Raw genomic sequence first — 72089 nt, 5'->3', positions numbered from 1 at the left:
ATTCCTAGGTATTTTATTCTTTTCATGGCTATTGTGAATGGGATAATTTTCTGATTTGGCTCTCAGATTGGAATGCTACTGATTTTTGTACATTGATTTTGTATCCTGAAACTTTGCTGAAATTGTTTATCAGATCAAGGAGGTTTTGGGCAGAGACTATGGGGCCTCCTAGGTGTAGGATTATGTCATCTGCAAACAAGTATAGTTTGACTTCCTTCCTTCCTATTTGGATGCCTTTTATTTCCTTCTCTTGCCTCATTGTTCTGGCTAGGACTTCCAAAATTATGTTGAATAGGAGTGGTTAAAGAGGGCATCCTTGTCTTATTCCAGTTTCCAAGGGGAATGCTTCCAACTTTTGCCAATTCAGTATGATGTTGGCTGTGCGTTTATCATAGGTGGCTCTTATTATTTTGAAGTATGTTCCTTCAATGCCTGGTTTGTTAAGGGTTTTTAATATACAGAGATGTTGAATTTTACCAAAAGCCTTTTCTGCATCTATTGAGATAATCATGTGTTTTTCAGTTCTGTTTATGTGATGAATCACATTTATTGATTTGCATATGTTGAACCAACCTTGTGCCCCAGGGATGAAGCCTACTTAATCGTGGTGGATTAGCTTTTTGATGTGCAGCTGGATTTGGCTTGCTAGTATTTTGTTGAGGATTTTTGCAAACGCTATTTTTTTAAGTCTATATTAATGAGCAAAATAGGTTTGTTATGCTCCTTTTTTGTACTGCTTTTATGCATTTTTGATCTCAGATATATGCAGGATTAATAGATGAGTTAGGGAAGGAATCCCTTTTTTTCTTTTTATATTCTCTGAAAGCATTTGAATGAGATTAAGATTATCTGTTTTGAGATTGGTATTTGCTTTAAAAGAGATTTGAAATTATTGCTTTAATTTATTTAATATTAACAGGACCATTGAAGCTTATAATGTGTTTCTCAAATCAGTTCTGCTAATTATATTTTTCTAGAAATTTGTCCATTTTGCCTAATGCATTAAAGTTGATGTGTGCTTATTATCTTTTTATTCTCTGCTTTATCTAAGTTTGGTTATTTTTCATTTATCATTTTTACTTTGGTGCCTCCTCTCTTTCTCTTTCTCTGCCTTCTTTTCTTTATGAATCTTGCTGAAAGTATACTTATTTTGTAATTTTTTCCCAAAAGCCCAATTTTTGTCTTTGTTGCATTTTTGCACGTCACTCCTATTTCATTGATTTACACTCTTTTTATTATTCGTCTGCTTTTTTTATGTTTAGTCTAATATTCTCTTTCAGATGTCTAATTACTTCATAGCTTTTCCCCCTAAAATAAGTATTTAAGGCTATAACACTTCCTTCAAAGCACTGCTTTTCCTATGTGCCTTAAGTTTTGATATACAGTATTTTTATTATAATTTTCTTTTAAACATATCACAATTTTCATTATGAGTTACTTATCAGTGTGTTTTTAAAATTTCTGAAAACATGGATATCAACCCATCATGAAGGATCTGAGATTTTACCCTACTTAGAAGATAACAAGTTAATATTGATGAACAGATTTGAGACTGCTAGGTCAGTGACAAAGGACCTTATAAAACACAGCATTAGCAGTGGTCAGTGTATCAGCATTTTCATGTGCTGAGTCCTCAAACCCCAATTTCACCAGGGTGATGAAGAGAGCCAGGTGACATGTGCATTTACAGCGAGTTGTGTTACAGGAAAGAATTCAGAGCTTAAGAAACTCAGATCTTTTATACTGTACAGTAAGCATGCTTGCCCTTTGCTCTAGAGGGAGATGCTATCTTTATCTTCCAAAGCTGTCTAGTATACAAATATCCTTGAAAAGATGGCCTGAGAAAAAGCCAGTCAGTGCCTCTGCTCATAAGACATGCAGAAATATAAGACCCATGGAAAATTGTCTTGCAGTAGTAAGTATATTTGTTATTTTTGTTGTCTTTCTAACTTAATCGAGTTGTCAGAGAAAATAATCTGCATAATACCTATGCTTTGAAATTTATTAGGGTTCATTTTGTGGCTCAGTACATTATCCAGTTTTTTTTACTGTCTCATTTACAAAATACATTTTTTAAAAGAATGCAAGTTCTCAAATTTCTGGATGCAAAGTTCTATGTAGGTCTATTAGATCACGATTTTTAATTGCATTATTTAGACTTGTTATATGCTTTCTGAATTTTATCTCCTTAAGCTATTGATAATTGGGAGAGGTATGTTGAAATCTCCCACCATGATGGCATCAATTTCTTTTTTTTTTTTTTTGCTTTTGTTGTTCTATCAATTTTATCTCTACATATTTTGAAGCTATTTTATTAGGTTCATCCATAGTTAAAAATTTCTATACTTTTTTGGCAAAATGAATGTCATTTGTACCTACCTGCTCTCACTCTAATAATGCTTTGCTTGAAAAAAAAATCTATTTTGTCTGATACTAACATATATACTGGGCTTCTCTTGTTAAGTATTTGCCTTATATGACTTCTTTTATCCTTTCACTTTCAACCTTTGCATGTCCTTGATGATTTAGGTGTGTCTTTCATAAAAAGATATATTGTATTATGTTTATTATTCTTTTTAAAAACAAGTGTTCGCTGTGTTGTAATATTTCTGCTTTAGATGAAATCTTTTCAAACACTTTTCTCTTGAAAGAATCCTCTTCTTCAGATATCTTGATGTATTGGCCTGTTGACATATTTCTTGGAATATGAGCTACTTTTTTTCATTGACGGCTATGGGGAAAGGGTCAGAGGTCAGGTCTCAATCTGCATTAGCTCAAATGAGTTTCAAGAAGTCACTGTGGGGGGAATATGCCCCTTATGATGGGGAGCCCCACATTTAATCACTCCTCTGTGGCAGCATTAACAGAGGTCTCAGGACCCACTCATGATGTTGAGAAACAGGACTCAGGGCATTCATTTTGCTTGTATGAATCATAGCAGGAATGGCACACCTCTGGAGCTCACAGCAGCAGTTTCTTGATCGTGGTGGTTTCCTGATGATGGCAATAACAACACAGTTCTGGAACCAGGAGCCTCTTGATCACATAAGAGGCAGCAGCTGCCCTGATAGCCAGGTTCCATGGTGAGTCTGTAGAAGTTGTTCCTGAAAACTCAAACTAGAGTTTTTTTCTTCAGCTCCTACCACAATTCTATAATGAATTCTGATATGGTTTGGCTCTGTGTCCCTTGAATTGTAATCTCACCTTGAATTGTAATAATCCTTACGGGTCAAGGGTGGGATCAGGTGGAGATAAATTGGATCATGGGGGTGGTTCCCCCATGCTGTTCTCTTGATAGTGAGGGAGTTCTCACAAGATCTGTTGTTTTTTATAAGGGGCTCTTCCACCTTTGCTGCTGGGCACTTCTCCTTGCCTTGTGAAGAAAGTGCCTGCTTCCCCTTCTGCCATGATTTTAAGTTTCCTGAGGCCTTCCCAACCATACAGAACTGTGAGTCAATTAAACCTCTTTTCCTTATGAATTACTCAGTCTCGGGTATTTCTTCATAGTAGCATGAGTATGGACTAATACAAATTCCTTCCTGCTTGAGCTAGCTAAAGTGCAGTCTGCCTTGTACAACTGAACCCTGACCTAGACAATATGCTAAAGGATCTAAGAAAGTTGAACTCATAAAAGTAGAGAATCAAGTGGTGGTTGCCAGATGCTGAGTAAGAGGAGTGAATGGGGAAAGGGGAAATGTTGATCAAAGGGTGACAATTTTAGTTAAACAGGACGAATAAGCTTTAGTGATCTATTGCATAGAATGGTGACTATAATAAATAATAATGCATCATATACTTCAAAATTACTAAAAGAGGAGATTTAAAATGTTTTCACAACAAAAAAGTGTGTGAAGTTACAGATTTGTTAATTAGCAAATGATTTAATCATTTTATATTGTAAATATATATCTAAACATCACATTGTACCTCATAAATGTCTAATATATACAATTTTGTCAATTAAAAATTTAAAAACAACATGCTAAAGGGAATTATAAGAATTTAAAAAATCTTCTCCCCTCAAAATCTATATCAATGTGCTTTTGTCTTTTGCATTCGTATTACAAAACTTTTGCTTTAGTTGTGGTGGTGATCAGACAAACTGAAAAGTTTTCTCAACTCAGAAATTCTGTTAGCAGTCAAAACTTCAAAATTGGCTGCTTGCACTATTTACAATAGCAATGACATGGAATGAAACTAAATGCCCATCAATGGTGAACTGGATGAACAAAATGTGTGGTACATATACACCATGGAGTAGTATGCAGCCATAAAAAAACCCAAAGTCATGTTTTTTTTGTTGGTTTTTTTTTTTTTTTTTTGCAGCAACATGGTTGCAGCTGGAGGCCATTATCCTAAGAGAATTGACACAGAAACAGAAAATCAAATACTGTATGTTCTCACTTTTGTAAGTGGAAGCTAAACATTGACAATACAAGGACATAAAGATGGAAACAATAGAGTTAGAAAAAATGAATAAGACTTACTATTTGATAACACAACAGGGCAACTATAGTCAATAATAATTGTACATTTTAAAATAACTAAGAGTATAATTGGATTATTTGTAATACAAAGAATGAATACTTAAGGTGATGGATATTACATTTGCTCTGATGTGATTATTATTCATTGCATGCCTTTATCAAAATATCTCATGTAACCTGTAAATATATACACCTACTATGTACTCACAAAAATTAAAAATAAAATTTTTTTTAAAAGATGGAAACAATAGACAGTGGGTACTATTAGAGGAGGGAGGGCGTAAGGGAAGCAAATGTTGAAAAACTACCTATTGGGTGCTATGCCCACTACCTGGGTGATGGGATCATTTGTATCTCAAGACCCCAAGACACAATTTACCCATAGAACAAAGCTGTGCATGTATCCCCTGACCTAAAATAAAAGTTGATAAATGAAAAGAAAATGGGCTGCTTTTAATCTTTGCTTTCCTGCTATAATATCCCAACCTCCACATCCCTCACGCTACACATATGGATGCATCTGGCCACCTAAAACAGTCATATATTAAATCATATTAACATATTTTAAAGTAGCATCTCTGTTGTAAATATTTATAACTACTCCTTTAAGGTGAATTCCCAGAAATTAAATTGCATCATGAACATTTTTAACTCTGGATACTTATTTCATATCACTTCCTAAAGTGTTTTACTACTGTATTTTCTGTCCGCAACGTAGGATTTTTTCCTAGCATTTATCCATTGCACTATTACCCAAAATAGGAATCCTGACAAAGTATCTTTTGCTAATTTGTTAATGAATGACAGTCTTTTATTGTTGTCTTGATGTGCATTTTTGATTACTGGGATACTTGAAAATTTTACAATATTTATTTAACTAAATGTATTTCCATTTCTTGATGGAGTCTTTAAAGTCAGAGAGATTTTGTGTGTAGAGTAAAAAGATCACTTGGATTTTGCTTTATTTACATGTCTAGTGAACAAATCTGGCAGTCATTTTTTTCTTAAACACATAGAGATTAAATGGTGTCTTAATTAAATTTCTTTGAACAATTTAAGCTCCAATAACAAATTTAATGTAACTGGTTTTCCTTTTGAAGACTTCAGACACCTCATCAGCAGTGTAAACATTTCAAACACCTTCAACAGTAAAGATAGCATGAATAAACATAGTGATTGTAAAACTTATTCTACAAAATAATTCCTTGGGTTCCAGTTTAAGTATCAATGAAGATGGTCAACTAAGACAACTAGCTCCCTTAGCCAAAACTGATCTCTGAGAGATATTGTAAAGGTATGGAGAAAACTGACAAACTCCTCAGAGGTTCAATCCCTGGTATGAGTGTTTGCAGAGGTAAAATCAGGGTAGTGAATAAACAGTGCTGAAGATCTTAGGAAAATGGGTGGAGATTGACTAATTTCCAGCAGTCACATCCCCATTGCACTCCCAAACTCCAGGCCTGGTGCCTTTTCCAAATGGTCTTGTGGGTGGAATTAAGGGAAAGCCTTGATATGAAGAAACAGCTTGGTGGAGTGAGGAGTGATTAAATATGGGGCTCCCCGTCATGCACAATAGTCTGTGCATATTCCCTTCCACAGACTCATCATAGAACCTGACCATCAGGGCAGCTGCTGCCCCTTACGTGATCAGGGGGCTCCAGGCTCCAGAATTGTGTTGTTATTGCCATCATCAGGAAACCACCATGATCAGGAAGCTGCTGCTGTGAGCTCCAGAGGCGTGTCATTCCTGCTATGATTCATACAAGCTAAATGAATGCCCTGAGTCCTGTTTCTCAACATCATGAGTGGGTCCTGAGACTACTGTTAATGCTGCCACAGAAAATAAAATACCTGAAAAATCATTCTTGCCCCAAAACCTAGTACTAACAGCAGAATCTCAGCCTTTGTGTCACTTCCACCTTCTAAATTTTGCATCGAAGTATCCGATTGCCTGATTTTAAATCACGTCCAAGATTCTAATTGCAAGTAAGCCTGGGAAATGTAGTTTTTGTTTTCCAGCCACTGAAGAACAAGAGGGCACAACCAAGGAGGGTGGAATAGACATTGAATGCCAAGTCACTATACCAGGATGCATATTAAAACCCAGGCCCAGGGACTTCATGGTAATGAGTACATAACCTAGAGTGGGCACTGTCCACTGTGCTTCCTCTAGGTCTCCTCCTTTGTAGTTAAAAAAAAATTGTTTCTGTACACCCATCTGTCAACTTCAATGCCAACTTTTGCTTTCAACCTCCTCCTTCCCACCCACCAGTTGGAGGACTGTCACTGGACTCCTGAAGTCAGTTTTTCTGGCAGGTGCAGAGAGCTAGAACTACTTAGATGTTTCGACACTCCTGGGAAAGCCCTTAGCCAACAGCTGAAGAATGCACTAGTATGAAAGTTGAGCCCCCTTGTCTCTGATTGGGACAAACTCTAAGGCACCATACTTCAGAGTTACCCCACAGGATTAGGCTGTGGTTGTCCTAAAGACTTTGCCTCAATTGCAGTCTTGCAAACCTTCTCCTACTTTCTTATCTGCTCTGTTCCTATATTTTTTATCAGTTTATTTCAAGAAAATTTCCTTCATAAATAATTTGCACATGGATATGCGCTTCAGGTTATTATTCTACTGAACCCTACCCCCAAAATGCTTCATCCACCACTAAGACTCAGTGCCCTCAAGAAATGTAGATATGTACTACTCAAATACATACAAGAGCAAAAGTAGAAAGCCACTCACTTCATTAGTAGAAAGCTCATGAGATTGTAGGAAGAGTAGGAGAAATGAATGTGGGGTAGCATATTCTTATATCCTGATCTCCCTTCTCTAGCCTTGGGGTTTGGAATAGGAAACTACAACAGATACTGCAGATTAGGTCACTTAGCATCCATTGTAACCACTTTCTAGCTTACTTTTCTGGACAAAAGTAGTTGGAAATTTAAAAACTACACATCTCAGATTTCCTTGCCTTTAGAGTTCTGCATGTGACCCAATTTCTTAGCATCAGTGTTCAACTTGGAGGTAGCAACAGGAGCTGGTGGTTGCAGGTGGGAAGAGGGGATCATCTGGAAAGTTCAGGGGTTGAGGCATTTGATCTTCAGCTGTGGTGGAGTTTTTGGCATCCAGTGTCAAAGGATTTGAGTGGTGGGTTTGCGATATAATTGTGTGTTTTCTCAGACTGTATTATCTCTCAGTGCTTTGATCCTGGGACTACAGTATATAGGTCCATTCTTTGGTCCTCTCACAGTATCTGCCTAACATATTTTGATATGTATTTTATGCCTAAATTAGCAGATCCTGTTGTCTGCAACTAAGAATCCTGGCAGGTGGACAGGATGTATATAGGAGAGGTTGAAGATAAACCTGAGGTGGGGTCTTTTCCCCACTTATCCCAGAAACAAGGGACGATGGAGTGGTTAGACAGAGAAAACTAGAGCTAATACTCCAAAGCTGCCCTTGGGTCTTAAATGGCACTATTTCCACATGCCCCCAACAGGTTACCTAGTCTAATCAGGTAGTATACCAGAGTGGGTTGCTATGGCACTTGGTAATTTTATTTTTTTTGAGACAGAGTCTCACTATGTTGCCCAGGTTGGAGCGTAGTGGTGCAATCTCAGCTCACTGCAATATCTGCCTCCTGGGTTCAAGCGATTCTCCTGCCTCAGCCTCCTGAGTAGCTGTGATTACAGGCACGTGCCACCACGCCCAGAAAAGTTTTTGTATTTTCAGTCGAGACGGGGTTTCACCATGTTGTCCAGGGTGGTCTCGAATTCCTGACCTCAGGTGATCTGCCCGCCTCGGCCTCCCAAAGTGCTGGGGTTACAGATGTGAGCCACAGCACCTGGCCCACTTGGTGACTGAATGGCAATCACAGTATGTTGTAATTTATAAAAATGGCCACAAATTATTTCTTTCCATCTATCCATGCCCTTTAATAGTGTACCCCTACACTTGCTTTAGCCAATGGGACATTAGAAAATATTATGTAAACTTGAAAAGTGACTTGAAAAGCAATTGCGCAGTGGAGTTTTCCCCTCTGTCTGCTTTTGTAATAGCTGCTTTTTTTTTCAGTGGTGACATGAAAACCTCCAGCTAGCCCGCCAGATAACCAAAGGTAGATGGGCTAGTAACTCCCGTTGTACGTGTCAACCACCAAACATTTGAATGGTGAGGCCAATTGGTTACCCATTGACCTGCCAACCATGAATGCATGAACAACCCAACTGAAATTCCTTGAGCCTGGTCCAGACAATGAAGTGCCCAGCAGAATCATGAGCTAGATAGTTATTTTAAACCACTAAATTTAAAAACATTTTATCACGCTACTAAAGCCAACTGACACATACTGAGACTTCTTGAGGGGTTTCATAGGCACCCCTGAGAACTAAGATAGAGCCAAGTTGTCTGGAAGAGCAGTCCACAAGTTGCATCAGCCAAAATCTTCAGCAGCAAGTGCCAATAGAGTACCCAAGGATGGGACCGGATCAATACCACGTTATGGACAACGCTGTCTTCCCACAATGCCACGAGGTAGAGTAAACCCTGTGAACTTCTTAGAAACAATAGTAGATGCAAGGAAAATCTGAAGTCTGGGCCCATTCAAATAAAACTCAGTTTAAATTATTTAAATTAAGACTTAATGGAGTTACCAGGTTGGGCTAAACTTTAATTTTTATTCTACCTGTAGAGTGAAAAACATACCAGTTATAAAAAATGAAAGAGTTAGTGTAAGTGACATTGCAGAGTCAAGATCATTTTTTGCATAATTTATTAAGTTCAGTGTAATTTATGATCATGAAAATTAATGTATCATTAAATATTAATTAAAAGAAGATAAAAAAGAATGTTTAATCTGTGATATAGCACTAGAGAAATTATTTTGCAGTGTTGGGAACAGGTCCCCAAATCTGGCCATAAACTGGCCCCAAAACTGGCCACAAACAAAATCTCTGCAGCACTGTGACATGTTCATGATGGCCATGATGCCCACGCTGAAGGTTGTGGGTTTACTGGAATGAGGGCAAGGAACACCTGGCCCACTCAGGACGGAAAACCACTTAAAGGCGTTCCTAAACCACAAACAATAGCATGAGCAATCTGCACCTTAAGGACATGTTCCTGCTGCAGATAACTAGCCAGAGCCCATCCCTTTGTTTCAGCCCATCCCTTTGTTTCCCATAAGGAATACTTTTAGTTAATCTACAATCTATAGAAACAATGCTTATCACTGGCTTGCTGTCAATAAATAGGTGGGTCAAACTCTGTTCGGGGCTCTCAGCTCTGAAGGCTGTGAGTCCCCTGATTTCCCACTCCACACTCTATATTTCTGTGTGTGTGTCTTTAATTCCTCTAGCGCCGCTGGGTTAGGGTGTCCACGACCGACCGAGCTGGTCTCGGCATTGCAGAACTATATAAAATGCCATTTGTGAAGATTATGTAATAGTGTAGAAAAATACTTCTGTTTTAATATTAAGAGAAACATCATTAAACAATATTGTATGTAGTATTACTTACTGTTACATTTTTAATAAACAAATCATTTTTGCATAAAAAGTAAGCTAGAAGAAAGGACACGTAATACTCAAAGAGTCTATACTGAGATAATGGGACTAGATGTGATTTTTTTGTCTTTGTATATTTTCCAAATTATCTTAATGATAATGTACTGTTTATAATATTGATTTTGAAAAATTTAGATTGTGGTATAGAATTTTTAAAAGTGTCTTCTAGGTCCAAGAGTCAATGATTCTAAAAACTCAAAGCTGTTCATTGAAAAATGGTTTAATAATATATGATGCTTGTGCAATAATTGTATTTATTTTTATTATAGCCAGTGTTTAATAACTATGAGTGGCTCACTTGCAGTCAAATAAAAATTAATTGTTGGCTAGAAGAATATACATACTTACCGTTGCTCTTCCATTTCTAAGTAATAAATAATAGTGGTTAGTTCCTGTTTGACATGCTGGGATATAAGTGAAGAATGAAAAACTTCAAGACAAAAATGGGATCATAGAAAAGTTTATGTCTCCCACTTGTTAAACATATGTAGACCCACCATGGGAATATCCATGTCTAGAGGAAAAAGTGTCTTCTAGGAACCCAAGCAATAGAAGGAAAATTTTAGGTTTCCAAGAACCAAAGATTTACGTCTAACTAAATTTTTTGGTAGACCTTGCATTTTTTGCTGCAAGGTAATTCTGGAAAACACTGTGATACGACAGACAGGACTTAGTTGTTTTTCTTTTTTAGAATTATAACATTTTTCTTATTAGCTATAAAATGTAGGAAAACTCTCAAGGGAAATGGAGTAATAGAAGAAGCCAGTTTTTGTCCCTGTGTCATCAAGGATAGAAGATTGGGAAACCTATATTCTCTTAGATATAAATACTTAGAAACTTCAGTGTGGCAATACAGAAAAGTTCATAGAACGAGAGCTTATTTTTGTGTGTATATTTGTGTGGTGTGTGTGTAAGAGAACAAGTTTGCTTATTTTCAAATTCAATGCTGCTTAAGTCATGGTCCACATACCACTGCTGGGCTGCAAATTATTCTTAGTTCAAAATAGTTATAAATAGTTCATGCACAAGCAATTGGCATAGGTTTGCTTTGGTACTCCTGGTTCTCAGGCCTTTAGACTTGGACTGGAGCTGCACCGCTAGCTTTTTGGGTCTCCAGGTTGCAGACGGCAGATCATGGGACTTCTCAGCCTCTATAACTGTATAATCATTTTTTTTTTTTGAGATGGGATTTCACTCTTGTTGCCCAAGCTGGAGTGCAATGGCATGATCTCGGCTCACTGCAAACCTCCACCTCCCGGGTTCAAGCGATTCTTCTGCCTCAGCCTCCTGAGTAGCTGGGATTACACGTGAGCATCACCACACCCGGCTAATTTTTTGTATTTTTAGTAGAAACGGGGTTTTACCATGTTAGCCAGGATGGTCTCGAACTCCTGACCTCAGGTGATCCACCTGCCTCGGCCTCCCAAAGTGCTGGGATTACAGGCTTGAGCCACCACACCCAGCCAACTCTATGATCTTTATAACCACTCTATCTCTCGTGCATGTGTGTGTGTGTGTTGTTCTGTTTTACTCGAGAACCATAATTAAAACTCCTACCTCACTGAACATCTCAAATGACAATAAATCCATATCTTTGGTGGTCCATGCTTTTTTTCAGATTAGATTTGATTATTATAATACAATTATTACTTCAATTGAGTGAAAAATCTACCTTTCCATGACATCTAGCCATTGTAGATGTTTACAAATAAATCATTTTTGAGAGCGATGAATATGTTCATTTTCTTGACTGTAGTCATGTTTTTGTTGTTGTTGTTTTGAGACAGAGTCTCGCTCTGTCGCCCAGGTAGAAGTGCAGTGGTACAATCACAGCTCAGTGAAGCCTCGACCTCCCAGACTCAGGTGATTCCCCTGCCTCAGCCTCCTGAGTAGCTGGGGCCACAGGCACGCATCACGATGCCTGTCTAATTTTTATATATTTTCTAGAGATGGGGTTTTGCCCTGTTGCCCAGGCTGGTCTCAAACTCTTGGGCTCCAGCAATCTGCCCAATTCGGCCTGGGATTGCAGGTGTGAGCCACCACACCTGGCTAATGTGTTTAAAACTTACCAAATTGTTGCCAAGGGTTTTGCTGTCACAAAAGAAGCTTGGACATAACAACATGAATGAATCTCAAGAGCATCGTGCTTAATAAATGAAGCCAGATTTAAAAAAAAAAAAAGCCTGATCACATTATACATTTAAAACACGCACAATTTATAAAATATCAATTATCCAAAAGACTAATATCAAGAATATACGGGGAATTCAAACAACTCAACAGTAAAAAGCAATAATATTATTTTAAAATGGGCAAAGGATATGAATGGAGATTTTTCAGAAAAAGGCAAACAAATGGTGAACAAGTATGAAAAAATGCTCAACATCACTAATTACCAGGGAAATTTAAATTAAAACCACAATGAGGTATCATCTTATCCCAGTTAGAATAGCTATTATCAAAAAGACAGAAAATAAGAAATGCTGGTGAGGATGCAGAGAAAATGGCTGTAAATTAGTAAAGACATTAAGGAAAACAGTGTGGATATTTCTCAAAAAACTAAAAATAGAATTACCATATGATCCAGTAATCCCACTACTTGGTATTTATCCAAAGAAAAGGAAATCAGTATGTTGAACAGATAGCTACAGCCTCACGTTTATTACAATACTATTTACAATAGCCAAGATATGGAATCAACCTAAATGTCCAACAACAGATAAATAAAGAAAATGTGTCTCATATATACAACAGAACACTATTCAGCCATAAAACAAATGAAATCCTGTCATTTGTGGCAACATGGATGAGCTTGGAGGACATTATATTAAGTGAAATAAGCCAGGCACAGAAAGATAAAAATGCATGTTCTCACTCATATGTGGGAGCTAAGAAAAGTTAAGCTCATAGAAGTAGACAGTAAATTGTGGTTATTAGAGGCTGGGAAGGGTGGGAGGGAGGATAGGGAGAGGTTGGTTAATGGATACGAAATTACAGTTAGATAGGAGGAATAAGTTCCAGCACTATATAGCCCTGTAGGGTGAATGTAGTTAACAATAATTTATTGTACATTTTCAAAGACCTAGAAGAGAGGATTTTGAATGTTCCCAGCACAAAGAAATGGTAAATATTTGAGGTGATGGATATGCTAATTACCTTGATTTGGTCATTGCACATTGTATACAGGTATCACAGGTTCACTCTGTAGCCCATACATAAGTACAATTTTTATATATCAACTAAAAGGAAAAAGAAAAATGCTAATTATACTTCAATAAAACTGATTTTGAAAAGAAAATATGGAAGAACCTAGGAAGTATAAAAAGAAGTGTTCCCTCACATCTGTAATCCAAGTACTTTGCGAGGCTGGGGCAGGTGGATCACCTGAGGTCAGGAGTCCGAGATAAGCCTAGCCAACATGGTGAAACCCCATCTCTATCAAAAATACAAAAAAATTAGCTGGACCTGGTGGCGGGCACCTGTAGTCCCGGCTACTTGGGAGGCTGAGGTAGGAGAATTGCGTCAACCTGGGAAGCAGAGGTTGCAGTGAGCCAAGATCGCGTCACTGCACTCCAGCCTGGGCAACAGAGCAAGAAAAAAAAAAGTGTTTCTTTATATTATCCTAAACTCACACAACTATTGGGATACTGAAAAACCATCTAGTTCACATCTTCAGGCAAGACCAGACTGAAAATAACTCATGAAATTGTCAAGTCATTTCTGAAAACTCTTCGAAACAACTTCTAATATCTTTCAACCTTTAAAATAATGTTTAAAGGATACAAAATTATAGCTATATAGGAGGAATAAGTTCCAGTGTTCTATACCACTAGGATGGCTGTAGTTAACCATAATATATTATATAGGTTCAAATAGCTAGAAGGAGGGTATTAAATGTTCCCAACAGAAATAAATGATAAGTTTGAGATGATGGATATACTAATTACTCTGATCTGGTCACTATACATTATACGTATTGAAATGTCACTATATTCCCCATAAATATATATAATTACTATGATCAATTAAAAAATAAAGTATAAAAAGTGAAATAATTTTTTCTAATATGTAACTACTAAAAACTTTTACTCTAATTTAAACCAATTGCCTCTTGTCTATATTAAGCAAGTGTGAAAAACAGTTGTTCTTTCTTACTGGGGTTTCCTTATTCTCCTACATATTAACTGGCATTTAGATAACTAAATTCTTTAAATCCTGCTAAATAAATACCAGAATCATCTCTCAACATGTGTATAAATTAATTTACAATATTTTATCCATCTACAGCATGCCTTATAGATGTTATATACTAAAATATTTAAATATCTTGATTTCATATGTGGAAAATTGAAGATTAGAGAAGTCTAATGGTTTTACCCATGTTGCACTGACAGTCAATGTACAGGATTGGGAACAAGTTGAGGCCTGGGACAATGTCATATTCATTTTTAATTGCATTGCGATCAGCCTGGCACATAAGATGACTCAATTAGTGTTTGAAAACTAATAGTGTGAGTGCCTTTCTCTGTTTCCTCCTGAAAATATTAAAAAAGCAAGAAGGGGAGAAAATGTTGAACAAACCCTATTTTGAATGAAACCAGGAGACAAATAATCTTCATATTCCAAAATACATTATATTAATATATTTATATATATGTATTATATTTATATGCATTAATGTAAGCCTATCAAATGAAGCTGAGGCTGAGTATAAGCTGTACAGGAGGTAGTGAACAGAATAAGTCATTGAGAATGATGAGAAGAGCCAATAGAGGAAGATCTCAGAAAATTCCAGAAAAAATATACTGAAAGAAGGTGAGGGACTTACTTGGATGTGCTAAAGTGATACTCATTGTTTGTAACCATAGATGCAGGAAATGCGTCAATTGGCTTGGTTGGTAGCAGAAGCTCGAAAGGCCCAATGTGGGTCAGAGAAGTAAAGGAGCTGGGGCTGCACAATGGATCACAAAGGTGAATCATAGTTGTAGGAAGTAATTTGCCCTTACGGTAGTAGCAGAGATTTAGCCTTTGATTTGTGAAGTTGCCCTTGCCCATTATCCAGCCTTACTTCTTGTACTAGAAATAGCTGACCTCAGGAGAATATAATCTATTTCATTATGAGTAATAGAAAAAACAGACACAGAGATATTATACAAAAAATTGTGTGATAGAGGAGTAAAACTTACTGACACATAAAGAACATTCTCCAGAAAAATGTTGCCTTAGAACTGATGAAAAGTGTGAGTAGGAGATGCATCATCCCCCTTGCACTCAGTTTCTAGACAGGCTGACGACTTTTTGCTGCATGCCTCTTTGACTTCAATGACAGCTTTCTCTGACTGATTTTCTGACATGCAGAGCAAGCTGAAAGTGCCAGAGAGCTTATAGCCCCAGGAACATTCCTCATCCAATTATAGACAGGAATTGCCTCACCCTGGGAAATGTGAGGGAGGGACAGTGCTGAGATGAATTCTGCATCCCTGTTACTCAGCATTGTCTGGGATTGTTTTATGAGAAATGCAGAATCTCAGACCTTATCTCAGACCTGCTGAATGAGAACCCGTGTTTTCTAAAAATCCCCAGATGATTTGTATGCGTATTAAAGTTTTATAATCCCTGTTTTACAAAGTCTCCTAGAGGAACTCAGAGGGGTTGGGATCCACTTGTTATAGCAGTAATTGGCTCATTCATGCACTCTGCATTGACTGTCATCCCTTCCTGGTCTCAGTTTATCAAACTCACCCCAGTGTTTCTTGGGATTATCTCCCAAATTACAACTTGCCCTCACACCTTTGTTTTCTTCAGAGGGAACCCAACTTCTGATGATGACCAAATGTTTGGTGACCAAATATGGTGACCTATGATGGTGACGATTTTTTTTTAAATAATGAAAGCAATTGCCTCTCTGAAGAAAAGTTACAAAGATGGAATATAAGAACTCAGGGAAAAAATGGACAGACATCAGGAAGATAAAGAAGTGAGTTGACAGAACAAAATAGAATATTAGGAAAAAGGCCGGGCGTGGTGGCTCACGCCTGTAATCCCAGCACTTTGGGAGGCTAAGGCAGACGGATCACTAGGTCAAGAGATAGAGACCATCCTGACCAACATGGTGAAACCCCGTATGTACTAAAAATACAAAAATTAGTTGTGCATGGTGGCGCACGCCTGTAGTCCCAGCTACTCAGGAGGCTGAGGCAGAGAATCGCTTGAACCCAGGAGGCGGAGGTTGCAGTGAGCTAAGATTGCGCCACTGCACTCCAGGTTGGTGACAGAGTGAGACTCTGTCTAAAAAAAAAAGCATATTAGGAAAAAAATGGCAGAATCATAGAAATAAAGATGGAATTGGAAGGAAGCAAGAGATCATAGACATTGTTATATATATTATAGCCAATAAGAAGTAGGGAAATTGAAGAAAGAAGTAAAAATAGCAAATCTAATGATGCAGAAGTATGAAAATAGTTAAAAGAGATTAGAGAGAAAAAATAATTATAAAGACAGACAAAGAACATCCCAGAGGAGAAAAACAAAATATGGAATAGGACAAATATTTAAATATGTAATTCAAAAAACTTTTCTGAAACCAAAGACAATCTTTACATTGCATGCCAGGAAAACAGTGACGTAGAATGGTCTACGTTAAAGCATGTCCTGGTAAATTTACTGAAACTTAAAGCTAAAGAAATAGTACACTAGACAACCAGGCAAAAAGTTCAAGTCACTCAGGCTACCTCAGATTTCTTCATAGTATCAGTGCAGGCCAAAAGAAACTGGAGAGTGTCTCATAAATTACTCAAGGAACAAAAGAATGAGCTAAAGATGTTATATCTAGCCAAGCTGTACTTCAAATGTAAAGGCAGTAGAATATACAGACTTACTTCAGAGATATTGCAGGTTTGGTTTCAGACCACAGTAATAAAGTGAATATCACAATAAAGCAAGTCTCACAAAATCTGTGGTTTCCCAGTGTGTATAAAAGTTATGTTTACACTATACTGTAGTCTATTAAGTGTGCGGTAGCATTATGTCTTAAAAAATAATATGCATACCTTAATTTAAAAATACTTTATTGCTTAAAAATACTAACAATCATCTGAGCCTTCAGAGAGTCATAATCTTTTTGCTGGGGGAGGGTCTTGTCTTGATGTGGATGGCTGCTGACTAATCAGGGTGGTGGTTGTTGAAGATTAGGGCAGCTGTGGCAATTTCTTAAAATAAGATAACAATGAAGTTGGCTGCATCAATTGACTCTTCCTCTCAGGACAGATTTTTATGTAGCACGTGACGCCGTTTGATAGAATTTTACCCATGCAGAACTTCTTTAAAATTTTGAGTCAATCCTCTCAAAACCTGCTGCTGTTTTATCAACTAATTTTATAAAGTATTCTAAATCCTTTGTTGTCATTTCAACAGTGGTCACAGAATCTTCACCAGGAGTAGATTCCATCTCAAGAAACCATTTTCTTTGCTCATCCACACTAAGCAACGTATCCACTCAAGTTTTATCATGGGATTGCAGCAATTCAGTCACATCTTCAGGCATCACTTCTAATTCTAGTTATGTTGCTATTTCCACCACATCTGCAGTGGAGGTCTTGAATGCCTCAAAGTCATTCATGAGGGTTAAAATCATTTCCTTCCAAACTCCTCTTAATGTTGATATTTTGACCTCCTTTCATGAATCACATATGTTTTTAATGGCATCTAGAAATGGTGTGTTTATTCTAGAAGGCTTTCAATTTACTCTGTACAGATCCATCAGAGAAATTATCATCTACGGCAGCTATAGTTTTACAAACCGTATTTTTTAAATAATAAGAGTTAAAAGTCAAAATTGCCCCTTTATGCATGGTTTGCAGAATGAATGTTGTGTTAGCAGGCATGAAAACAACATTAATCTCCTTGCACATCTCCATCAGAGGTTTTGGGTGACCAAATGCACTGTCAATGAGCAGTAATATTTTGAAAGAAATCATTTAGTTTTTTTTTTTTTTTTTTTTCTGAGCAGTAGCTCTTGAAAGTGGGCTTAAAAATTCAGTATACCATGCTGTAAACACATATGTTATCCATGCTTTGTTGTCCCACTTGCAGAGCACAGGCAGAGTAGATTTAGCATTATTCCTAAGGGCACTAGGATTTTAGAATGGTAAATAAACATTGGCTTCAACTTAAAATCACCAGCTGTATTAGCCCCAAACAAGAAAGTCAGCCTGTCTTTTGAAGCTTTGAAGCCAGGCATTGACTTCTTTCCAGCTATGAAAGTCCTAGATGGCATCTTCTTCCAATAGAACGCTGTTTCATCTATATTGAAAATCTGTTCTTTAGCGTAGCCACCTTTACCACATGTCTTAGCTGGATCTTCTGGATAACTTCTTGCAGCTTTGCCATGAGCACTTGCTGCTTTACCTTGCACTTTTATGTTATGGAGATGGTTTCTTTCTTTAAACCTCATGAACCTACCTCTGATAGCTTCCAACTTTTCTTCTGCAACTTCCTCACCTCTCAGACTTCAAATAATTGAAGTTAGGGCCTTGATCTGTATTAGGCTCTGGCTTAAGGCAGGGGTCCCCAACCCCCGGGCCACAGGCCAGTACCAGGCTGTGGCCTCTTAAGAACCAGGCCACACAGCAGGAGGTGAGTGGCAGGGGAGCGAGAACTGTCACCTGAGCTCTATCTACCTCCTGTCAGATCAGCGGCGGCATTAGATTCTCACAGGAGCCCAAAACCCTATTGTGAATTGCACATGCAAGGGATCTAGGTTGCGTGCTCCTTAAGAGAATCTAACTAATGCCTGATGATCTGAAGCGGAACAGCTTCATCGCGAAACCATCCCCCGCCCAACTCTGGTTTGTGGAAAAATTGTCTTCTGCAAAATTGGTCCCTGATGCCAAAAAGGGGTTGCGGACCGCTGCCTTAAGGGCATGTTGGCATTGGTTTGATCTACCCAAACTAGTCAGACTTTCTCCATATCAGAAATAAGGCTGTTTCACAATCTTGTCATTTGTGTGTTCACTGGAGTAACACTTTTAATTTCCTTCAAGAACTTTTGCTTTACATTCACAACTTGGCTGTATGGCACAAGAGGCCTAGCTTTCAGTCTGTCTCAGCTTTTGACATACCTTTCTCACTAAATTTAATCATTTCTAGCTTTTGATTTAAAGTGAGAGATGGGCAACTCTTCCTTTCACTTGAACACTTAGAAGCCATTGTATGTTTATCAGTTGGCCTAATTTCAATATTGTTGACTCTCAGGGAATAGGGAGGCCCGAAGAGAGGGAGAGAGATGGGGGAATGGCCAGTTGGTGGAGCAGTCAGAACACACACATCTTATATGGTCATAGTTTGTGGCACTCTAAAACAATTGTTGTTGTAACATCAAAGATCACTGATCACAAATCACCGTAACAGATATAATAATAATGAAAACGTTTGAAATATTGCAAAATTACCAAAATGTGACACAGACAGAAAGAGGAACACATGCTGTTGGAAAAACGGCATCCATAGGCTTGCTGGACTCAGGGTTGAATATGCAAGCCTGCAAAGGGATATTGTTATCACGAGCTCTTCTTGAGAAAAGTACAAGGGGATGAACTTCAGCCAACTAATGGATGACTAGAGAAAGGACCAGTGGGTGAGCACCAAATGCATTTTAAGCGTAGAGTTAAGACTAAAACACATGCAGGGATTAGAATGACAGATAGGAATATAAATGAATATGTCCAGACAATACTAGGAATGAGGCATTTAAAAATAATATGAGAAAGGCTGGTCGCAGTGGCTCATGCCTGTAATCCCAGCACTTTGGGAGGCCGAGGCGGGCAGATCATGAGGTCAGGAGTTCAAGACCAGCCTGGCCAATATAGTGAAACCCCATCTCTACTAAATATACAAAACAAACAAACAAACAAAAAAACAAAAAAAACTAGCCAAGCGTGGTGGTGCATGCCTGTAGTCCCGGCTACTCGGGAGGCTGAGGCAGAGAATCACTTGAACCCAGGAGGTGGCGGTTGCAGTGAACTGAGATTGTGCCACTGCACTCCAGCCTGGGCAATAGAAGAAGTCTCCCACCTTCAAAAAAAAAAAAAAAAAAGAAAGAGAGAAAGAAAGAAAAAAGAAAAGAAAAGAAAAGAAAAAAACATAATATGAGAAACAAGGTGACAAATAAGTTTTCTGGGTTTCCTTAACTGGGTGACAAAAGACATCATTTTATTTATTTTTTATTTGTATAAATTTAGGGGGTACAAGTGCAGTTTTGTTTCATAGATATGTTGTGTAGTGGTGACATCTGGGCTTTTAGTGTAACTATCACCTGAAAAATGTTAATTGTACATATTAAGTAATTTCTCATCCCTTACCCACCTCTCACCCTCCCACTCTCCCACGTCTCCAGTGTTTATCATTCCACACTCAATGTCCATGTGTACACATTCTTTAGCTTCTACTTATAAGTAAGAACATGCAGTTTTTGACTTTTCTTTTCTGAGTTACTTCACTTAAGATAACAGCCTCCAATTGCGTTCATGTTGCTGCAAAAATGTGATTTTAGACTTTCAAATAAAAGTCATAGAAATGTAGACATATATAACAGTATACAAGATAAGCATCAAGAAAGATTTACTTAATAAGGTTGTCTAACTCATAGAAGCAGAGAGTAGAAGAGTGGTTACCAGTGGCTGGGGGCAGAAGTGGGGAGATGTTGGTCAAAGGTACAAAATTTCAGTCAGAAAGGAGAAATAAGTTCAAGAGCTCTATTGTACATCATGGTGACTATAGTTAATAATAATGTATGATATATTTGAAAATCACTAACAGAGTAAATGTTAATGTTCTCACCATAAAAAAGGCAAGTGTATTAGTCTGTTCTCACACTACTATAAAGATACTACCTGAGACGGGGTAATTTATAAAGGAAAGAAGTTTAATTGACTCACAGTGCCACATGGCTGGGGAGGCCTCAGGAAACTTAGGATCATGGTGGAAGGGGAAGCAGGCACCTTCTTCACAAGGTGGCAGGAGAGAGAAGAGAGAAGCAAGAGGGGAAGAGCCCCTTATAAAACCATGAGACCTCATGAGAACTCACTCACTATCAAGAGAACAACATGGAGGAAACCACTCTCATGATTCAATCACCTCCCACCAGGTACCTCCCTCGACACGTGGGGATTATGGGGATTACAATTCAAGATGAGATTTGGGTGGGGACATGAAACCTAATCATATCAGTAAGTATGTGAAGTAATGCCTATGTTAATTAACTTGATTTAATCATTGCACAATGTATGTTTATATATATATATATGAACCATGCTGTATATTATAAATTTATACAATTTCTATTTGTCAATTAAAAATAATAAATTTAAAAAGAAGAATTGTTAAAAGATGAGGAGGAAAGGGAAGAAAAAAGTGAATAAATTTGGGTTGTTTGCAAATATCATTTGAATTATTGTTTTGTACAGTCAACTTTTTTTAGTTAAAATGTATCAGAGGCCGGGTGCAGTGGCTCACACCTGTAATCCCAGCACTTTGGGAGGCCGAGGCGGGTGAATCAGCCGAGGTTGGGAGTTCGCGACCAGCCTGACCAACATGGAGAAACCCCGTCTCTACTAAAAATACAAAATTAGCCGGGCCTGGTGGTGCATGCCTGTAATCCCAACTACTTGGGAGGCTGAGGCAGGAGAATCGCTTGAACCCAGGAGGCGGAGTTTGTGGTGAGCTGAGATCGCACCATTGCACTCCAGCCTGGGCAACAAGAGTAAAACTCTGTCTCAAAAAAAAAAAAAAAAAAAAAAAAGAAAAATCAGAATCTTCTTTAATGAAAAACTAAATTATTAAGATTAAACTACTTAGTTGCAATTTGTGAAGGAAGAAGATTTGGAGGTCTAAGCATTATGGTGAAATTGAAGGATAGTATGATTTTGTGAATAGACAGGAATCTGTCATTTATGTAGCATTATATGAGATTTAAACCACAAGGCTCAACATGGCTGAAAGAATGAGTGATGAAAATAGGATTTCTCATGCAAGTACTTACTTTTATATATAAAAAACTTATGCATAAAGTAATTGTGAATGATCTCTTATGACCTACAGATTTTCCTTCCATGGAAGAATGAACTTCCAAGTAGCTAGAAAAGTATAGGAGGGGAAGGGGAGCACTTGCCACTCAGGAGTACGTAACGATTCTAACAGTTGTGCTCATTTGGAGTTCACCATTGTAATTAACCTCATAAAATTACTTTGTGTTAACTTATCTCATGGAAGTGAGTGTAAAGGCCTTTATATGTAGAATGCATAACTAATTCCAAATTAGCATTAAGGAAATTCATAAACACATTCTGTAAGCACCTAACCTGGATACTTCAGTTGATTCTGAAATAAACACTTCAATTCAAAGATTCTTGCTGAAAATGTGCTTTGTGAGATTTTCTTTTCATGCTGTTTTCTGCTCCCTAGAGAAGGCAATGCTTTGTGAAGTTACCTAATGGACCGAGAAAACTCACTGAGCTAGTGACTTACAGGCAAAAGAAGTTTCAAAGCAGACATCTCAGGCATCATACTCACCACACTGATCAACTAAATTGAGAGATAGAAACTTCAGTTACTCATCCATGTATTTGATCTATATCAGTCCATATACTCCTATAGAAAAAAGAATTGATTTGGTGATTCTCAAGCTTTTCAAATGTGAGAATTTCCTTTTAAAGATCAAAACACTTTAAGAGCCACACATATTGAGAAAATGTGTTATTGTAAGTGACCATTATGTATTCTACGAAGCTATAATGGCCATCATATTTTTGCTGGTCAGCATCCCTTCCCCTTATTGAGGTACCAGTACCCCAATTTTCCTATTGTAAAACATCCCTCCCTTTTTTACTCTTGGTCCATTCACGTTGGGTGATTTAGACTCTACCCTTGGCTGCAGTGGTGGGTATGTATCTTAGGCCTGGCCTATCAAAGTATTCCATATCCTGGATCACAGTAATTACCTCCCTGATGGACATAGGCTACCTAATTTGAGACAGTTTCAGAACCTTTGCTGGGACTGTTGAGAGTGAGGCAGTCCCTTTTATCTGTTGGGATTTGCCTATATAAACCTGTACATGCTGGCAACCACCTACACAGTGTTAAAGTATGCATGAGAATAAAGCTCAAAGGCAGGAAATGAAGCTGAGCTATTTAAAGAGATGGAGTCCTATATTCATGGTTTGTGCCACTAGATCTATTCATGCATACTCAGATTTATCCATATTCTTTCCAGGCATGTGCATCCCCAAATTTCGTTTTTAGTTTGAACTGGGCTTCTGTCACTTGAAAGCAAGAATTTTTTTCTGACACAAATGCTTTGCAATGGTATTTTATTGTATGAATCCCAATAACAAGGACTATTTGAAACAGCACAAATATTCATGAGACATATTATTTAGTTAATGTGAAAGTAACACTCTGTGTGTATATGAACATGAAGACCATTTGCAATTAACTACCACCAGAGGGCAGAGGTCCCTGGGTTTGAAACCATTTTAATTTAAGTTTTGGAGGTCACGTCAACACAGATTAAGGCCACATTTATACAACTAAAGTGTGGAGTAGACTGTGATTATCTTGAAAATCTAGCGGGGCTTAGAAAGCTAATCAACACTGTATTTTCTCTCTGTGTCAGCATAGTTTCAAAGTCAAATATGGCTTGCATCGAAAAAGTATGCATTGCAGTTAGACGGTGTTTTATCATGATTGAAAATACTCTAGGGAACGCAGTACAATTTTGTTTTTGCATGTAGAATATTTAGAACTTCAATAAGTCTTCAAGGTATTATTGAGTAAAACAAGTTCATTCTCAATGTCGACATAAAATGAATCATGAGGATATGTACATAGCTAAAGCTATTTTTTCAAGTATCATTTTATTACTTTGTAAGTTTGTTGAGCTCATCTACAGTTTTCCAGGTGCCTCCAAACACATTATTTTATTTAATTCTAACAGTAATTTTGTAAGGAAGTGAACTAGAAGTTATTGACACTATGTTGAATTCTATGGTGGGGAACACATAAGCACACAAACATGTATTTTAATTTAAAGTAACATTATAAGGTGACTGTTATTATAATTATTTTATATGCAAGATAATTAAGGCTCAAAAGGGAATTAAGTTGTTCTAGTTCTCACAAAAAGCTCAAATTAATACTAAAATTTTTAAATTCAAGATCTCTATTTTCTACTTCTAATAGTTCTAAGTAGGGTCTATATGGGTGAAACAGAATTAATGAGTGAAGATTTGCTTTATCGGATTAACGGTATTGAGGACTGTTATATCTGGATTTCTTGCCTCCATGTTGACTTGAATTATTGAAAACAATCATATTTATGTGATTCTAGTGTGCTTCAATAAAAATCATTCTAAAACCCTTCCTCTCTTCCTTCCTTTCTTCCTTTCTTCCTTCCTTCCCTTCTTGTTCTTGTTCTTTTCCTCCTCCTATTCTTCCTCCTCCTGTTCCCCCACTCTTTCTTCTCTTTCTGTGATGGTGATATGGTTGAGGGAAAATCTTGCTTTGCTAATGTGCCATTTTTTTACTTCCTTCCTTAGTCTGACACAAATGATGTTTTCTGAAGTCCACTTTAGACACAATATTTTGGAAACCCTGATTCAATTTTACCGATCTATGAGCATACTAATCTACAAGGGCTGGTGGCAAGGTGAAAAACTAGGATAGACCTGATAGGCTTGAAGAAAAAGATGGAGTGATTCTAGGTAACAAATTAAGAAAAAATACAGAAATCAGGAGAAGTAAGGAGATTTGATATAGGGTAATAAATCCCAGGGCTGTTCTTTTAAGCTGTCCAACTTAGACTCCAAGAGCAGCCATCTGAATACCACTTTTGCTAGTAATTTGAAATACTCACTCTCCTTGACCTCATTGCAGGTGGACCTTGGCAATACCCAGCCTGTGATAAACTCTACTTTCTTCTTACACATGGATGAGATCACAAAATTGAATGGATCTATTGAAGGTCATGGCATTGAGCCAAAGAGGGAATTCCTACCTGATTGCTCCAATAGGGCCTGAAATTCAACATATTTTAGATCTGAACAAATTATCTCTTCCTTTTCCACATGTACCCCCCCCCCTTTTTTTTTGGTTTCCCAATTTGTATTAATACCACACCATTTTCCTAGTCACACAGACTTCACAACTAATTCATGTTTTTCTCTAACCATTTAGTCTTCACATCCCAGCACTTATAAAACCCTGGAGATTATGTCTCTTTATATCTCTTGAATTTGAAATGTTCTTTTCACTCCCTCTGCAGGGGCCTTGGTTTCAAATCTCATTACTGGGCCATTATTATAATAGATATCTTGTTAATGTCCACTTGAATGGGGTCTCTCTCTCTCTCCTTATCCCAGCCTCACATTGCTTCCAAATTAAACTGTAGCTGAAATGTATTTCCTCACTTTGAAACATTCTCACTCATTATCCTATAAGTTCTAAATTCTTGGCCCTGGCACTCAAGGTCACCCCTTATTTATTCCAGACTCAGTTTTTCAGAATTTTTCACACTGCTCTCTTGACTCCTAGGGGACACTTCACATCTCCTTGACAATCCCTGATACTATGATTATCCCATGTCTTTGGACCAAGAATGGCCTTACATTTCCAGTTCTGGTTAGTTTTGAAGTTATCCTTTCTTTATCTTAGCATTGTTGGCATTTTTGACACATTTCTAAAGCAATCATCTTATTATTCGGTACATTTTAAATATTTGTGTAATCTCTTGTAGTCCCGGCTAGATTGGGAGCTCACTGAGAAAAGATATTACTCATGTATGCATTCCTCACGAGGGCCCCTTACATTCCATTTACACTTTTGAATGAAAGTGATTAAACCTTAAGTTTGGATTGTTTCTTTTACGGTGACTGAAAACAAGGAGAAGAGTTGCGTCTGTGTGTGTGTTCATTTTGACCTCTATTCTGAACCTCTTTTGAAAGATGAACTTAATTTAGGATTCTAAGTAGTTAAGGAATAGGAAGAATGCCTTTCCTTGTTCTTTGTGTTGTTAAGGCACTGTCGGGAGCTGTTTTAAAACCATGGAGATAGATAGAAGGCAGAGTTCTATAATATTTTAAAATTTAGATAGATGCAGTATAAATCATTTCTGGAGGTGACATAGTACCCCACCGTAGTACTGTATTTGAGAGGGCTGTTAGATGAAAGTAATCTTTTCTAAACTCAAACTGACATGGGAACAGTTAAGTCTGATTTGTGAGCTACGGAAGTGTCATCTTTTATTCTTCTCAAAGACCTTAACAACTTGAAGGTGAGGACAAAGGGAAGGAAAGAAATGGAGACTCATTTATTTTTCTTGATGTAGAAATTGGTGTTCATCAAAATCTTCTCTCTAACGACTTGCAATGATACAATTGATGGGTCATAAAAATGTTCACCAAGTTTTGACACATTGGGTCACATTTTAATTTTATTTCTGGAGACTTTTGAGATTCAGCTCTCTTTTTGTGAAGGGGATTATGCCCCACTACTTAACAGTAAGGATATTAATGACCACTCACACATACCATAATTTGACATAATTCCCCAGGCATTTTTCTCACCTTATTTTATTCTGAGTATATGAATCAAATTTCATATTTTGCTTATTCATAAAAAATCTTTTTCCCCACTAAGGTACAAGAAGAGGAAATAATTCACATATTTGTCTAAGAATTGAAATGTATTCCCACTTCTGATGGAACTCTGAACTGCAGACGATGGAAATGAAAAAAATAACCAGAAAATCTGACAAAATACTTATTATGCTTTTTGAGTCCAACCCTATGCGGGAATTCATTAGCATTTTCTTACCATTTCAGAAACAAGTATCACAAAAGTCAATTACGTTTTCTTGATATCTGTACTTCTTTTTTATTCATTCACCCATCAGATATTCTTTCAGTACCTACTCTATGCCAGGTAGACTTCCATGTGCTGGCATTCAGTAGCAGGTTCTTAACTGATGGGGTGACATCTGCAATCCCATTAACATCTTTACCCACTACATGCTGTCCAGCACTGATCATGGAGTATTAATATGTTATTTTCCACCCATTTTCACAGTGCTTTGCGTAGTATATGTGTGACAAAGTAATCCTCAGCAATTTATCATGATGTCAAGACATTTAACTCTAATGCAAATGGAAGTTTCTCATAGCCATGCCAGGCATGCCAGGAGGGTAGCTATCTCATATAAGGATTTCTATGAAGGAGGATATTGCAGTTCTGTTTCATTTGAAGATGTAAGTCTCCCTATGACAGGTCTCATGTGTTATTGCTATTGGCTGCTTGACTCATCCTGAAATGGGAGTTCTTGGTTTCCTTCTTATTTAGAAGGGAACAAGGGTCAGCACCTCAACTGCTGCAATGCATTGTAGGAATTAGAAAATTTTAGTTTTCTCACACAGGTAAACAAGTGATTGTCTTTTATGTATCTCTTGTTTGAGTACTGGAGAGCTTTCATTTTATCTCTCTCCTGAGGTCACCTGGAAGAAATCTCTTCTCTGTCTCCTAATTCCACATTTCATTTAGTCTATTTTAATAGATGTTGACCGATTGATTGCAGGAACCTCTTAACTAATTTGACTCCTTTTCTCTCCTGCCTGAATGCTTTTTCAAGATAGCCAATCTAATAATGCCTTTCTGCATCTTTAAGTCATTGATGGCTTTTCAAGGCCTTTTGAGCTACAGAGGCTCCCGTATAGGGTGGCTCTCCTGACCTGCCATTTTCTCTGTCTCTGATGGCCAAAGACTAGATCATTCCTTCCTATGCTGATTCCCATACCACTCTTTTTATACCTGTAATGTAGCCACTATTACACTGTAATCTAGCTAGTCATTTATATTTCTGTCTTCCTCACTTCCATTTTGAGCATGTTGAGGGCAGAGAGAATGTCCTATTCATCTTTGCCTTTCCAGGACCTAGCACAGTGCCTGGTACAAAATAGGCACTAAATATTTGCTGAATTGAGTTAAGCAAATACACTGGAGTTTCCAGTGAAGTCATGAAGAATTTTATGAGAAACACTAAATTCCTCTCATATCCTATGAATTTGTAACTTTTCAGCAACCACCTTTTACTTGATAGTATATGCTACCTCCAAAGAATAAGTCATCCTATAGTAAGTCAATGAGTTCTGTATTATTTTTGCTCTTGATGAGGCACAGTTGATCATTTACCATATGATTGACTTTAAATGTAAGACAACTACCAGATAACCCTATCTATGCCCATTTGATCTATTTCCCCCTTTCTGGTATCTACACAAAATGAGATAAATAATTTTCTCCCTTGGGCAATTTATTCCAAAAAGATATGGTTTGAAAAGAAGGCTTTGAGCTCTGGATCAATCAGAATTTTTACAAATCCCACAATAAGAATGGAATCCAAAGCAAGCCCACCTACTTGGTTTTCCCCACAGAAGGCAAATGAACGTGCACCTCCTAAGAGCTCTGTATTCAGAGAAAATGATCTCTATATGGTACTAGCTGGAGCTTGCTTCGTGAAAAGGTGTTTGTTAGAAAAAGCTTGCCTCTGTTTTGAATTAACTTCATGTTTCCACTTTAATCTCCCTTTTGTCCAGCTCATTTTTTTTTTGAGATTCTCCTGACCACTTTTCACCATGTCCCACGGATATTTAGGTCTCACAGTTCCTACCCCACCTACCTGTGCCATCTGTAGGCCATCCATGAAAACCTATTTAAAGCTAAGGTATTAATAGACTGACGAATTATTTCTCTACAGAGGTTTTACCCTTTTAGAGGGGCTCCTGGGCAAGAAAATGCCCTAGATCTAAGGAATATTATCCAATTGTCAGTATTCAGGCACTGTTGCAGGCTAAAGGGATAACAAATTTCACATGCAACTCAAATCCCACCACATCGGCCCTGGGACCAAGATAGCTTTATGCTTTCACAGAGGTTGTGAGTGGTTCACTGTGACTGGAAAGAAGAGAGGATCTACCAGACATTCTTAACATGAGAGTTTATGTTTTGGGTTTTCAAATTGTGCTTCTCAGTACCAGGGGATTCTGTGGAAGAAATTCACAGGTCACCAAGGACAATAGGAGAGGCAGACCAGGAGAACAAATGGGTTTTGTCTCTTTTAGCCACCCCCTCCACCGGTCAACTAATAATAGACTATTAAAATTACATTAATATTATTTGACCAATAGTAGAATAATAATATGTTCATTTATCTTTTAATAATTTGGATTTCTAATTAACTTTGTTGGAAGATAAAAGTTTATTTCCAAAGTTTTTTTTTTTTTTTTAACAACTGCTATTTAAGCTCACGTGCTCTGTGTCCAAGAATCCCTAGTTAAAATGTGTAAGTCTTTAAGCAAAAAACCCATTCACCCATTCAGCTGTCACTATCAAAGATGGTGTTAGCTATCAGATAGAGAAGCCGCGAAGTGCAGAGGGTTGAGTTTAGGGGAAGTGGGCTTACAGGGATATTTTGTTAGGGGGACAGGAGAAATAGATAAGACACAGGCATGAAGCCAGGGATGATTAGAGGTGAGATTGAGCAATGTCAAGGACAAATTTATCTGCTTCATAATTTAGCACATGATGGAACCTGTGAATGATTCTAGACTTAAGGTTTTCAGAACTTAGAGACATATCACCTCTGTTGCTTAATTGATCAGATTTAATATTCTTTCAGCATTCCAGAGTATATCAGAATGTTAAGCCATCCCTTTCCTCACTGTGGACACATACATCTCAAATGATTTATGAAAGATTATGCCACTACGGAAGCCCACTGACATAGTGAGTGGGTTATGTTGAATTTTTGTTTCCAACATTTTATCCTTTCCTATATCCACACTCTTTGCTATGTAACTTTGCATGTCCTTCCACTAAAAGAGGAATATACTTCCTTCCTTACCCCTAAACTTTGGGCTTGGTTACCTGACTTGCTATGGCCAATGGGATGTGGATGGAAGTAACACTGTGTCAGATCTGAGCTTAAGCCTTATAAGACCTTGTGTGTTTCATTTACCCTCTGCATTTCTGTCATCACCACGAGAATACCATGGTCCAGCTAGTCTGCTGATCCCACGGGGTTGAGTGACATGTGGAGCAGAGGTGGATTCAACCTGCAGCTTGAAGCCACTCAACTGAGCTCAACCAAGAATAATTGAACTGAGGTAGTTCAGCTGATGTGCAGACATGTAAGAAATAAATGTTCTCAGTGATATGCCATTGAGATTTTGTGTTTGTTTATAATGCAGTGATACCTGGTTGGGCTTGAGTTTGCAGTTAGACAGACTTGAATTTGGGCAACTTTCCTAAATATTCAGCATTCTTGTCTGTAAAATGTATGTAATCACAATAACTGTACCACAGTGTCATAGGCATTAAATGAAATCATACATGTAAAATATTAGGCACAATGCCTCGCTATTAATATTATACTTTCAGAGAGAAAGATACTCTGGTATTCTGAAATCTAATAAAATAGGATGCACTCATAGATTTGAAGATGGGGATTTGGTTTTAGAATATATGGTAGTTTTAAAAAAGGCATTTATTGTTCTGAAACTCGGGACACATCAATTCTTCTTCTTTTTTTTTTTTAGTTTAATGACCGCCAAACTTCATAAATTTACTACTTGAGAAGATGAATAATTGGCTTGGAAATTGTTTTCTTTTAAAGGAAAATAAAAACATGACTTTACCAACATCACTTGGTATATAAAGTGCTATTAGTCACATGCTGTAGTTAGCATGTTTGACTTGTTTGTGACCAAGAGTTCAGGTGAATACATTTGAGATTTATTTTGTAATTTTCCACATGCCAAAATAAAACAGCTTTTTTTGCCCCTCCATTGCCATCAGGTCGGAATAAATTGACTTTTGATGCAAAGTTGTGGCCAGAGGTTGAAATTTACGTGTGATTGATGGTCAAAGTGCTTACTAGCCGCACCCCCATCTTTTTTTATATTACCTCCTGGGCTGGGATCTGTTTTGTGTAAAATATTGAGATACTCACTGGTCTCTCTGCCCCTCACATGCCCTTGAAAGTGAAGAAAAATAGTTGACTAAATTGGCTTAAATTGGCTGTTAAAGAAAAAAAAAAAAGACAACTCCTAATGAATGAATAGATTTTCTAAGATACATTTCTAATTCTTGGGTCTTCAAGTATGCAATCTTAATATATTATTCCTGAGCCAATTAGTAAATTAATTGGTTCAACCAGCTCTCAGCACCCAGTTCAAGTTTTCTTACAGGGATTTTAGAATGGATACAAAATCCCTGGAGTAGAGATGCCCTCTTTCCTTACTGAGGCAATTCCCCTATGTTGAACTTCCATTTTCATAAAGAGAAGGACCCCAGAGGAATAGCAGCAGGGCTGCCAGCAGCTGTAAAAGGCTTTACTGTTGCAATAAAACCAAAATAGGCTAGACTTGTCTTTGTTCTTTTCATTTTGATGTGTTGCTAATTAAACTAGTAAAAATGCTTAGAACTCATTTTTTTTTTCTTTGAAACACATTTACATGTGTGTATATACAGCTTGGGTACATCACTGGGTGTTTGTTTGTTTTTGTTGTTGTTGTTTTGGTTTGGATTTCTCCAAAAGCTGACCCTGAGACAATGATTTGAATGCACATAGTTTATTTGGTAGTGACGCCAGGAAGCGTAGAGAAGGAGTTAGGAATAGAGGAAAGACAATAAAAGGTGCAAATTACTGTTGTAGGCAGCTGGAGTTTAGTTCCGCTGAGGTCCTCCTGAGAGAGCATGTAGAAAACAATTCAGAATGGTCCCACTAAGGGGGTGGGGGAAGAAGCTGAGGCATTTATTTATCCCTTTGCCCCATTGCTTCTGAGTGGTTCATGGGGTTGCTAACTTCCAGGTATTCCTGACTGCCCAGCACAGGCAGGACTCATTTCTGCAGCCAGAGATAGACCCCAGGCAGACATAATGCATGCAATGTATTTCAGTCCACCCGAGCCACAAAGGGTCAGCAGAGGAAACATGGACAAAATCTCCAAGAGCATCTGCTATGGGCACTAAAGGGAAAAACATGTTTCCTCTATTTTTATTTAAAAAGTAGAAACAAATCAAAGTTTCTCTTGTTACATGAACTTCAAAGGTAGAATATTTTTTGTTCTAAACAGTGAGTTGGAATAAATTATTTGCAGCACCCTGGTCTATTCCATAGGAGGGCTTTTATTTTCCAAATTAAACTCTTTCGTCTTTGTTAGTATGAAACATATAAGTCAAAACCCCAGAATTTTTTTCTTACAACCAAAAGCTAAAATGAGAACAATTCATTTTATCTACAAGAACAAAAATTTAGTGTTTTTTTCCCCTTCCATTTTACTTGGCTTCCTTACATTGATTTTTTTTCTAACGTTAGAGATTTTGTTACCAATTCTTGCCACGAGATGTCACTATTTTACCAGACTAATCTCTAAATGCTTTTCTGCAAATGTTTAAAACTACCTCCTATGCTGATGTTTCAATAACTTACTGAAATGCATCCATTAAAATTGTCAAAATCTTTCTGGTAGAAGAAGTTATAAGATTTCATTTGAATAAAGATCAAATCACAAAATATCTAGTAATCTCCCACAGAATCCAGGATCTTCCAGGGGCTTTGAAGGGAACCCATACACATTGGATAAATGTATCATAATTAAATAAAACATTTGACTTTTTCACTATTTGCTTCATTCTATGCTTCTAAGATTTATTAATACATCTTTTAATTCAGCACTTCTCAAACATTACAAAATGCAACCGCAAGTAATATATTTCTGGAAAATTCTTTTTGAATTTTAATTTAGCTGGCAAGGGAGAGACTCCTGTGAAACCTAGATGAGGAGCGTATCACGCGTCCACTATAAAGCACCTTCATAGAAATATTAAACCTTCAGGCAGAGGCCAAGCTCCTTACCAATTCTGCAATGCTTTCATTAGGAGTAGCTACTCTTTGGTTTATAATTCCTCTCCATGGAGTTTTCATGCAGAATCCTTTTTTTTTTTTTTTTTTTTTTCTTGAGACGGAGTCTCACTCAGTTGCCCAGGCTGGAGTACAGTGGTGCAATCTCGGCTCACTGCAACCTCAGCCTCCTGGGCTGAAGTGATTCTCCCGCCTCAGCCTCCCGAGTAGCTGGGACCACAGGCGTGCACCACCACGCCCAGCTAATTTTTGTGTTTTTAGTAGAGATGGGGTTTCACCATGTTGGCCAACTGGTCTTGAACTCCTCACCTCAAGTGATCTGCCCACCTCAACCTCCCAAAATGCTGGGATTACAGACGTGAGCCACTGTGCCCAGCCCAGAATCCATTCTTGCTAGCTGCATTATATTTCCCATATCTATAGGGATAGAAGAGTTTCATTTGGAATATAAAAGCCTCCTTATGGAAACACACTAGAACCCTGCAAGTATATGGTTCAATCAGCCCATTGTTTTGAACAAATACTTTCCCTTTAAAATAAATACATGTAAATAGGACACTTTGATATGCTTCTTTTTATTTATTAACAGGAGAAGAAATTTTTAGGACAATACACAGTGAAATATGCCTTGACAGTTCATATTAGCCAGTATGATAGAGGAGAATGGTCTGTGGACTTCAAGTCATACCTAGCTGCCAAGCTTGTCTCTATCATTCTGTAGCTGTGTACATTGCCTAGTTATTTATTGTTTTAATCTCTCTTCCTGTCTCATTTTCTTCATCTGATAAACGTGTGTGTAGTTGTATAGCAATAATACCATCCTTCCAGAGTAGTTCTGAAATTAGAAATTGTGTTGGTGTCCTATTGCTTTTGTAACAAATTCCCACAAATTTAGTTGCTTGAAACAACACAGATACATTCTCTTACAGTCATGGAGGCCAGAAGTCCAAAATCAGTTTCACCGGGCTAAAGTCAAGATGCTGGCAGGGCTGGTTCCTTCTGGAGGCTTATCTAAGGGACAACCCATTCTTTGCCTCTTTCAGCTTCTAAAAGCTACGAGAATTCATTGCCTTCTGCGGCTCATGGCCTCTTCTTCCTCCATCTTCAAAGCCAACAGCATGGCATCTTCAACTTTCTCCAGTTCCATTTTTGCATCACCTTTTCTCTTATAAAGACACTTTTGATGGCATTGGATCTGCCCAGATAATCCAGGATAATCTCCCCACCTCAAGAACCCTTATTTAATCAAATCTGCCATAGAGTAACATTCACAAGTTCAGGACATGGGAAAACCATTATTCAGTCTACCACAGCAATGTTATATGTAAAGGCCTCATCACTGAGTAAATGATCAATAAATAGTACTGCTTATTATGATACTATATGAAACATTAATTTAGCAGTGTGATGCTGTGTCAGTGAATGAACCAATAGTAAGATGGCATTCTTCACATTTTGAGTTTAGTGAAAGGATACTGGTATTTAATTTTCAATATCTACTCAGGTAAGAGATCAAATTATAAGAAAAAAAGTCAAGTTAGTATTCAAATACAGTATGTAGAATAAGTTATGCATTTCCTTTGTTCAACCAAATAACTTTCATCTTCTCTTTGCTTTAACAATTAAAGAAAGTCAGTGTTTTTTTTACAGATCTACATCTAGCTTACTGATCAGCAAAAATACCGTGTCTTTATGGGGCTTTTCTTAAGATACTTTCCTTTGTTCTTCAAATCAGCCTGAAAAAACTGTATAGGACATTGGGAATTTGTAACCTGACTTCATAAGAAAAACTAGCTGTGAATCTATGGAGAAAAATTAAACACGTAAAGTTTTAATCTCATCATTTTCATTTTATATTTGTCATATCTTGTTGACATTTTTTATGTTATGTAATCTTGGATATACTTGAAGCTATTATTTTAAAAAAATAAAGGACAACATTTTGTCAGCACTCCAACTTACGTGGAATAATTATACTGAAGAGACTGTCATTTGAATACTTCAGTTCTGTACTGAGTTTAAATGATGCATTTCACCAATATGCAATTAATTGAAGTAGAGACACCTGCAAAATAATGTGATCAAATCAAGTGTGTAAGTAGAATGTACACTTCAGCAAAGTGGCCTATCTTCTTCCATTCACATACTGCAAATTTAAGATGGCAGCAGAATTAAATGCTCTTCAATTAAGAACAGTCTACTTAATGAATTGCAGCCTTTGGAAGACCTACCAGGTGGATGAATATGGTATATTCTACCCAGTGGATGAGTAGAATACAATTCTACTTAATAAATTGAAGCCTTTGGAAGACCTGCCAGGTGGATGAGTATGGCATATTTTACCCGGTCTTATAGATTGCTCTAGTGCCTATTGCCATGTGAGTTTCTCATTCACACACTTTTCATTAACCATGTTTAGGAATAATCAGTTGCTTAATCTTATTAGACCAGTGGTTTTAAATATATAATTCAGCTAAAATGGGATCTAGTGAGGGTACATGAATCTCCTCAAATTGTGTAAGAAATTGTGTGCATGCCCACTTTTTTACGGTGTGATTTAACCTACCAATGGATAGCCAATATTCATTCTTCTTGTTACTACTTACAAGAATTTTATTCTACCTGGAAGCGTGCTTGACCAAATAGTGCATGTGTCTATTTTCCCACTTATTTTTTTATCTGGGCTTGTCCAATAAAACCTAAGTGTCCATTGTTGGTGGGACTTTGGATCTCCATAAGAAGGATCAGACAGCAGGCATATGTGTCTTTGTCTTTTCATCTTTCCATTAGTTCTTCTGTCTATTGCTTGGAATGCAGATGTGATGGCTGGAGCTTTGGCAGTCATTTTGGGTCTTTTAAAATGTTAAGTAAATACACTATTACAAAAATTTTGTATTGAGGTAAAATTTACATACAGTGACATATTGAGATCCTAAATATACTGGTCAATCAGTTGTGACAAGTATGTATTAAGACTCACAATATTTCCATCATCTCAGAAAGATCTCTCATTACTGGAATGATGGAAATATTGTGTGATTGACCCTTGGTCAGTCTCTGTATCCTGACTAAGAAGCAGCCATTACTCTGATTTGTATCACCATAGGTTAATTTCGTCCATATAGAATTTCACATAAATGGATTATATTGTGTGTACTCATTTTTGCATCTGGATCCTTACACTTAGGATACTATTTCTGACAACCACCTATGTTGTTGCATGTTAATTCCTTTTTTATTGCTGAGTACTATCCCATGATATGAATATACCACAGTTTGTTCATATATCTTCCTGTTGATAAACATCTGGGATGTTTCCAGTGTTGGGCTATTATAAATAAAGCTGCTGTGACATGCATGTACAAGTCTTTATTTACGGTTCTCATTTATTTGGGGATGTAATTGCTGAGTATATATAGATAACTATTTCAAAAACTGCCAAACATTTTTCCAAAGTGTCTGTAGAATTTTACATTCCCACCAGCAATGTCCTTGCTAACATTTGGTGTTGCCATTATTCTTTATTTTAGTCATTCTAGTGGGTATGTAGCAATATCTGATTGAATTTTTAATTTGCGATTCCTGATGATTATTGGATGTTGATTTCCATATGATTATTGGGCATTGCATTTTTTGTTTTTTGAGATGGGGTTTTGCTCTTGTTGCCCAGGCTGGAGTGGAATGGCATGATCTCGGCTCACCGCAACGTCTGCTTCCCGGGTGCAAGCGATTCTCCTGTCTCAGCCTCCTGAGTAGCTAGGATTACAGGCATGCACCACCACGCCCGGTTAATTTTTGTGTTTTTAGTAGAGATGGGTTTCTCCATGTTGGTCAGGCTGGTCTCGAACTCCCAACCTCAGGTGATCCACCTGCCTCGGCCTCCCAAAATGCTCGGATTATAGGCGTGAGCCACCACGCCCAGCCCATGGACATTGTATTTTTAATGTAATTTCCGAGTAGAGGGCAAGGCCTTCAAGGGACACATGATGGTTAATTTTATATGTCAAGTTAACTGGGCTAAGGCACAGCCAGGGAGCTGGTAAAACATTACTTCTGAGTGTCTCTGTGAAGGGTATTCTGGAAGAAATTAGCATTTGAATCTGTACACTGAGTAAAGAAGACCTACCATGACTAATGTGGGCAGGCATCTTCCGATCCTTTGAGTGCCCCAATAGAACAAAAAGGTGGAGGAAAGGTGAATGCAGCCTCTCTGAGCTGGGACACACATCGTCTCCTGGCCTCAGATATTGGAGCTCCTGGTTCTGAAGCCTTCAGATTTGAACTGATTGTTACATCATCACTGGCTTCTGTTAGTTTGAGACTCAAACTGAACTACACCACCAGCTTTCCAGGTTCTCCAGGTTACACAGCGTAGATCATGGAACTTCTCAGCTTCCATAACTGTGTGAACCCATTCCTATAATCTCTCTCTCTGTGTGTGTGTGTGTGTGTGTGTGTGTGTGTGTGTGTGTGTGTGTGTGTGTTATCTTTTAGGTTCTATTTCTCAAGAGGGAGAATGCTGACAAATATAGACACATTCCAAGAACCATAATGCTCCTTGAAACCACTTTTAAAGGACAATGGGTATTGTTAACTATTTAATGGGGCTTGAATACTTTGAGCAAGAATTGAATACTCTGGAGAATATTGGGCTCTTTGAAAGATTTGTAGTACAAAGGGAAAAAGAAAAGAGACCTGGGGCTACTGGAGTAAAGAAATGAGAATTTCAATGGGGGCTTTAATTGAGTTTTTCTGTGAACTGTGTGATGCAAACCCTCTTTGCCATTTATCATAAAAATGTCAAAAAAAAAGCTACATTATTTATTTGTGCAGGAGTGGGCAAACTACAGCTTTCGGGCCAAATCTGTGCCAACATCTTTTTTGTGAATAAAATTTTATTGAAACACTGCCACACTCATTCGTTTACATGTTGTCTGTGGCTGCTTTCATGTTACAACTGCAAGTTGAGTAGCTGCAGCAGAGACCATATTGCCTGCAAAGCTGAAAGTGTTTACTATCTGGACCTTTAGAGAAAAAAATTCTCAACCTTTGAACTACTAAACTGGGGCTGTTTGGGGAAAGAGAAGCTGCAATGAAGTGCTGAATACTAGGTCAAAGTGGGAGGAGTAATCATCTGGGAGGTTTGATCCCCTGTGTTTTAACCCTAGGAAGGACACTGGTAGATTCTCTTGTCTCAGCAGCAAAGTATTTGAAGATATATCAAGTGATGTTGCCAGGTAACGATTGAGCAGTTATTGAGCTGCCTCTTTCCTCCTCCTCCTCCTCCTCTTCTTCTTCTTCTTCTTCTTCTGATTGAGCAGGTATTGAGCTGCCTCTTTCTTCTTCTTTCTTCCTTCTCCTTCTCCTTCTTCCTCTTCTCATCCTTCTTCCTTTTCCTCTTCTCCTCCTCCTCCTTCTCCTCTTTCTCTTTCTCCTCCTCCTTCTTCTTCTCTTCCTCCTCCTTTTTTTTTCCTCTTCTTCTTTGCTACTGCGCTTGGCTATACAAAATAATTTAGATTCACATAGTCCTTACCTCCTAAGCTAGATGACATTGATTTTAGGGACATGAAAAATCACATGACCAACAAAAAAAGGATGCTAAACCATAGCTGGTATTGAAATATTTTCATAGACTATTTAATTCCCCTTTCTCTGACTTCATGTTAACAAAGCAATTTTTTAAACAAATCCAATTCCTAGAATCCAATCATGGATTAAAGAGCAAACACAAATATATGCTCTTTGATCAACTATAGCTCCCTCTATGAAACAAAAACATTGACTTCTTGATTCAAATTGGTTTCATGTGACTTTGGTGTGCACTATTTTCTTTGGGTTTTATAACTCTTAAGTAACCTAACCAGTAAATACTGAAATTTAAGAAAGGTCCCATGGACTCTCAGAAAGACTATAGCGCTGAGGTCAAATGGGACAGGGTTTGAATCTTTGCAAAGTTTACTAGTTTTGTGACTGGGAGTGACTTATTTCATCTCTCTGAGCCTCACCACTATGGTTTGCTCTGTTAATGGAAGTAATATATTGAAACCCTGAGCCCAGTGCCAGAATAGAATAAGTGCTTTATAAATAAAGTGCCCTTCACCATCTTCTGCATGTAGGGCTGAGAGCTCAGACTTTCAACAACGGTGCTATGGGCTGAATTATGTCCCTTCAAAATTTGTGTGTTGAAGCTCTGACCTCCAATATGATGGTATTTGGAGATGGGGCCTTTGAAAGGTAATTGGCTTAGATGAGATCAAGAGTGAGGGCCCTCCTGATAGCATTAGTGTTCTTTTAAGGAGAAACACCAGAGAGCTCACTTTCTCTCTATCTGCATGCCCAAAGAAGAGACCACGTGAGTGCACTGCAAGATGGCAGCCACCTGTAAGTCAAGAGAAGAGGACTCAGAATAAAAATAATCTTGTCAGCATCCTGGTTTAATCTTGGACTTTTCAGCCTCCAGAATTATGAGAAATAAATGTCTGTTGTTCATAAGCTACCCAGTCTATGGCATTTTGTTATGGCAGCCCAAACTAAGATGAACAGTAACCCAATTAAGCCTGGTTTTGAAATGCTTTCCCAATCCCCATTTATCTCCATTCCAAAGGATTTTATGGAGGATGTGGCCATTTAAGGAGCTATCCTAATAATCTGTACTTTTGCATTTCTGAAAGACAGAACACTCACCAGCCATTCACTTGCTTGTCATTCTCTACTGACTTATTATTTTCTTTATCTTTTGAGCCATTTCAAGCCATTAGATGCTTTAAGTTTCAAGGAGTTAAGCTGAGTCTGTGGTGTGTGGGTAGAAACTTCCAAACCGTATTTTACTGAGAGCCCAACTAAAGATGAAAGCAGGGTTTGGGCTAAGGATATAATGGGTTGAGAGGGTTATGTGGGCCCTATTTTTGTGGGAAAAGTTTAGGAATTCTAATTAAGAATCAGAATGACAGACTCTCTGATTCCAAAGCTCATAGTCCCTAATAACTATGTGCTGCTATTTTGTCAATAAATACCATCCTGTTCAATGGCCAGGCCAGGAAATTTCTGGTATGATTGATTGAATATAGGCTTTCAAAATCTCAGAGTGCCAGCTGTGACTATATTTAATGTTTACGTTCAATGAAAAAGCTTTGTTTAGGTATGTTTTGCTTTCTTTTTTCTTTTTCATTTAATCAGGGACTAGATATAACATGTCTGCCTGGCCAATATGATAGAGGTTAACTGAGATAACTCTAAAATTTGCCACAAAACTCTGATTATCTATCAGTCAACAAGTTACATGGAAACATATTTTTTGTTTATATCTAAATGATTCTTTTCAATTATGCAGAAATTTGCTCCTGCTCTTGCATTAGAAAAATCATATGAAGCACAGGAGGGTTGGATGTTAGAATGTGGCTTCCCCATTTTGGTCCTACTATGCATTGAAATAAGATTTGAAATATTTATTTGCTGCTTTTAAAAAATTTTTCTTCTTTACTATAGTGTGCTAAGCGTGCTAACATCTGGTGGAGGAGAAGCCTATAAACATTAAACATTGTCAGTCTTCTGGAGAGCAGCAAGTTTCCCTAGAAGGACTAGGAAATTGATCGTAATTCCACCCATTGGTTGTAAACTCCACTAAGACAGGGACTTTGCCCTGTTTACCTGCTTACTGATTGATCCCAATATCTAGAGCAATGCTTGCAGACCGTGGTTACTCAGTAAGCATTTATAAATAAAGAATAAATAGTGGGCTAGGTGCGGTGGCTCATGCCTGTAATCCCAGTACTTTGGGAGGCCGAGGTGGGTGGATCACTTGAGGTCAGGAGTTTGAGACCAGCCTGGACAACATGGTGAAACCCCGTCTCTACTAAAAATACAAAAATAAGCCAGGTGTGGTGGTGAGTGCCTGTAATCCCAGCTACTTGGGAGGCCAAGTCAGGAGAATCATTTGAACCTGGGAGGCAGAGTTTGCAGTGAGCTGACATTGTGCCATTGTGCTACTGCACTCCAGCCTGGGCGACAGAGTAAGACTCCATCTAAAAAAAAAAAAAAAGAATGAATAGTGAAAGAAAGCACATGAATTTGTTTGGGGAAAAATATTTTTTCTAACATTAAATTCTAGAAAAACATTTTAAGGATATTTTTCTATTTTTTTAAATAAAAGGAATTGAGCATACAAATTACTGCTTTTTACATGGCCAGAAGAAAGCTGGATACAACATTAAAGAAAGAAGATACAACATTAAAATCCTTTAATGCACTGAAAATATATCTAGGAAACTGAACAGGGTTGGCTTCAAGGGCACGAGACCCATGTGACTGCACAAGGCCCTGTTTTCAGAAGGGCTTTGTTTAATGCTCTGCTGTTGCTATTTTGAAACTGTTAATCATTTTTGAACATGGGGCCTCACTGTTTCATTTTACATTGGGCCCTGCAAATTATGTAGCTAGTCCTAGAACTGAGCTACTACATTCCAAGGCCATTCCATACTAACTTGATATTAAGAGCAGAGTTTAGAGGAGCTAAAAAATATAGCACATCACTAACAAGTTCCTTCGTCCCAGTTTTTCAATTATCTGTTGTCTAAACTGTACCTTGGGCAAGAACAGGTGGTTATCAATTTAAAATTGAACTTTGTAAAGAGTGTGTAAAAACTGCTGATCGAAGATACCAGCTGTGTTAGCAAAATTAATATTTTGTCATGAAAATGAAGGAGCCTAACTTGATTTCTGCCTTAGACAGAAGGGCCACTTCAGAGTAACTGATGTCCTAGCCAGATCTTACAAAACAAGTGGATACATGGCAAAAGGTGGCTGATTTTTGTCATTGTCATCTTTGTCATCTATCAGGATTTCATTTTGTGTAATATGGGGCGATATTTTATGATGGATTGAGAATTCCAGGGCTTCATACAGATCTTGTGCTGTATCCCTACTTAATTTCTAGGTTGTCCTGTATAGGGGGTAAGGCTGCCAACCACTGAGACTGAGGTGGGTAGCACATTTGAACCATGGGGAGGTCAGTGACCTGTGGTGATGTGACTTCACTCTGAGCCTCAGTTTCCTCATCTACAAAATAAGAATAGGAGCAGCTACTACACAAGTTTGTTAAGAGGATTATGTAAATAAGATATGTAAGTATGTATGTAAAGTTTTGGATAGGAAAGTAGGTGCTCAATAAACACGAATCTTCTTCCCCATCTATCTTTTCTGATGTATCATTTCTCATAGTGCTTTTTCTTGCATAACATTATGTTTTCTAATTTTTTTCCTGCTGAAATTAAAGCCAATATGTTTCATTTTAATATTTAGCAACTTTATATGTTCTGGAAATTTTGATCAATGTAATTTTCATTTGAATCACATAAATTTCCTCATGAATTACTCTTTTAGCATTCTTGTATAGAGAATAGAGTCAGACTTATTTGGTTTACAGCCTATTCGTGCTACTTACTAGTTGTGTGATTTTGAGCAAGTCACTTAACTTTTCTGTTCCCATATGGATAATAACTGTCTCATCTTCATACAGTTAATTGTGAGGTTATATGAGTTAACACTAAAGAATATAACACATGTATATAATACATATATATTTTTTAGAACAGTGTCTGGCATAGAGTAAGCTCTCAGTAAATATCAGCTATTATTTTTATAGTAGTTAATAAGAAAATCTAAGTCTAAAATTTTCACCCTCATATGGATGGTGTTATGAATTGATTGTTTATGTCTCCTCCAAATTCCTATGTTGAAATCTTAATTCCCAATTTAATTGTATTAGGTCATGGGGCCTTCGAAAGAGGATTAGGTCATGAGGGCAGAACCCTTATAAATGGGATCACTGCCCTTATAAAAAGATATGAGAAAGCTTCCTTCCTCTGTTACTACTCTCGCCATATGAGAATACAATGAAAACATGGTTATCCGCAAACCTGGAAGTGGGCCCTTACCAGACACCAGATCTGCTAGTACCTTGATCTTGGACTATCCAGCTCCAGAACTGTGAGAAATAAATGTTTGTTGTTCAAATCATCCCGTCTATTGTAATTTGTTATGACAACTTCAACTAAAGCAGATGCTTTTGTTTCTCATGTATTAGTAAATTTTCCAGGTATTTAAATAATTTAGTGTCAAGAAGGCATCATCAAACTGGGTTATTTGAGGATAGTTTAATAAATAAATATATAAACGAATGGTCAAAGTGTAAAATCACAGAGGATTGGCATACTCCAGGGTGGTAGGTACTGAATGTTGTTATCACCTCAGGGCTTAAGGTAATAAGGAGGAGGGAAATGTTATTGGGAGGTGGAGTCCGAGAAGGCAGTGTGGAGGGGGTGGAAGGGTAGTAGAAGCTGTAGCTTTTGATGGAGGAAAGCAGCCAACATTAGGTGACTGTGCAGAGAGGGAGCTGGAGGATTCAATACTCTAGCCTCAACTCCCTCCCACCTAACCTGCCAGTGCTCCTAGTGGCCAAATGGAGCCTATAACTAGCAAAGCCCACTGGTGCAGTCCAACTAGGGTAGCCTTCTGGCACACAGCAAGGGTGGGTGAGAGGGACAAATGTACAGTTATCATGCTAATTCTTAAACTTAAAAATCTGACAGTTTCATAAAGTTATATCTAATTCTTCAGCAATAAGTACTTTTTTTTAGAAAGAAAAATCTTTCATATAAGGCCAATATCTATTAAAATGGGTGAATATGTTTATGAGCTCTATATGTGTAGGACTTGTGTTAACTTTATGATTTATACTGGGGCCCATATGTCTCTGAAATGAAGAAATCAGGTTTGTTGGGGAAAAAATGCTATTTTAAACCATGGTCAATAATCTTCTAAGTAGTTGTGCTTGGCTGTAACAGAGATAAGGTTTCGAGAGTCTGGATGGGCTCAGCCCATTACGTCTCCAAAAACGTAAAGACTCCATATTTATGTCCTATCATCAGGTGGATCAGTTGCATCATCTATATAGATGAAGATGTATGAAATAGGCAAAAAGATAAATGTAAAATTTGATCTTTGAAAACTCGGATATGCTACTAACATCATATACAGCAAAGAAGTCCTATTTTTTTATTCTGTTGCTTCCTGCTCACAAAAGCATCCTACTTTGCTTCCCGTATACATGCTTTTGAACTGAAAAGCCTTGATCATCATTTCAAAATTCAGCATTTCTTTTTCCATTAGCAGGCTTTAGCACAAACTCAGTTCCCATTAGGGACAGCCTTGACAGGTCCTTCCCTCTCTTCTGCTAACACAGATTATCCAGTGGGTTCCTAAATTTGAGTTCACTGACAACTCTCTTTCCCAGCATGGCCCCTTTACTTCCTGCAATTGTACCAAGAGGGAGCAAGATGGTGTCCCTGTTTTTATTGCTGTATTTCCTTTGGATCTCAAGATCAGCTTGTACATTTAATAAGAAAATTTTCTCTCACCCACTCTAACTCTTAGTCATCCCCAGATCTACACTATTATTTTCTAAACTCTATGGAATCAATTAAAAATATTACTCAACTTTCCTTTCTTCATATCTCTGACACAATAATGGAACCCAGAACCTATAAAGTTCCATTAAAAGTGCATAAATTCCTCCCTAGCTCCCACGAAAATACATTTCCCATGTTTCTCTTTATCTAGCAGATTATTGTTGTCGTTTTTATACCAGACTGTTGGAAGTTTAATGTTAAGTGCTTCATTAATAATGTTTATACTTTAGAAAAATTTGAAACAGATAAATCTTGACAGTGAACAGAACTTATTTATTTTATTCTTTGTGTTTAACATCACAAGGAAGAGTCTAAAAACAGTTTTATTTGTACTTCAAGATATAAAAAGCAGTATTGTACAAACCACAGCCACAGAAATAGAACTAATTACTGGAAAGATAATAATGGTTTTACAATTTGAAACTAAATGTTTGCTTCTATCAGTAATAAAAGGATAACAATTGCTACATTAAAAGAAGAGAAAAAAGAAAAAAACTTATATATTTTCCTGGAATGATAGGGCAAGCACATGAGTTGCTAACAAAAGAGTTTGTACTGAAAAATAATTAAAATAGAAAATTTCTAGCTTTACTTTCTTTGAAATGAATTTGTGACTCTCATTTTGGCAATATTTGCCAGTAATTCAGTTTCCACTGGAAAATAACCTTGACTTTGTTTTCTATTCAGTTTGGTACTCTGCACATTATTTTTCTAACTAACTCATATAAAAGTTTAAAATAGAGTTTCTTTTGACATTCCCAACAGCTCTCTTTCTCCAATCCCTACTGCTCACTAGTTACATAACCTCCAGCAAGTTTCTTAACCTCTCTGTGCCCCAGTTTCTTCATCCATAAAATGGGGATAATAATAGCACACACCTTGTAGGATTTGTGGCCAGGACTAAACGCATCATTACACACTCACAGTCTCTGACAAACAGAAAGCTCTCTAGGTTGTTATTATTTTATGTTTATATTCCACCAAGTACATATTCATGCTACTCTGCATTTCCTTTTTCATGCAATGCTTCCATTATTTTTCCTAAAGAGCCAATTTATGACAATGATTCAGCAAACATTTTTGATTGTCCACTACGTACCTGATAATGGGTACTTTGATCCCTTGAATCAAAGCACCAGATGTAACCTTGAATCTGGTAGAGAGGTTAAATGACACCAGATCAGCCTTATTTCAAATTAAAAGAAAAATTTCTGCAACATCTCTGAGAGATGGCCACACTGTCTCCTTAAACACTTTTAGTGAGGGCAGCTCACCCTTTACACTTGGAGGGCCATTTTCTATGTGTCTAATTGTCAGGCCTTCTGCTGAGCAAATATCTGCCTCCCTATAACTTTGTAGCTGCTGGTTCTAGGAAGCTGCTGGAACATCACAGGCTGCTTGTTCTTTCTCCCACCTGACATACCTCTTCAGATTTTAAAGACCAGTGTCATGTTTCTCCATGCTTCTTTGCTTCGGGATAAATATTTGTAGTTTTCTCAAGTAACTTTTTTTTTTTTTTTTTTTTTGAGATGGAGTTTCACTCTTGTTGCCCAGGCTGGAGTGCAATGGCGTGATCTCAGCTCATTGCAACCTCTGCCTCCCGGGTTCAAGCGATTCTGCTGCCTCAGACTCCCGAGTAGCAGGGATTACAGGCATGCACCACTACACCTGGCTAATTTTGTATTTTTAGTAGAGACAGGGTTTCACCATGTTGGTCAGGCTGGTCTCGAACTCCCGACCTCAGGTGATCTGCCCGCCTCGGCCTCCCAGAGTACTGGGATTACAGACGTGAGCCACTGCACCCAGCCGAGACACTTTTTAATTTGTCACAGTTCTTTACATAGAGGATCTAGAAGTGCAAAAAATAGTTGAGATATGTTCTTACCAGTGCTATTAGACTGCATGATTTGATGATACTATACACCTGTGCATGTAGGATAAACATTGCATTTTTATGTTTTTATTGGACATATTATATTGTGGGCTCCAATTAATCTCGTGATTATCTAAAACTTCACATCTTTTTCCAGTGATCTGAGGTCAAGTGTGGCCCTTCATTCTAAACTTTTTATTATTTGCTTATTTATTTTTTGAGACAGGGTCTCATTCCGTCACCCAGGCAGGAGTGCAGTGTTGTGATCACGGCTCACTGCAGCCTTGACCTCCTGAACTCAAGCGATCCTCCTTCCTCAGTCTCCCGAGTAGCTGGGACTACAGGTGAGCGCCACTGCATCCAGCTACTTTTGGTATTTTTCGTAGCAACAGGGTTTTGCCATGTTGCCCAAGCTGGTTTCGAACTCCTGGGCTCAAGCAACTCGCCTGGCTTGGCCTTCCAAAGTGCTGGGATTACAGGCATGAGCCACCATGCCTGGCCTAAACTTTTTAAAATGAAATTTTAGTGCCTAAATGTAGGATTTGCTACTTATCCTCTTAAAATGTTACGTTTTTATTCCAACTCAATATTTTGGATTTTAATGATATCATCCAATGCATTACTTTCAAACATTATGGCATCTGAAAATTTGAATAGTATGCCCTTGATATGTACTTGATGTGGATAGCACATCGCTAGAGTCCCCACTGTGCTAGAAGTCAGTATACTAATCATGCATCAATAGTAGTTTGGAAGACTTTAAGTGTCCGTAATTGATTAAAAAATATGATAAACAAACCATCACTATTTAATTTTTAAACTGATATTACTGAGTGCCTGGTTGTGTCAAGAACTGTGCCAGGTAGAGTAGATTATTGCTGTAACACACCGCATTTTGTTCACACTTTCTATATCCATGCTCTTGTGTATTCTAAATCTGGGCACAGAGACACAACTTGCTTCGGCCAACAGGATAATAGCAAATGTCCTACAAGCAGAAGCTTGAAACACATTTGTGCATTAAGGCTTACTCTCTCTTGCCAGTCTTAGAAGACTGACACCTCCATTATGTGAATAAGTCAATAGTAGGCTGCTGGAGATAGGTGGCACTGTCACCCTTTCCACTCCAGCGAGTAGTCCAGCACCAACTGACAGCTAGCACCCACCACCAGGCATGGGAGTGAGGTCATCTTAGGTCAATTTGTCCCTAGCAAACTCACCAGATGACTACAACTATATGAGTGAGTCCAGATGAGACCAGCAGAAAAGCCACTTAACTGAGTGTAGCTCAAATTTTCAAACCATATAATCATAAACCTAATAAATGTTTGTTGCTTTAACCCACTAGGTTTTGGGGAGGCTTTAACGGATGTGGTAAATTTTTCAATTTTCCATCCCTGCTCATATCCATTCTCTCTTCCCTGATACTTTTTAGTCATTCTCACAAGATACAGGGAGCATTCTGTTTTTTTTTTTTTTTTTTTTTTTGAGACAGAGTCTCACTCTTGTCACCCAGGCTGGAGTGCAGTGGAGTGATCTCGGCTCACTGCAACCTCCGCCTCCGGGGTTCAAGCGATTCTCCTGCCTCAGCCTCCCCAGTAGCTTGGATTATAGGCGCCCGCCTGGCTAATTTTTGTACTTTTAGTAGAGACGGGGTTTTGTTATGTTGGCCAGGCTGGTCTCGAACTCCTGACCTCAGGTGATCTGCCCGCCTCGGCCTCCCAAAGTGCTGGGATTACAGGCGTGAGCCACTGCGAGCATTCTTTCTGGGCTTGGCCATTTCACTTGCCTTGGCCCGTGAAATGTGGGGAGAAGTGATAGTATGCCAGTTTTGAGTTGAATTCTTAAGAGTCACCATGTGTACCTGCTCACCCTCTTGTGCTTCTGCACCATAAGAAAAAGATGAAAGAGATATAGTGCTCACTTGGATGCAATCTGAGTCGTGGCACCAAGCCCATCTGAGGTCGTCCCAGATCGGCCAGCCCTCAGCCAAACTGCAGATGTGAGAACAAGGAGAAATCATTGCTGTTTTTTGCACCCGCTGTCAGGGTGGTTTGCTTTGCTGCATTTTTTTATGTTGATATCTAACTGACAAAGTGGAGATGGTTAAAGATATTGCTATGTCAACAGGATCTTTTAAAGTAACAAAGTCACGGATCATAGTAAACTGCTGGTTGAATTTGATGTACTAATAAATTTTTACATTGGGATAAACTAAAATAATAGGTATCCAAATACTACTCAGATGGTTAGAAATCATGGGTCACCGCAACATCTGGGAAATGAGCAGTAGCAGTGGCTTTTAAATTTTGCAGTTTTGTCCTATTTCTAGGTCCTACCACTGGGAGCCACTGTTGCTACTATTACTATGATTCAAGGTTCTTAGACACTTTCAGTACCAATCGTCTTGTCACATTTCCCCTTTATTATATTTCAGTAGCAGTCGTCTTGTCACCTTTCCTCTTTATTAAGCAAGTTACTTAACTGCTCTGTGTTTAAGTTTTCTCATCTGCAGAATGGTAGTAAAATAGTACCTACCATGTAGGGTTGCTGTAAGGATTAATATCATGGGAGGTGATGATTAAGGTGTTAAGAGTTAGTGGATATAAACAAGATTTCCATTAGAGGTATTTGTGCTTAGTAGGGGGTTTCTTAAACATCACAAGCCTTCAGTACTCAAAGGAGTTAGGTTACAAGAATGGTCTGACATGAGGTGTGGTTTATATTTTGGGATGGACAGCCTTCTTTCTATGCAAATCACAGAAACGTAGATTGCTCCAAGCAGCTCCAGCTGATTTATAATGTTAGTCCTGCTGGTCCCCAAGAGCCAATAAAAGAAGGTTTTTGTTTTAAATTTCTAATGTACCAAAGTCTGGTAATTTTGAAAAATCACAATAAACATGGATTCCTAGATGTTGCTGCAATATAAAATTGCTATATAAGTTTCTGTTTACTCCTCAGTTTCTGTAGCTAATTCTTTGTTGGACTGGCAACATGGAATTCATAGCCCAGGACCAGCCTGCTGACCACACTGTGAATAGTGCTGCAGTGAGGTATTTTGGAAGGGAGGGGTTGTCAGAGAAATGCTCTGTTTTATTTCCTCCCCTGTCAATACCATAACCACCTTATTGTCCCAGACAAGCAGAAAATTATAAGCGTGAAGGTATCATTGATTAGAGGAGATCACTGTTACATATAATACTATTCAATAATGAGTAACAATGAAATGATGCAATCAACACCATCTTCTGCCAACCAATATGTTTATCATGTTTTAGTATGGTAATACATGATGCGAATTAACGAAATCATCAAATATATACTGAACATCTGCCATATGCCAGACACTATCCTAAACGCTAGAGATACGTCACTGTATAAAACAGACAAGCCTTACAGTAACCAAAATGGCAGGATACTGGTACCAAAACAGATATATAGACCAATGGAACAGAACAGAGGCCTCAGAAATAATGCCACACATCTACAACCATCTGATCTTTGACAAACCTAACACAAACAAGCAATGGGGAAAAGATTCCCTATTTAATAAATGCTGTTGGGAAAACTGGCTAGCCATATGCAGAAAACTGAAACTAGATCCCTTCCTTATACCTTATACAAAAATCAACTCAAGGTGGATTAAAGACTTAAACGTAAGACCTAAAACCACAAAAATCCTAGAAGAAAAACTGGGCAATATCATTCAGGACATAGGCATGGGCAAAGACTTCATGTCTAAATCAGCAAAAGCAATGGCAACAAAAGCCAAAATTGACAAATGGGACCTAATTAAACTAACGAGCTTCTGCACAGCGAAAGAAACTATCATCAGAGGCCGGGCACGGTGGCTCACGCCTGTAATCCCAGCACTTTGGGAAGCCAAGACGGGTGGATCACGAGGTCAGGAGATCAAGACCAACATGGGTAACACGGTGAAACCCTGTCTCTACTAAAAATACAAAAAATTAGCCGGGCGTGGTGGCGGGCGCCTGTAGTCCCAGCTACTCAGGAGGCTGAGCCAGGAGAATGGCGTGAACCCGGGAGGCGGAGGTTGCAGTGAGCTGAGATCACGTCATTGCACTCCAGACTGGGTGACAGAGCGAGACTCCATCTCAAAAAAAAAAAAAAAAAGAAACTATCATCAGAATGAACAGGCAACCTACAGGATGGGAGAAGATTTTTGCAATCTATCCATTTGACAAAGGTCTAATATCCAGAATCTACAAAGAACTTAAAATTTATGAGAAACAACCCCATCAAAAATTGGGCAAAGGATATGAACAGACACTTCTTAAAAGAAGACATTTATGCAGCCAACAGACGTATGAAAAAATACTCATCATCACTGGTCATTAGAGAAATGCAAACCAAAACCACAATGAGATACGATCTCGTGCGAGATAGAATGGAGATCATTGAAAAGTCAGGAAACAATAGATGCTGGAGAGGATGTGGAGAAATAGGAACACTTTTACACTGTTGGTGGGAGTGTAAATTAGTTCAACCATTGTGGAAGACAGTGTGGCAATTCCTCGAGGATCTAGAACTAGAAATACCATTTGACCCAGCAATCTGATTACTGGGTATATACCCAAAGGATTATAAATCATTCTATAAAGACACATGCACACGCGTGTTTATTGCAGCACTATTCACAATAGCAAAGACTTGGAACCGACCCAGATGTCCATCAATGATAGACTGGATAAAGAAAATGTGGCACATATACGCCATGGAATACTATGCAGCCATAAAAAAGGATGAGTTCATGTCCTTTGCAGGGACATGGATGAAGCTGGAAACCATCATTCTCAGCAAACTATCACAAGAACAGAAAACCAAACACCGCATGTTCTCACTTATAAGTGGGAGTTGAACAATGAGAACACATGGACTGGGAGGGAAACATCACACACCGGGGCCTGTCAGGGGGTGGGGGACTAGGGGAGGGATAGCATTAGGAGAAATACCTAATGCAGGTGACAGGTTGATGGGTGCAGCAAACCACCATGGCATGTGTATACCTATGTAACAAACCTGCACGTTCTACACATGTACCCCAGAACTTAAAGTAAAATAAAAAAAATTAAAAAAAAAAAAACCAGACAAGCCTTGGCCCCTTATAAAGCTTATGTTGTAATAGAAAGTCCCCAAAATACAGAATCAGTTTTAATGGACTCTGCATTTACTCCCTACTGCTGTTGGCATAAATGCTTGATAAACTTCATTAAATTTAACATAATTAATTCTTGGCTTCTTCCTTTCATGACAATTTTTAAACTAGCTTGGATGATTTGTGTTTATTTCCTGACCTGAGGATGTAATTTTAGAGTAGTCCTCATTTGCCCTTTGAGGAACAATTTTTAAAAAAAATTAAAGAGTTGCATTTTGAAGGTGTCTCTGACCAATTCTTTCATTTATAGTAATATGCCCAAGCAACTGACCATGTCCCCTAAGGAAAAATGAAGAATAGAAAGAGAAGAAGGATTATTGATTTGCAGAAGTACATGTTTGAAACTGAAAAGTACCCAACAGGAAGTTCAGCCTACCATTTTTAACATGCAAACATTCACCACAATAATTATTTGTTAATATAAATCTACATTATAGATCCTGGAGAATACATTTATACTAGGAGCTACTAGTGGGTAACAAATTGCAATGGAAATGGAAATGGCCTGCTTTCAACCATTAATCACCACAAACACCTTCATTCCAATCCCAGATCTGTCATTTACAAACAAATTGACCTGCTGTATTTTAATGCTGTGTGACTTGGAGCAAGTTACTTAACTGCTCTGTGTTTAAGTTTTCTCATCTGCAGAATGGTAGTAAAATAGTACCTACCATGTAGGGTTGCTGTAAGGATTAACATGATATTCTATGTAAAGTGCTTAGCACAGTGCCTGGTACATGTTAAGTGCTCAATAAGTATTTGCAATTATAAAAGGGAACTAGCCTGTTGTGTGGATCTCAGTTTTTGTATTTGATTTCCGAACATGTTGGGAAACAGCTATCAGAAATAAATTCCTCTGTTGATTGTCCAGGTACCAAGTAAATCAGCTGACAATTTTCAGATTCCTGTGGGAATGTCTATTTGGGTCTCTTAATATAATTATTTCAACCGACATAAAAGCATTTTTAAAAACTCCACAAATTTCAGAATTGTACCAAATATTAGTAACAGTCTTTTCAGGAGTTAACAAAATAAAGAGTGGTTCAAAGCACACAATGGAAGATCAGCTGAATTCCAAGATGCAGTTTCTAAAGGTCATGGGTAATTGGTCAGAGAAAGCAGACTCCCTTGCTTGTTTCCATAGCAGAATGTTCTCTGAAGACATTTCTTCCTAACCTGTTCAGCTGTTGCCTGCCTCTTTACTGCTGCTTTCTGCTACTTCAAACAAGAGTAAGCAGGGTCACCTTGATACCGAAATCTGTCAGCTGAAGAGTCTACATTCTAGAAGAAACTGTTCCCTTCTTGGCATTGACTGAAATAACTTCATGAGCTTCTTTCTCTCTTTCAAAATGACACACGGTAAAGCCTCATTTCTGTAGAGGCTGGAACTCTAAAAGGCCCACCTTCTGGAACACTGCTCTGAAGACAATTGTGCTTACTTTAATAAACATTTGCTAACTACCATTAGCTACACAGTTACAAATAAAACTGTAACATTGTTCCTCTAAACAGAAATATTCAGTAGAATAGCTAGTATGTGGAGTATCATAATGATATGATACCAACATTATCAATTTAAAAATAAGTGCATAATCTTTTTTGTTAACAGTAGGAAGTTTTGCGGTTTCTTTCTGTCCTTGACATTGTTTTTAAACTTTTTTTTCTTTCTTTCTTTCTTTCTTTCTTTCTTTCCTTTCTTCTCTTTCTTTCTTTTTTCTTCCCCTTTTCTCTCTCTCTCTCTCTTTCTACCACCCTCTTTCTCTCTCTGTTTCTTTTTGAATTGAAAAATAAAAAATAGGCCAGGCGTGGTGGCTTATGCCTATAATCCCAGCACTTTGGGAGGCTGAGGCAGGCGGATCATCTGAGGCCAGGAGTTCGAGACCAGCCTGGCCAACACGTCCCTGTAATCCCAGCTACTCGGGAGGCTGAGGCAGGAGAGTCGCTTGAACCCAGGAGGCGGAGGCTGAAGTGAGCTGAGATCACACCACTGCACTGCAGCCTGGGCAACAAGAGCGAAACTCCGTCTCAAAAAAAAAAAAAAAAAGAAAAAGAAAAAGATTTATCATGTGCAACATGATTTTTAATTGATGCATAATAGTCATACATATTTATGGGGTACATGTGATATTTTGATACAAGCACACAGTGTGTAGTGCTCAAATCAGGGTAATTGGGGTATCTATCACCTCAAACATTTATCATTTCTTCGTATTGGGAATATTTGATATCTTCTTTTCTAGCTATTTTGAAATACACTATCAATTCTTGTTAATTATAGTTGCCTTACTGTTATGAAACACTAGAACTTATTCCTTCTATTTAACTGTATTTTTGTACCCATTAACCCAACTTCTCTTCATCCTACCTCTTCCCTACCCTTCCCAGCCTGTGGTAACCACCATGCTACTTTCTACCTTCATGAGATCAACATTTTAGCTCCCACATATGAATGGGAATGTTTAATATTTGTATTTCTGCATCATGCTGCAAATGACAGGATTTCATTCTTTTTATAGATGAATAGTATTCCATTGTGTGTATATACTGCATTTTAAAAATCTATTCATCTGTTAATGGACACTTAGGTTGATTCCATATCTTGACTATTATAAATAGTGCTGTAATAAACATGACGGGGTAGATATCTCCTCTATATACTGATTTCCTTTCCTTTCCATATATTACCAGCAGCGGGATTGCTGGATCATATGATAGATCTATTTTTAGTTTATTGAGGAACCTCCATACCGTTCTCCATAGTGGCCTTGCTAATTTACATTCCCACCAAAAGCATGCTAGTGTTCTCCTTTCTCCACATCCATGCCAGCACCTGTCATTTTCTGTTTTTTGGTTTTTGTTTTTGTTTTTTAAACAACAGATATTTTATAGACACTCCATTTTAACTGGGGTGAGATGATATCTCATTGTGGTTTTGATTTGCATCTTCCTTATAATTAGTGATGTTGAACATTTTTTTCATATACTTGTTGCCACTTGTATGTCTTTTTTTGAGAAAGATCTATTCAGATCTTTTGCCCATTAAAAAAAAAACTGGACTTTTTGGTGATTTTGTCTGAGTTCTTTGTATATTCTGGTTGTTAATATTTTGTTGGATGGATAGTTTCGAATATTTTCTCTTATAGGTTGCTCTTCACTTTGTTGATTGTTTTCTTTGCTGTGCAGCTGCTTTTTAGCTCGCCGTAATCCTATTTGTCAATTTTTGCTTTTGTCAAATTTTGCCTGTGGTTTTGAGGTCTTACTCAAGAAAAATCTTTGTCCAAACCAATGTCCTGGAGCATTTCCCCAGGTGTTTTCTTCTGGTAGTTTCATAGTTTTAGGTCTTACATTTAAGTCTTTGATCCATTTTCATTTTATTTATTTTTGTTGTTGTTGTTTTGTTTTTTGAGACAGGCTGGAGTGCAGCAGTGTGATCATAGCTCACTGCCCCTCAAACTTCTGGGCTCAAGTGATCCTCCTGCCTCAGCCTCCGGAGTCACTGGGATTACAGGTACCAGGTACCATGTCTGGCTGTTTTATTTTATTTCACTTTGTAGGCGGGGCGGGTGAGGGGGTGGCCTATCTGTGTTGCCCAGGCTGGTCTTGAACTCCTGGCCTCAAGCAATTCTCCTGCCTCAGCCTCCCAAAGTGTTAGGATTATAGGCAGGCATGGTCCACCACATCCAGCCCCCTTGATTTTATTTTTGTATGTGGTTAGAGATAGGGGGCTAGTTTCAGTCTTTGAAATATGTATACGTTGTAGAATGGCTCAGTTGAGCTAATTAACATATGCAATACCTCACATATTTATCAGAAATTGAATTTTTATTCCACTTTGATGACATAATTTTATCCTATATTTCTCCATTACAAAAATATGTATAAAATAGAAATTAAATAAAATTTTTTCATGATCATTAATTTTTAGTTTTTTTTTTTTTGAGATGGAGTCTCGCTCTGTCACCCAGGCTGGAGTGCAGTGGCACGATCTCGGCTCACTGCAAGCTCCACCTCCCGGGATCACACCATTCTCCTGCCTCAGCCTCCCGAGTAGCTGGGACTACAGGCGCCTGCCACCGCACCCATCTAATTTTTTTGTATTTTTAGTAGAGACGGGGTTTCACCGTGTTAGCCAGGATAGTCTCCATCTCCTGACCTCGTGATCCGCCCGCCTCGGCCTCCCAAAGTGCTGGGATTACAGGCGTGAGCCACTGCGCTCGGCCAACTTTTAGGTTTAAAAATTTTCTTTTGTAGTAGGTTATCTGTACAATTATTTTTAGGATGCAATCAACAAAAACGTTAGAAATATATTACACAATTTGATAAGTAATTATTAATCATTAAAAATAAAAATGATCAAAAATGTATTTTTAAATGAGATCACTAGGAATCTTTTTCTAATTCATTTCTATTTCTGGATGAATGTTAATTAATGTTACAAAGAGCTAGAGTTCAACATCAAGTCTATTCCCACTGTTTGCTCTTTTAGATGTACTGATAAACCTTCAAAGCAACAAGTAGGTGAGAATAGAAGTTTTGTTAAAGTCAAAACACTCAGTTTCTTTAACTCCTGAATTATATGCCAAAAATAAGATAGTCATATATCATCAAATATAAATTTTAATGATATATTAGCTGACAACTAAATGAGATACCCCTTCCATTTTGTTGAAAGCAAAAAACTGGAAACTACTTGTCATGCTTAAGGATTTGTTGCCTAGTCAGCAGACTCATTTGCTTCCCCAAGAGTTACACTAAAATTTCTAATTATTCTTTTTCGGCATCTCAGAGATTTTAGTGCTCTGGAAAAATGCACTAGAGTAAGATTGAGAAGTAAAGTGACAGAAGTCAACTTCTGCAAAGGCAAACAGAAAAGGGATCAGCATAATCAGTTCAAATAAGAGTACATATAAAAGTTGAGGGCCTGGAAATTTATTTCCTTAAGTTCTTTGTTCCTGCACATGCCTCAGAAAGGCTTTGTGTATTCCCAGTTTAACCCAAACCCAGTTTGAAGACTGTTATGCAGATAAAATGGCAGTGACAAAGCCAATACAAAGTTTTTTCTTTTTTACTGCACTTGGAATATTTGAATTTAGGATTACTGTAAAAAATTCAGGCAATATAGAAGTACGCAGAGTAAAAAGTAAAAATCCCCCTTCACCTTCCCTCAACCCTAGTTCCTCGAGATACTGCTTTTTAACAATTTGCTATAACCTCTCAGAAACTTTTGGTCATTTTCATATATCCACAAGACGGTGTTTCATTTAAAAGGGATGTCTTGCAGAAGTTCTGTTCAGTAGGCCCCAAGGGGAGATTTCCCTTCTATTCTACCATACTCCTGTAGAAGTATAACTTAGGTTGATTGGCCTAGAAACAGACCTTGAGATGAGGATTTATGTGCAAGTGATTTATTAAGGATCTGTTCCGGGGGAAACTGATAAGGTACTGAGGGAAACAGGACAAAGAAGGGTAAGAAACCAACCATAATCTCTTTTGTTTTTGTAAACTGTGTATCTTGGAGATGTTTCTATCTTACATGTATTTCTGTCTGAGCCTTTTAAATAAATATACAGTTTCCAGGATTCCATAATATGAATGTACCATAATTCATTTAATCTTTACTAATACTCCTAAATAGGTAGACTCCAGATTTTCACTTTTGAAAGCAAGTCACAAAAGATCTCTATTTCTTTAGGCACCACATATGATCATTATGTGGGAAATATGATTGGAGATAGAATTTTCTGGGTGCAATTTATTTAGAATTTTCTGGGTGCAATTCATTTAAAATTCTAATAACTTTACCAAATTGTCCTTTAAAAAGGATGTAACACTGTCTCCCCACTAACAACATGTAAGAATCCCTTTTTCCCCATACCAATGTGTAAGAGTCCCCTTTCCCCCATACCCTTGCAAACTATCAAGTTATTTGTCAGTATTTACAATATTTTGGGAAAAGTGGTATTGTAGCAAAAGTCAAATTTTCATGTTCATGATTACTAGTGAGGTGCTTTTATCACATACTTATGGACCATCTGAATTTATTTTGTAAACTATCTGTTCATGTTCTTTGCCTATTTTTGTTATGTTTGTCATTTTCTTAGTTTTTAAGATTTAAAAAATATGGATGACAATTCTTTGCCTGATCTATGTCTCAAATATATTTTGCTTTAGTGTTTTTGCTAATCTTTTAACTCTGCCTATACTCTCTTTTGTAATGTAGAAGTTTTCTACTTTCATTTAGCAAATTTCATCAAACATTTTTTGGTGGTTTCTGAGTTCATTGTCTTGGTTAAGAGGGCCCTCCCATATCAGGAATATGAAAATGCTCTACTCTGTTTTCTTCAGGTACTTTTGTAGTTTTACTTTAAATCTTAAGATATTTCACCCATTCGCAATTTATTTTTGTGTATGGTGTGAAGGATAGCATATTAGTTTTTTTTTTTCCAGAGTGACAGACACTTGTACCAACACCATTTGTAAAATAATTCATTTTCCCCCATTGATTTGAAATTCCATTTTTTCATATTAAGAAATTCTCTTATGGGATGGGTCTGTACTCTATTCTTTTTCAGGATCTATGTGTTTATTCCTCTGCCAATGTCACATCATTTTATTTCTTTATAGTATGTTTCATATACATAAGAAAAATTTCTATGATTTAAAAATAGTCTTTTAAAATTTTTGTACATTTCCTATTCCTAATGAACATCAGAATAAGATTTTTTGGTAAACTATAAGATTTATTAAACATTTAAATGGGGCAAGGATTAGGACTGACCTTTTAGGTTAATTTTGGAAGAAGTAATCTTTTTGCAGTGCTGAGTCTTACTTCTCAAGCACATGTTATCTACAGCTACTTATTCAGATAGTCTTTCATGCTTTCAGTGAAGTTGTATAATTTTCTCCATTTAAATCTTATACATTTTACTCTTGGTTTATCCATAGGCTATTTTGCGTATGTGAATGTGATCTTTTTTACATTATATTTCCTAATTGATTATTACTAGTATATTAGAAAATGATTTTTGTGTGATTACCATATTTCTTATTACCTTTCTGTACTCTTTATAAAACTTATTTTTCTTTATCATTTGATTTTCTTGAAATTTTAGAAAGAAAAAATATTCAGTGCAAATCATGGCTATTTTTGCATTCTTTCCAGCATTTATCCTTCATATTTCCCTTCTATGTCTTTTTTTTTTAACATTGGCTAATAATGCTTATTCAATGTTTAATTGTTGAGCTGAAATGAAAGAAAGCATTTTTTAAAAAACTTGTTTTTAACTAATCAGAGTTTCTAATGTTTTTCCTAAGTTTGAAATATTTTCATAGCTTTAGGAAAATCTTGTATTTATAGATAGCTAATTTGAATTCTTTCTAAAAACAAGAATGGTCATTAAATTTTCTCCTGTTTTCAACATCCATTACAGATGATCACATGCCTTTCCTTTTTTCTTTATTTTAATTATAAAATATAATGAGATATTATATGTCATTGTTATCCTTCCTAATGTTGAACATTTTGTTACTGGGGTAAATTTTGTAGTCTAGATGTATTATTAACACATTGATTTGATGTTGCTTTATTCATATTTTTGCAACTATATTGATTGATGAATGTTCTCTCTCTCTCGTTCTCTGTCCCTCCCTCTCCCTCCCTCTCTCTCTCTTTGTGTGTGTATGCATGTGATCTTTAGTCTGAGTTTGATGCTTGCCTTATAAAAGACTCTCAGAATGAGTTGAGAAGCTTCCCATGTACTAAATATTATATCACTTTGCAGAAGACATTCTTACCATCTTCCTGAAAGCCATGTTGGTTATTATTTAGGTCAGTCTACAGCTAATTAAAACCCCAAATTAGAGTGGGAGTTGTAGTGAATAAAGATTGCTGAGAGAAAGTAAGGGAAGAAAATAATAATTATAGAAACATTGATAGCAACAAGAAATGGCCCTTAAATGCCATAATTTGTTGGACTAGCTAGAAATATTTTTTTAAAAATGGAAAACCAGCAATGAATCATAGTCTTGGGCCATTGTAATAATGCCTAACAACAGTTTCTATATATTGAATATTAATATATTTTCAAATGTTCATCATTGTCGTTCTGAATTACAAGGGAATATTTACATTATGTTCACTATGAAGAGAGGGACATTTAGAAGTTTTACTTCAAAATGTTTAAAATTTAATAAAAGGTGTGGTATTTGTGGAGGCATGTTAATCTGGGTTTTTCAAATTTAAATTTAAAAACTACCTATATCAACAGCTCTCTCAAGCTGCACTTTAGAATTATTTTAGAAAGTAGCTGTGGTCTTACCCTCAGAGATTTTATTCTAGTGGGTAGGGGATGAGGGGAAAGCATTAGTGTGTTGAAAAAGCTTCCCAGGTGATTTTAATGTGGAACTAAGGTTGAAAAACTGTCATTTGACTAGACCAGTGGTTCTCAACCAAGGGCGATTTTGCTTTCCAGGGGGACATTTGGCAATGTTTGGAGACATTTTTCGTAGTCACTGGGAGGAGAGAGCTTCTCTGTTGCTTAGTGGATGGAGGCCAGGGATGTTACAAAACATTATACAACGCACAATACAGTCCCCTACAATAAAGAATAATCTGGCCCAAAATATCAATAGTGCCAAGGTGCAGAAACCCCTGCATAAACCTATGTTGCCCTTGTTTTCCAGGTACAACCAATCACCAATCTTATTGATTCCACTGATTAATCACTGCTCCAATCAGATCAGTTTTTCTCCATCACCACTGCCACCATTTTAGTTAGAGCTACCAGCCCACCACAGTTTGATACCTTGAGGGTCTGGTCTCCCTCCCTCTGGTCTTTCTGTCTTCCATTATATTCTCAACCCTGTGGGTAGAGTAATCATTTTAAGACACAAATCTTATCATAATCCCTTATTGAAGCACTTCAGTGGCTTGGGGTTGCCAAGGGTTTATAGAGTTTTAACAGGGCTCATAGGACCATATTGAGGTTGCTCAGGCTCACCTCTCAAAACCTCATCTGTCACCAACTTTTCTTCAAATGTTAAACTTAAGATACAACTAAACATATTTGAATCCCTCTGAGATCTTTTTCTTCTTCTGAATGCTCACTGTTACTGCTACTTGTAATGCCACTGTTTTCTTCAGCCTGGCCAATCCTTTCTCTTGTTGGGGCACTGGTTTGGATGCTACTTATTCTAGGAACCCCATCTAAACTCCCATTCTGGTTTGAGTGGCCTCCCTATATTTTTCCACAGCAGGCACTTCTTACTTCTGTCAGGAAAGTGATTGCACTCCCTCACTTACAGTAAGATCCAAAATTCCACGAGGATACTTTGATCTATCTTTAGAGCCTCATAGAATTCCTGGTGGTAGTCAGTTTTCAGTAAACGTTTATGTAATGAAAGAATGAATTATACATAATATTTGATTTCTTAACATTCTGGAAGAATGAAATATTACTGTACTCATATTATCTTTTTAAATTAGAAGAGTCTGCTTTCCTATAGCATGATGTTCTTTATAGATTAAAATAGAATAGAACTTCTTCCTGAAAGCAATTTCTAAATTTCAGTGTGAGGTAAACATCTTTAAGGTAACTAAAAATCAGCCAAACTTCCAAACTAGCAATGAACAAAAAGTGTTTGTGAGCCTGGAATAAATAAACTCTGTACTGTGTTAGATATTTCAGAAAAATATCTGAAATATACTTTTTGTCTGTAGTAAAGTTGTTTCAAACATCTGGAACCTAACATGCTCATGAAATGTTGGTGAAGAAAGGCCAGAATAAGTAAACTATGACTTTGCAAATTAGTTTTCATGTATAACTTCTGCACTTCTGCACTTAAACACTTATTTTGAGAAATGCTTCATATGTGAATTATTCTGATGTTTATTATATTTTGTGTATGGAGATAAACATGCTGTGAACAGCATTCTTTGTCTTAAGTTACTTATGAGATATTGGGATCCAGTGAAACTCATTGGTGACAAAGATTAGGATTTTAATTGAAACAGTTAATTCTGAAACTTCAGACTTCTTGAAGAGCAGCCTGGACTTCAACAGTAATTCAGAAAGATATTGTAATAGAAACCACTTTATATTTTTTCTCTAAACTCATCTAGCTACAGAACATACATTTAAATGTATCCTAAAGTATGTTTATACACATACAATTTTAAGGATAAGATCACAAAGTAAACTTTTAGTAGCTGTTGACATGCAAAATTTTATGTGTATACATATATGTGTATGTATGTATATGTTTATATTTTTCCTATTTCTATTTTTCTAGAAATGATTAATTAGTGCTCCAGCTATAAAGCTTCTATTTTCCTTGTCAATGACAATCTCAAGGCCTCTGAGCTGCCTCTTGCTTGACCTTGGTTTAAAAGCACAAAGAATAGCAACCTTGAGACTGGCATCAACAAGATTCATTCTACGGAAACCAGATGCAGTACAATAGAGAAAAACCACGCATTTAATCTTAAGGTTTTGCAGAAATTGCTCTCAGTATTTCTTCTTCTTAAAGACTGTTAAGTACAAACGTCCTTCATCTCATAAAGGGAAACATTGCCGTTCTGCCACTTAACACTGGCCAAAGCAGTCCTTCGGAGACCCCTCTGCATTGTTCCTTTTGATGGACACATGGCAGCAGGGTCCACACAACCCTGGGAGAACAGCTGGATGCGACCATTTAGCAGTAAAGCTTTTATTGAGCGGATCCTGACTATTAAAGCATGCTGAAAAGTATTTCATTAACATCTGAACACGGAGGTTATGGAGCTGTAATAGAATCATACAGTTCAAATGGAGATGCATATGTTATTTTCTACTTGAGGGGAATTGTTTTCCATTGTCTTACACCAGTGTTCATTTGAAAGTGCAGTGCCATATTTGTACTTTGCTCACAGAATTGTTTCTCCCTTCTCAGGCAAGAATACCCACATCAACAATTGGAAGCAGTCTCGTGGAGTGCTGTGGAAAGGCGGTGGATGAAGATTGACTTGGGAACTTTCTCTTCATTGTTAATCTGTTTTTTTTTTTAAATCCTGCGTATTATTATCTAACTAATTTCCTAAAAGTAAATTCCACTTTGTTAAATTGTCATTTGATTGTCATCTTAAGATAAGCTATAAGTATCTTAAAAAATAAACTAAAAGGTCTTCTTATCAAATATATGAATATATCAACTCCCCCATTCTCTCATACATTCTTATTGTTTCCTTATAGTTAAAGAAAATTATTCAGATTTGGAAATCCACACTAGGAAGTGTCATATTTAAAACATGGATAACATATATGCAATAAGGTGTAAATGGCTGAAGAGTAATTTGCAAAAATGAAAGAAATACAGAGAACCTTTATTTTTCCTATTTTGCCTTTATGGCGCAATGGTATACTAGTAAATGTTTAACAACTGGCTCTCTGGGGGGAAAAAGCCCGTATTCACGGCATTTGCAGAATTCTGTGGTGCGAATATTCCTACCATGGCCTATTTTAAGCTAGTGATGAAATTTTACTAAAAGCCAGGTTTTGGAGGAGCTGGGAAGAAACGCACACAGTTGGCTCTCCAGAACTGGGGCAGGCAGCTCCAACACTGCCTTTACGTCTTGTGTTCATCTCTCTCCTTCTACTTCAACACCCAATCCAGACCTTTATTACTTCCTGCCTAAAACATTATAATAGTAGAATGTCATAATTTCCTTGCCCTATCTATTTCTCAGTGCTCACTCACTGCTTTTATTAGTCAATCAATAAAAATGACGCTGAGGCCCGATGAGCAATCTTCTTCGCACATTAAAAAAATTAATTTTAATGGCTACATAATAGGTGTATATATTTATGGGGTACATGTGATGTTTTGATACAGGCATACAATGTATGATAATCATATCAGGGCAATTGGGGTATCCGTCACCTCAAGCATTTATTATTTCTTTGTGTTAGGAACCTTCTAATTCCACTGTTTTAGTTATTTTGAAGTATACAATAAATTATTGTTGATTATAGTCAACCTATCGTGTTATCAAATATTAAATCTTTTTCATTCTACCTAATTATATTTTTGTACCCATTAACCAGTACCACTTTTTCCCCCTTCCCTGCTTCCCTTCCCAGCTTTTGGTAACCATCCTTCTACTCTCTATCTCCATGAGTTCAATTGTTTTAATCTTTAGCTCCCACATACAAGTAAGAACATTTGAAGTTCATCTTTATATACCTGGCTTATCTTACTTCACATAATGTCCTCCAGTTCCATCCATGTTGTTGCAAATGACAAGATTTCCTTCTTTTTTATGGCTGAATAGTACTCCATTGTGTATATGTGTCACATTTTTTTTAACTCTGGGATAAGCACTCTAGATACACAGAAACATAATATATGGCCACTGCCTGCACACTGCTTACACTTTAGGTGGAGAAAAAAACCCATGTATTCTGGAAATTCAAGGTTGCAGAAGACAAATATCAAAGGCGTGGTTCAAAAATAAGTTGCTCTAGGATTTCAGAGGAGGAAAGTGTGAGGTTGGTATGTTAATAGTAAAAAAAAAAAAAGTTGGGGGAGGGGTTCTTTTTGGAGGTAGAAGTCTAGTAAATATTTCAACTGCCAGCTTCTGATCCACTTCTTGTTCTTGGAGACGTTTCTGTGTTATGAATAGGAAGTGGGGCCTCCTCCCAGGTACTGGCTGAAAATACCAGACACTTAATTTCCCAGCAGCCCCTGCAGCTAGGATATGAATAGGTGACCTTGGCGCAACCAATCAGGTGCATCTGTTCGCAACAACATGGATGGAACTGGAGGACATTATGTTAAGTAAGATAAGCCAGGCACAGAAAGTCGAACTTCAAATGTTCTTACTTGTATGTGGGAGCTAAAGAGTTTAAACCCAGAGCAAGCGCACAATAGCAGGCACTACTTAGACTACATTTTGTGGATGACCAGGTGACCTTGGCTCAACCAGGTGCATCTGTTCCAGAGTTTAAACCGAGAGCAAGTGCACAATAACAGGCACTACTTAGACTACATTTTGTAGTTGAGCAGCAGCTGGAGCAGCAGCTGAAACAGCAGCAGTAGCAGCAGCAGCAGCAGCAGCAGCCCTACTGGTGTGAGCTCTGAATCCAGTTTTTTTTTTTTGTTTTTTTTTTTTTTTTTTTTTTTTGAGACACGGTCTTGCTCTGTCGCCATACTGGAGTGCAGTGGCATGATCTTGGCTCACGGCAACCTCAGCCTCCCGGGTTCAAGTGATTCTCCTGCCTCAGCCTCCCAAGTAGCTGGGACTACAGGCACGTGCCGCCACGCCCAGCTAATTTTTTGTATTTTTAGTAGAAACAGGATTTCACCATGTTAGCCAGGGTGGTCTTGAACTCCTGACCTCAGGTGATCCGCCCACCTCAGCTTCCCAAAGTGCTGGGATTACAGGCGTGAGCCACTGCGCCCGGCCTGAATCCAGTTTTTAACAGCATACCCAATACTCTCACTGGACCTATGGAACATGATTTGACTGTGGCCATGACTCCCACACAATCTCCATTTTCCTGTCCTGGCATATCCAACCTTCCTTGTTATTCCACTATGTCACTAGATTGTGATACTATGCTTAAGCCAGCCAGAGCTAGTCTCTGTTGCTTCCAACTTGGAATTCTGACTGATATTTGGGAGCAGAGAGGCTGTGTGGGTAAAATGAGCAAAGAAGTAGACAGGAGTCATGCCACCTAATTGTTCTAAATATTTCCAAAGCTAAATATATGGTCAAAGATAAAGTCTAACTTCCGTAGTCTACCCTTATGATTCCCTTTTAATTGCAACCATCTGATCTGCTATTCAGTCTTTTCCTCCTGGAATGCTACCTTGTTATCATGTTTCCACTTAACCTAATTACATGTTATCTGTTTCTTGAGGCCTAGCTCAAATGTTTTATTTTTTTAACTCTTCCTATGCTACCTTGACCCATTAAAGTCTTTCTCTAATCTGTACATTCAGAGAAGTTAGTGGCATCCCCAAGCATTTACAATGAATACTCAGATATGCTGCATGATGATCTGATGGATCGTCTAGCACACACTCATTTTGTACCTCTTCCACTGTGGGTGGAAAATACTTCTTCCCTGTTTGACGCTGTTCTCGACCTTGTGACTTGCCTTGATCAGTGGAATGTGAGCAGAAGGCTAAGTGTGCATTCTCAGTTTAGCTTGCTTCTTGCGCTCCAGCAATACACCATGCTAGTCACGCCCTAGCTGCTGGGAAAGCAGACATGAACCCAGCCTGTAGCCTGGAACCAAACCTAAAGCTGACCAGCAGAACTCTGAGTGAAAAAACTGCTTGCTGTTTTATGTCATTAAGATTTAGAGAGCCAGGCACAGTGGCTCACGCCTGTAATCACAGCACTTTGGGAGGCTGAGGTGGGTTGATCATCTGAGGTCAGGAGTTTGAGATCAGCCTGGCCAACATGGTGAAACCCCATCTCTACTAAAAATACAAAAATTAGCCGAGCGTGGTGGTGGGCACCTGTAATCCCAGCTACTGGGGAGGCTGAGGCAGAAGAATCGCTTGAACCCAGGAGGTGGAGGTTGCAGTGAGCCGAGATCGTGCTATTGCATTCCATCCTGGGTGACAAGAGTGAGACTGCATCTCAAAAAAAAAAAAAAAAAAAAGATTTAGAGGTTTTTTATGATGTGGTCTTACTGCATCGATGGCTGATACGCTGTCTTTCTTGTCTACATTTTCATGTGTCTGTGTCTTCTTGTTCTAGCTAGACTATACATTCCTTAGAGCTTTGATCATGCTTTATCCTTCTTTGGTATGCTCCACATAACACATCCAGAATGATAAAGAAATGTTATGTTTGGTAGATATATGTTTATTCATTTATTGACAAATGTTTATTGAATTCTACTTTGTTCCATGAAATCCTTTTTCCTGATACGTCAGATAAAGGTAAAAGTTACACTTTGTGTATTGAAAGAATGCATAGACTGATGATGGAAGAAGACACGAAAGTGGGGTAAAGATAGTGGATAAATACAATGACAGAGGAGTGCACAGAGACCTGGAAGGACAGTGGTGGCTAGTTCACTGAATTTGGTATTGGATTGGCCAGTAGAAATGGTGAGTAGTGGGCCCAGCATGGTGGCTCAAGCTTGTAATCCCAGCACTTTAGGGGGCCCAGGCGGGTGGATCAACTGAGGTCAGGAGTTCGAGACCATCCTGCCAACATGGTGAAACCTCGTCTCTATTAAAGATACAAAAAATTAGCCGGGTGTGGTGGTGAGTGCCTGTAATCCCAGCTACTCGGGAGGCTGAGGCAGGAGAATCGCTTGAACCCAGGAAACGGAACTTGCAGCGAGCCGAGATGGTGCCATTGCACTCCAGCCTGGGGAACAAGAGCGAAACTCCATCTCAAAAGAAAAAAAAAAAAAGAAAGAAATGGTGTGTAGTGGCTTCTCAGAGGAGGCAATGTTTAAACTGAGTCTTAAGGGATGAGCAAGATGTATCCAAATGGAGAAGGATGAAGGGCATCGCAGATAGAGAAACAGCACATATAAAGCCACAGAAGAGTGAGAGACCCTGGCATAGTGGGGAAACCACGTGTTTCCTGAGCCTGCAGCCCTCATTTTCTGTGCAGAAACAGTCCAACTTTCAAAGTGTTTCCCAAGCATTTTCTGCTTAAGAAAGTAGATATTTCAGAAAACAATATCTACTGGCAATCAATGCATGATTCAATCCACCAGACACACAAATTTTACACGATGATATGTAAGAGATTCTTAGAGCCAGTACCACTGTATGGAGTAAGGAAGCTTCAAGTAGAGGTTTCAGCAGTTTTGATTAAGCCCATGGGAGAGGTTTGTCATTGGATAATAATAATTGCTAATACTATTGAGCTCTTGCTGCATGCTTGGCACTGTTCTCAGTTCTCTGCATACATTAGCCCACTTAATCATCATGACAACATAAGATAGATACTATTATTATTCCCGCTTACCAGGTAAACAAACTGAGGCAAACAATTAGGAAACTTGCTCAAGGTTACATAGCTGGTAGTGGTTCAGCCAGATTTGGAACCCAAACAGTCTGATGCCATCTGCCATGTGCTTAACCTCTACTCCCTACTGCCTCCAGATTAAGGGTAACATAACTTTTAACTTTTAAATTAGTATAAGAACCTGAAAATAACTTTTAAATTAGTATAAGAAACTCATAAACAAAACATGTATAATATAAATGTAATAATATTTAAAGTGCCGAATATTTTGAAGGGAAAAAATGAAAAAAAAGCTTTACTCTACTGCTTCTCAGAATTCAGAAGGAGAGTTATGTGGACCCGAAAATGACTGATTACCTTTCTATCACCTTATAATAAATGAAGAATCCATTCTATTGTTATTGAAAATGGCTAACACTGAGGGTGGTGACTAAGAAGATATGAATGCTTACACAACACAAGTGAAAAATTGCTCTGAACTATGTACGAGAAAGCAATTCCAGTATTAGTTTAGTCAAGACACTAAATTAAGATTAATCTGAAGCCACACATTTTGGCAGGATCTCAAATTATCTCCTTTCCAAGACTGAAAATATTCTTCAAGGGGTGATAAACAAAGCTTGCAATCTCATCCTTAAAGTATAATTATCACCTTTTATTTGATTAGCATTTCTCAAGAACATGATGCTGTGGAGCTGGGGAAGAAACCTTGAAGATGTGTTTCCAGATTATCTAGTCGAATGGTTTTCAACAGTTATTTCCTGTCTCAACAATGGTCTCATGAGTAAACATACTGTGATGTGAATTACCAGCTCACTCACTGTTACCACATGCCATTCTTTCCCCACTCAGGAAAGTTTGGCATTCAAATGCAGGAAAATGTGTTATTATAGGAATAAATTTGAATCTCTTTTTGTATTTATAAGAAAACATCTCACTTGTGAGCAATACTTTTTGTTAGCGTATACACTGAGTTATCTCCCATGTCCCCAGGGTGTAATCTTGGAAACTATTTCCCAGGCTCCCTCGTGAATGTGAATAGGATTTCAATTAGATTTCACCAATTAGAAGCACTTGCATAATGTTTGGAAGCTGGAAGAGAAGCAGAAGCCATTATTCTCCCTAGTACAGGGTGGTAGTTGAGGTTCTTGGTGGTGTTGGCTTTGACTTTCAGAGGTTATCATGAGACTCACCCATTGCAGTGCTGGAAGTGGCTGGGGTCACTGGTGGCAGCTTCCCTGCAATTCTTCTACTCCCACATTTCCTGAAAGCCACCTTCCTGACCTTGGCTCCTCCAGCACTTTCAAGAATCATGTATGCTTTTATTATCCATAGTAAGTCTCTTCTTTCTCAAGGTAACTAGATGGCTTCAGTTTATCTAATTGAACTCTAACATATTTGTAAAATTTAGTATCATAATAATTTTAGTAATGAATTACTTGGGCCTTACTTGATATCCAATAGCTACGTTTGTGTTACAATGTCACGGTCGAGACTTGATGTACTAGGCCACAAAAATAACCAACCAACAGTGTTAAATAAATATATCTCAGGAAAATATCCTGACTTGAATAAATAGGTTGACCTCAAGGCAAGTGCAAGAGAGATGAGTAAAAAGGAGAAATGAGGACAAGTGCAGTGGCTCATATCTATAATCCCAGCACTTTGGGAGGCTGAGGCGGGTGGATCATTTGAGGTCAGGAGTTTGAGACCAGCCTGGCCAACATGGTGAAACCCTGTCTCCACTAAAAATACAAAAATTAGCTGGATGTGGTGGCACACACCTGTAGTCCCTGCTACTTGGGAGGCTGAGGTGGGAGAATTGCTTGAACCCGGGAGACAGAGGTTGCAGTGAGCTGAGATTGTGCTGCTGCACTCCAGCCTGGGTAACTCTGTCTCAAAAAAAAAAAAAAGGAGAAATGAGCAGGAAAAAGCAAAGGTTAAAAGAAGAAAGGTAAAGAAAGTTACCTAAGACCTCAAATGAGCCTTTCAGGAACGCTTTGGCCAATCATATAAATTCTGCCAGGATAGGGATTTCTATCAGTCAGGGTTCCCACAGGAAAGACATGGCACTCTCAGATCATTTTAGCAGGATTTAATAAGGGGACTATTTAGGAAGTGGTGGGTGGGGTGAAAGAAAAGCAAGGGATAGTATAGCACCCCAAGGTTATCAGTATCTTGGTGCCATCACCTTCTTCAGTCATGAAAGTTCAAGGAGAGGAGAAGGAAAGCCTAACATGAGCTGCAACTTTAGGTCAAAGATGACAGCCAGTCCATGGTAACCTTATTGGAGAGAGTTTGAGAAAGGCATACACTGACTTCACTCTTCTACTTCTTTTTAAACCTTTCTGATCTACTCATTAGCTAAACTCAGCCAAGATACCAGAGAGCAAGAGGGCCTATGGTGAAGAAAGGATCAGAGTGGATCTGGTGGGGCAGATGGAGCTTATCCAGTACAGGTATGGCATCTGTTTTGCTTATCATTGCATTTATTCACAGGGCCAACCACAGAGGCTAAGAATGGTAGCAGCTGTGGCAATCTGGGAGCTGATGCCTTGTGTAAACAGGGCAACTGTTATTCAGCTCTGCCTAATTACTGCCAAGTAAGAATACTGGCTCAGTGTCATCAGGGCTTCCCATTTCTCAAAAGAAGATGAAGATATGGATGACTTTTGAGGTAAAATACCCCGATTTTAAAGATTGAAAAATAATTCAAACATTTTTAAAACAATGTGTATTCTAAATAAAACATGCTCAGACTGAATACAACCTTTCTGTTGCAATATGCCAAATTGGAGCTGCTGTACAAGACAATTAATAAATATTTTAAAAAGTGATTGAATAATCCAATTGTCTTATAGACAAATAAGGCGGTGACATTATGCTAACTCTGTTGTTAATATACATTTTAGATAGGATAGATAACAATTTAATCCCCAAATCTCAGTGACTTACTGAATAAAGTAAACGTCCAACTGTAGGTCATCATTCTCCATGGAAACTCCCTTCCAGGTAGTAACACAGGTATCGAGTTCACTGCCATCTTGCTGTCTTAGATTATCATAATAGAAGAGGAGAATGCTGAGGGTGCCACAGCGACTTGTCATTACTTCAGCGCATAAATACCCACTTCTACTCAAAGTCCATTGCCTAGAACTGGTCAGTTTTGATTATTCAATTGCAAGGTGACCAGGAAATATATGTGAAAACATAGCTATTTGGTATATTTGATAAGTGTCCATGCCACAGGGGTGGTACTTTATATATTTGATCTATTTATATGCATGCCATTTTGGTCACTATTGGGTTCAAAAAAATGTGGAAAGGTGTGTTCTGGAATACATGTGAGCTCCTGAATCAAGTGAGTCAGGTAACAAGAGTGGGTGAAAGAAATTAAGACTTATTAAGTAAGAAACAACAGGAAGTAGGGTACGGTTAGGGGAAGGGTGTGAGCCAAGATGGTGTCACAGAGCTCCAGGGAAATCCAAGGAGTCAATGATAGTTGACTGGGAGGAAGCCAAAATGGGTGGAATCAATCTTGTGAATAAATCTCAGCTGATGATCTGGACCGAGGAAAATATCTGTCAGTGTTTGTGATTTATGTGGGGTTGTAAAATAAGATATGTTTTTAAATGGCCATGACAAATTGGAACAATGATCCTTAAAGAATACTTTTTTTTTTCAAAAAGGAAAGGCCCCTTTTAAACATTATATAGGACCCATGATGTTTTTAATTAAATATTCGAACAATATATAAGCATATAAAATAGAAAGTGACAATTTCCTACATTATCCTAACTGCAAATAAAGCTATTGGCAGTGGATGTTATCCACTGCACAAAGAGTAAACACACAGGTACATAGATACTTACCTAAATATTTACCGCATGTGCTGTTCTGTAATCTTCTTAAAATATTGTTCTTACCTCTTTCTTTGCTATTGCATATTGCTCTACCTCATGCTTTTCAAAGGTTGTAGGATATTACACATAACTGATTCAGCCAATCCTCTAATAATAGACGTGTATCTTTGGTTCTCTTGCTGTTACAAAAATGCTGCAACAAACAATCTTGAGCATACATCTTTGTGCACACAGGAAAGTATACCTGTAGGATAAATTTCTGGAACTGGAACTCTGAGGTCAAAGAGTATGTGCATTTAAATTTTGATATATTGCCTATTGCTCTCCAGAAATGTTGCACCAATTTATATTTCCACCAACAGTATATAAAAGTGAATTCTCTTTTTAGGAATGTATTCTATAGGAATTCTCACACTAGGACTCACGCAACCAAAAATACTAACCTGTATGGACATTTTGAACCACTAATAGAGAATGAAAGCTAGAACCAGCAACATTCAACAGTATATCACAATGATCTTCCCACAGCCCATGGAAACTACATATTGCAGGGCCGTAATAGGCACGGAAAATCCTGAGAGCCTGAGGGATTAATAAAGAGAGTTTTGAATATGTGCTGTGCTGAACATTTTTCCTCTGCAAATGAGGGAAGCACCACCTTCAGAATTTCCATTTAAGTAATAGGAGGCAGGGACTGAAGGACCATGAACTT

At 37.8% G+C, this 72089-nt stretch overlaps 1 annotated feature.

Annotated features, from left to right (window-relative positions):
• Positions 37400 to 37941: an enhancer, noted in NCBI's record as "NANOG hESC enhancer chrX:30517192-30517733 (GRCh37/hg19 assembly coordinates)". NCBI's record gives its function as "activates a minimal SCP1, AML or CMV promoter by ChIP-STARR-seq in naive H9 embryonic stem cells {active_cell/tissue: H9 hESC(naive)}" and the evidence as "EXISTENCE:reporter gene assay evidence [ECO:0000049][PMID:30033119]".

This window comes from Homo sapiens, chromosome X, assembly GCF_000001405.40.
Source record: "Homo sapiens chromosome X, GRCh38.p14 Primary Assembly".
Classification (NCBI taxonomy): Eukaryota; Metazoa; Chordata; class Mammalia; order Primates; family Hominidae; genus Homo; species Homo sapiens.
This window is presented reverse-complemented; position numbering and strand designations above follow the sequence as displayed.